Source organism: Patiria miniata, unplaced genomic scaffold (assembly GCF_015706575.1).
Source record: "Patiria miniata isolate m_02_andy unplaced genomic scaffold, ASM1570657v1 HiC_scaffold_10, whole genome shotgun sequence".
In the NCBI taxonomy this organism is placed as follows: domain Eukaryota; kingdom Metazoa; phylum Echinodermata; class Asteroidea; order Valvatida; family Asterinidae; genus Patiria; species Patiria miniata.
Window position 1 is genome coordinate 6,950,320 of NW_024037048.1, and position 72,089 is coordinate 7,022,408.

A 72,089-nucleotide genomic window follows, 5' to 3' on the forward strand; every position below is an offset into this window, starting at 1 on the left:
AAAGCAAGGTATATTTTAGCATAGAAAAATAAGCAAGCTTTCAAAACAGATTGACAATCATCATGCAGTTTCAATATTTAAGGAAAATCAGGCACAATCAACAACTTCCAGGATTCAAGATGACTGAAAAAATAACTGGAAATGTTGAAGATTTCAAGAGGACTGAAGAAGACACTTTATAGACTGGACTATTGAAGATTATTCATTGAGATAGGATGTTAACCAACAATAATTCAAGATTTCAAGATTCAAGATTTCAAGATTTCAAGATTCAAGACAGCTTCTGGAAAACTAATCAAGTTTCAAGATTTCAAGGGGACTCAGGAAAACAGGAATATCCAAGACTTCAAGCCTGCATGCAATAATCAAGACAGCTTCAGAAAAACGCATGGAGTTTCAAGACATCATAAGGACTCGGCAAGACACAGAAAGGCTCAAGATATCTCAGAGGACTGATGAAAACTGCAAAGGACTCCAAAGCAAGGTATATTTTAGCATAGAAAAATAAGCAAGCTTTCAAAACAGATTAACAATCATCAGCAGTTTCAATATTTAAGGAAAATCAGGCACAATCAACAACTTCCAGGATTCAAGATGACTGAAAAAATAACTGGAAATGTTGAAGATTTCAAGAGGACTGAAGAAGACACTTTATAGACTGGACTATTGAAGATTATTCATTGAGATAGGATGTTAACCAACAATAATTCAAGATTTCAAGATATCAAGATTTCAAGATTTCAAGATTCAAGACAGCTTCTGGAAAACTAATCAAGTTTCAAGATTTCAAGGGGACTCAGGAAAACAGGAATTTCCAAGACTTCAAGCCTGCATGCAATAATCAAGACAGCTTCAGAAAAACGCATGGAGTTTCAAGACATCATAAGGACTCGGCAAGACACAGAAAGGCTCAAGATATCAAGAGGACTGATGAAAACTGCAAAGGACTCCAAAGCAAGGTATATTTTAGCATAGAAAAATAAGCAAGCTTTCAAAACAGATTGACAATCATCATGCAGTTTCAATATTTAAGGAAAATCAGGCACAATCAACAACTTCCAGGATTCAAGATGACTGAAAAAATAACTGGAAATGTTGAAGATTTCAAGAGGACTGAAGAAGACACTTTATAGACTGGACTATTGAAGATTATTCATTGAGATAGGATGTTAACCAACAATAATTCAAGATTTCAAGATATCAAGATTTCAAGATTTCAAGATTCAAGACAGCTTCTGGAAAACTAATCAAGTTTCAAGATTTCAAGGGACTCAGGAAAACAGGAATATCCAAGACTTCAAGCCTGCATGCAATAATCAAGACAGCTTCAGAAAACGCATGGAGTTTCAAGACATCATAAGGACTCGGCAAGACACAGAAAGGCTCAAGATCTCAAGAGGACTGATGAAAACTGCAAAGGACTCCAAAGCAAGGTATATTTTAGCATAGAAAAATAAGCAAGCTTTCAAAACAGATTGACAATCATCATGCAGTTTCAATATTTAAGGAAAATCAGGCACAATCAACAACTTCCAGGATTCAAGATGACTGAAAAAATAACTGGAAATGTTGAAGATTTCAAGAGGACTGAAGAAGACACTTATAGACTGGACTATTGAAGATTATTCATTGAGATAGGATGTTAACCAACAATAATTCAAGATTTCAAGATATCAAGATTTCAAGATTTCAAGATTCAAGACAGCTTCTGGAAAACTAATCAAGTTTCAAGATTTCAAGGGGACTCAGGAAAACAGGATATCCAAGACTTCAAGCCTGCATGCAATAATCAAGACAGCTTCAGAAAAACGCATGGAGTTTCAAGACATCATAAGGACTCGGCAAGACACAGAAAGGCTCAAGATATCAAGAGGACTGATGAAAACTGCAAAGGACTCCAAAGCAAGGTATATTTTAGCATAGAAAAATAAGCAAGCTTTCAAAACAGATTGACAATCATCATGCAGTTTCAATATTTAAGGAAAATCAGGCACAATCAACAACTTCCAGGATTCAAGATGACTGAAAAAATAACTGGAAATGTTGAAGATTTCAAGAGGACTGAAGAAGACACTTTATAGACTGGACTATTGAAGATTATTCATTGAGATAGGATGTTAACCAACAATAATTCAAGATTTCAAGTATCAAGATTTCAAGATTTCAAGATTCAAGACAGCTTCTGGAAAACTGATCAAGTTTCAAGATTTCAAGGGGACTCAGGAAAACAGGAATATTCCAAGATTTCAAGCCTGCATGCAATAATCAAGACAGCTTCAGGAAAACGCATGGAGTTTCAAGACATCATAAGGACTCGGCAAGACACAGAAAGGCTCAAGATATCAAGAGGACTGATGAAAACTGCAAAGGACTCCAAAGCAAGGTATATTTTAGCATAGAAAAATAAGCAAGCTTTCAAAAGAATTGAAAATCATCAGCAGTTTCAATATTTAAGGAAATCAGGCACAATCAACAACTTCCAGGATTCAAGATGACTGAAAAAATAACTGGAAATGTTGAAGATTTCAAGAGGACTGAAGAAGACACTTTATAGACTGGACTATTGAAGATTATTCATTGAGATAGGATGTTAACCAACAATAATTCAAGATTTCAAGTATCAAGATTTCAAGATTTCAAGATTCAAGACAGCTTCTGGAAAACTAATCAAGTTTCAAGATTTCAAGGGGACTCAGGAAAACAGGAATATCCAAGACTTCAAGCCTGCATGCAATAATCAAGACAGCTTCAGAAAAACGCATGGAGTTTCAAGACATCATAAGGACTCGGCAAGACACAGAAAGGCTCAAGATCTCAAGAGGACTGATGAAAACTGCAAAGGACTCCAAAGCAAGGTATATTTTAGCATAGAAAATAAGCAAGCTTTCAAAACAGATTGACAATCATCATGCAGTTTCAATATTAAGGAAAATCAGGCACAATCAACAACTTCCAGGATTCAAGATGACTGAAAAAATAACTGGAAATGTTGAAGATTTCAAGAGGACTGAAGAAGACACTTTATAGACTGGACTATTGAAGATTATTCATTGAGATAGGATGTTAACCAACAATAATTCAAGATTTCAAGATATCAAGATTTCAAGATTTCAAGATTCAAGACAGCTTCTGGAAAACTAATCAAGTTTCAAGATTTCAAGGGGACTCAGGAAAACAGGAATATCCAAGATTTCAAGCCTGCATGCAATAATCAAGACAGCTTCAGGAAAACGCATGGAGTTTCAAGACATCATAAGGACTCGGCAAGACACAGAAAGGCTCAAGATATCAAGAGGACTGATGAAAACTGCAAAGGACTCCAAAGCAAGGTATATTTTAGCATAGAAAAATAAGCAAGCTTTCAAAACAGATTGACAATCATCATGCAGTTCAATATTTAAGGAAAATCAGGCACAATCAACAACTTCCAGGATTCAAGATGACTGAAAAAATAACTGGAAATGTTGAAGATTTCAAGAGGACTGAAGAAGAACACTTTATAGACTGGACTATTGAAGATTATTCATTGAGATAGGATGTTAACCAACAATAATTCAAGATTTCAAGTATCAAGATTTCAAGATTTCAAGATTCAAGACAGCTTCTGGAAAACTATCAAGTTTCAAGATTTCAAGGGGACTCAGGAAAACAGGAATATCCAAGATTTCAAGCCTGCATGCAATAATCAAGACAGCTTCAGAAAAACGCATGGAGTTTCAAGACATCATAAGGACTCGGCAAGACACAGAAAGGCTCAAGATATCAAGAGGACTGATGAAAACTGCAAAGGACTCCAAAGCAAGGTATATTTTAGCATAGAAAAATAAGCAAGCTTTCAAAACAGATTGACAATCATCATGCAGTTTCAATATTTAAGGAAAATCAGGCACAATCAACAACTTCCAGGATTCAAGATGACTGAAAAAAAACTGGAAATGTTGAAGATTTCAAGAGGACTGAAGAAGACACTTTATAGACTGGACTATTGAAGATTATTCATTGAGATAGGATGTTAACCAACAATAATTCAAGATTTCAAGTATCAAGATTTCAAGATTTCAAGATTCAAGACAGCTTCTGGAAAACTGATCAAGTTTCAAGATTTCAAGGGGACTCAGGAAAACAGGAATTTCCAAGACTTCAAGCCTGCATGCAATAATCAAGACAGCTTCAGGAAAACGCATGGAGTTTCAAGACATCATAAGGACTCGGCAAGACACAGAAAGGCTCAAGATATCAAGAGGACTGATGAAAACTGCAAAGGACTCCAAAGCAAGGTATATTTTAGCATAGAAAAATAAGCAAGCTTTCAAAACAGATTGACAATCATCATGCAGTTTCAATATTTAAGGAAAATCAGGCACAATCAACAACTTCCAGGATTCAAGATGACTGAAAAAATAACTGGAAATGTTGAAGATTTCAAGAGGACTGAAGAAGACACTTTATAGACTGGACTATTGAAGATTATTCATTGAGATAGGATGTTAACCAACAATAATTCAAGATTTCAAGTATCAAGATTTCAAGATTTCAAGATTCAAGACAGCTTCTGGAAAACTGATCAAGTTTCAAGATTTCAAGGGGACTCAGGAAAACAGGAATATCCAAGACTTCAAGCCTGCATGCAATAATCAAGACAGCTTCAGAAAAACGCATGGAGTTTCAAGACATCATAAGGACTCGGCAAGACACAGAAAGGCTCAAGATCTCAAGAGGACTGATGAAAACTGCAAAGGACTCCAAAGCAAGGTATATTTTAGCATAGAAAAATAAGCAAGCTTTCAAAACAGATTGACAATCATCATGCAGTTTCAATATAAGGAAAATCAGGCACAATCAACAACTTCCAGGATTCAAGATGACTGAAAAAATAACTGGAAATGTTGAAGATTTCAAGAGGACTGAAGAAGACACTTTATAGACTGGACTATTGAAGATTATTCATTGAGATAGGATGTTAACCAACAATAATTCAAGATTTCAAGATATCAAGATTTCAAGATTTCAAGATTCAAGACAGCTTCTGGAAAACTGATCAAGTTTCAAGATTTCAAGGGGACTCAGGAAAACAGGAATATCCAAGACTTCAAGCCTGCATGCAATAATCAAGACAGCTTCAGAAAAACGCATGGAGTTTCAAGACATCATAAGGACTCGGCAAGACATAGAAAGGCTCAAGATCTCAAGAGGACTGATGAAAACTGCAAAGGACTCCAAAGCAAGGTATATTTTAGCATAGAAAAATAAGCAAGCTTTCAAAACAGATTGACAATCATCATGCAGTTTCAAGATTTAAGGAAATCAGGCACACAATCAACTTCCAGGATTCAAGATGACTGAAAAAATAACTGGAAATGTTGAAGATTTCAAGAGGACTGAAGAAGACACTTTATAGACTGGACTATTGAAGATTATTCATTGAGATAGGATGTTAACCAACAATAATTCAAGATTTCAAGATATCAAGATTTCAAGATTTCAAGATTCAAGACAGCTTCTGGAAAACTGATCAAGTTTCAAGATTTCAAGGGGACTCAGGAAAACAGGAATATCCAAGACTTCAAGCCTGCATGCAATAATCAAGACAGCTTCAGAAAAACGCATGGAGTTTCAAGACATCATAAGGACTCGGCAAGACACAGAAAGGCTCAAGATCTCAAGAGGACTGATGAAAACTGCAAAGGACTCCAAAGCAAGGTATATTTTAGCATAGAAAAATAAGCAAGCTTTCAAAACAGATTGACAATCATCATGCAGTTTCAAATTTAAGGAAAATCAGGCACAATCAACAACTTCCAGGATTCAAGATGACTGAAAAAATAACTGGAAATGTTGAAGATTTCAAGAGGACTGAAGAAGAGACACTTTATAGACTGGACTATTGAAGATTATTCATTGAGATAGGATGTTAACCAACAATAATTTCAAGATTTCAAGATCAAGATATCAAGATTTCAAGATTCAAGACAGCTTCTGGAAAACTGATCAAGTTTCAAGATTTCAAGGGGACTCAGGAAAACAGGAATTTCCAAGATTTCAAGCCTGCATGCAATAATCAAGACAGCTTCAGGAAAACGCATGGAGTTTCAAGACATCATAAGGACTCGGCAAGACACAGAAAGGCTCAAGATATCAAGAGGACTGATGAAAACTGCAAAGGACTCCAAAGCAAGGTATATTTTAGCATAGAAAAATAAGCAAGCTTTCAAAACAGATTGACAATCATCATGCAGTTTCAAGATTTAAGGAAAATCAGGCACAATCAACAACTTCCAGGATTCAAGATGACTGAAAAAATAACTGGAAATGTTGAAGATTTCAAGAGGACTGAAGAAGACACTTTATAGACTGGACTATTGAAGATTATTCATTGAGATAGGATGTTAACCAACAATAATTCAAGATTTCAAGATATCAAGATTTCAAGATTTCAAGATTCAAGACAGCTTCTGGAAAACTAATCAAGTTTCAAGATTTCAAGGGGACTCAGGAAAACAGGAATATCCAAGATTTCAAGCCTGCATGCAATAATCAAGACAGCTTCAGGAAAACGCATGGAGTTTCAAGACATCATAAGGACTCGGCAAGACACAGAAAGGCTCAAGATATCAAGAGGACTGATGAAAACTGCAAAGGACTCCAAAGCAAGGTATATTTTAGCATAGAAAAATAAGCAAGCTTTCAAAACAGATTGACAATCATCATGCAGTTTCAATATTTAAGGAAAATCAGGCACAATCAACAACTTCCAGGATTCAAGATGACTGAAAAAATAACTGGAAATGTTGAAGATTTCAAGAGGACTGAAGAAGACACTTTATAGACTGGACTATTGAAGATTATTCATTGAGATAGGATGTTAACCAACAATAATTCAAGATTTCAAGATATCAAGATTTCAAGATTTCAAGATTCAAGACAGCTTCTGGAAAACTAATCAAGTTTCAAGATTTCAAGGGGACTCAGGAAAACAGGAATATCCAAGATTTCAAGCCTGCATGCAATAATCAAGACAGCTTCAGGAAAACGCATGGAGTTTCAAGACATCATAAGGACTCGGCAAGACACAGAAAGGCTCAAGATATCAAGAGGACTGATGAAAACTGCAAAGGACTCCAAAGCAAGGTATATTTTAGCATAGAAAAATAAGCAAGCTTTCAAAACAGATTGACAATCATCATGCAGTTTCAATATTTAAGGAAAATCAGGCACAATCAACAACTTCCAGGATTCAAGATGACTGAAAAAATAACTGGAAATGTTTGAAGATTTCAAGAGGACTGAAGAAGACACTTTATAGACTGGACTATTGAAGATTATTCATTGAGATAGGATGTTAACCAACAATAATTCAAGATTTCAAGATATCAAGATTTCAAGATTTCAAGATTCAAGACAGCTTCTGGAAAACTAATCAAGTTTCAAGATTTCAAGGGGACTCAGGAAAACAGGAATATCCAAGACTTCAAGCCTGCATGCAATAATCAAGACAGCTTCAGGAAAACGCATGGAGTTTCAAGACATCATAAGGACTCGGCAAGACACAGAAAGGCTCAAGATCTCAAGAGGACTGATGAAAACTGCAAAGGACTCCAAAGCAAGGTATATTTTAGCATAGAAAAATAAGCAAGCTTTCAAAACAGATTGACAATCATCATGCAGTTTCAATATTTAAGGAAAATCAGGCACAATCAACAACTTCCAGGATTCAAGATGACTGAAAAAATAACTGGAAATGTTGAAGATTTCAAGAGGACTGAAGAAGACACTTTATAGACTGGACTATTGAAGATTATTCATTGAGATAGGATGTTAACCAACAATAATTCAAGATTTCAAGATATCAAGATTTCAAGATTTCAAGATTCAAGACAGCTTCTGGAAAACTAATCAAGTTTCAAGATTTCAAGGGGACTCAGGAAAACAGGAATATCCAAGACTTCAAGCCTGCATGCAATAATCAAGACAGCTTCAGGAAAACGCATGGAGTTTCAAGACATCATAAGGACTCGGCAAGACACAGAAAGGCTCAAGATATCAAGAGGACTGATGAAAACTGCAAAGGACTCCAAAGCAAGGTATATTTTAGCCTAGAAAAATAAGCAAGCTTTCAAAACAGATTGACAATCATCATGCAGTTTCAATATTTAAGGAAAATCAGGCACAATCAACAACTTCCAGGATTCAAGATGACTGAAAAAATAACTGGAAATGTTGAAGATTTCAAGAGGACTGAAGAAGACACTTTATAGACTGGACTATTGAAGATTATTCATTGAGATAGGATGTTAACCAACAATAATTCAAGATTTCAAGATATCAAGATTTCAAGATTTCAAGATTCAAGACAGCTTCTGGAAAACTAATCAAGTTTCAAGATTTCAAGGGGACTCAGGAAAACAGGAATATCCAAGATTTCAAGCCTGCATGCAATAATCAAGACAGCTTCAGAAAACGCATGGAGTTTCAAGACATCATAAGGACTCGGCAAGACACAGAAAGGCTCAAGATATCAAGAGGACTGATGAAAACTGCAAAGGACTCCAAAGCAAGGTATATTTTAGCATAGAAAAATAAGCAAGCTTTCAAAACAGATTGACAATCATCATGCAGTTTCAATATTTAGGAAAATCAGGCACAATCAACAACTTCCAGGATTCAAGATGACTGAAAAAATAACTGGAAATGTTGAAGATTTCAAGAGGACTGAAGAAGACACTTTTAGACTGGACTATTGAAGATTATTCATTGAGATAGGATGTTAACCAACAATAATTCAAGATTTCAAGATATCAAGATTTCAAGATTTCAAGATTCAAGACAGCTTCTGGAAAACTGATCAAGTTTCAAGATTTCAAGGGGACTCAGGAAAACAGGAATATCCAAGACTTCAAGCCTGCATGCAATAATCAAGACAGCTTCAGGAAAACGCATGGAGTTTCAAGACATCATAAGGACTCGGCAAGACACAGAAAGGCTCAAGATATCAAGAGGACTGATGAAAACTGCAAAGGACTCCAAAGCAAGGTATATTTTAGCATAGAAAAATAAGCAAGCTTTCAAAACAGATTGACAATCATCATGCAGTTTCAATATTTAAGGAAAATCAGGCACAATCAACAACTTCCAGGATTCAAGATGACTGAAAAAATAACTGGAAATGTTGAAGATTTCAAGAGGACTGAAGAAGACACTTTATAGACTGGACTATTGAAGATTATTCATTGAGATAGGATGTTAACCAACAATAATTCAAGATTTCAAGATATCAAGATTTCAAGATTTCAAGATTCAAGACAGCTTCTGGAAAACTGATCAAGTTTCAAGATTTCAAGGGGACTCAGGAAAACAGGAATATCCAAGATTCAAGCCTGCATGCAATAATCAAGACAGCTTCAGGAAAACGCATGGAGTTTCAAGACATCATAAGGACTCGGCAAGACACAGAAAGGCTCAAGATATCAAGAGGACTGATGAAAACTGCAAAGGACTCCAAAGCAAGGTATATTTTAGCATAGAAAAATAAGCAAGCTTTCAAAACAGATTGACAATCATCATGCAGTTTCAATATTTAAGGAAAATCAGGCACAATCAACAACTTCCAGGATTCAAGATGACTGAAAAAATAACTGGAAATTTGAAGATTTCAAGAGGACTGAAGAAGACACTTTATAGACTGGACTATTGAAGATTATTCATTGAGATAGGATGTTAACCAACAATATTCAAGATTTCAAGATATCAAGATTTCAAGATTTCAAGATTCAAGACAGCTTCTGGAAAACTAATCAAGTTTCAAGATTTCAAGGGGACTCAGGAAAACAGGAATTTCCAAGATTTCAAGCCTGCATGCAATAATCAAGACAGCTTCAGGAAAACGCATGGAGTTTCAAGACATCATAAGGACTCGGCAAGACACAGAAAGGCTCAAGATATCAAGAGGACTGATGAAAACTGCAAAGGACTCCAAAGCAAGGTATATTTTAGCATAGAAAAATAAGCAAGCTTTCAAAACAGATTGACAAAATCATGCAGTTTCAAGATTTAAGGAAAATCAGGCACAATCAACAACTTCCAGGATTCAAGATGACTGAAAAATAACTGGAAATGTTTGAAGATTTCAAGAGGACTGAAGAAGACACTTTTAGACTGGACTATTGAAGATTATTCATTGAGATAGGATGTTAACCAACAATAATTCAAGATTTCAAGATATCAAGATTTCAAGATTTCAAGATTCAAGACAGCTTCTGGAAAACTGATCAAGTTTCAAGATTTCAAGGGACTCAGGAAAACAGGAATTTCCAAGATTTCAAGCCTGCATGCAATAATCAAGACAGCTTCAGGAAAACGCATGGAGTTTCAAGACATCATAAGGACTCGGCAAGACACAGAAAGGCTCAAGATATCAAGAGGACTGATGAAAACTGCAAAGGACTCCAAAGCAAGGTATATTTTAGCCTAGAAAAATAAGCAAGCTTTCAAAACAGATTGACAATCATCATGCAGTTTCAATATTTAAGGAAAATCAGGCACAATCAACAACTTCCAGGATTCAAGATGACTGAAAAAATAACTGGAAATGTTGAAGATTTCAAGAGGACTGAAGAAGACACTTTTAGACTGGACTATTGAAGATTATTCATTGAGATAGGATGTTAACCACACAATAATTCAAGATTTCAAGATATCAAGATTTCAAGATTTCAAGATTCAAGACAGCTTCTGGAAAACTATCAAGTTTCAAGATTTCAAGGGGACTCAGGAAAACAGGAATATCCAAGATTTCAAGCCTGCATGCAATAATCAAGACAGCTTCAGGAAAACGCATGGAGTTTCAAGACATCATAAGGACTCGGCAAGACACAGAAAGGCTCAAGATATCAAGAGGACTGATGAAAACTGCAAAGGACTCCAAAGCAAGGTATATTTTAGCATAGAAAAATAAGCAAGCTTTCAAAACAGATTGACAAAAATCATGCAGTTTCAAGATTTAAGGAAAATCAGGCACAATCAACAACTTCCAGGATTCAAGATGACTGAAAAAATAACTGGAAATGTTGAAGATTTCAAGAGGACTGAAGAAGACACTTTATAGACTGGACTATTGAAGATTATTCATTGAGATAGGATGTTAACCAACAATAATTCAAGATTTCAAGATATCAAGATTTCAAGATTTCAAGATTTCAAGATTCAAGACAGCTTCTGGAAAACTAATCAAGTTTCAAGATTTCAAGGGGACTCAGGAAAACAGGAATCCAAGATTTCAAGCCTGCATGCAATAATCAAGACAGCTTCAGGAAAACGCATGGAGTTTCAAGACATCATAAGGACTCGGCAAGACACAGAAAGGCTCAAGATATCAAGAGGACTGATGAAAACTGCAAAGGACTCCAAAGCAAGGTATATTTTAGCATAGAAAAATAAGCAAGCTTTCAAAACAGATTGACAAAATCATGCAGTTTCAAGATTTAAGGAAAATCAGGCACAATCAACAACTTCCAGGATTCAAGATGACTGAAAAAATAACTGGAAATGTTGAAGATTTCAAGAGGACTGAAGAAGACACTTTATAGACTGGACTATTGAAGATTATTCATTGAGATAGGATGTTAACCAACAATAATTCAAGATTTCAAGATATCAAGATTTCAAGATTTCAAGATTTCAAGACAGCTTCTGGAAAACTGATCAAGTTTCAAGATTTCAAGGGGACTCAGGAAAACAGGAATCCAAGATTTCAAGCCTGCATGCAATAATCAAGACAGCTTCAGGAAAACGCATGGAGTTTCAAGACATCATAAGGACTCGGCAAGACACAGAAAGGCTCAAGATATCAAGAGGACTGATGAAAACTGCAAAGGACTCCAAAGCAAGGTATATTTTAGCCTAGAAAAATAAGCAAGCTTTCAAAACAGATTGACAAAAATCATGCAGTTTCAATATTTAAGGAAAATCAGGCACAATCAACAACTTCCAGGATTCAAGATGACTGAAAAAATAACTGGAAAGTTTGAAGATTTCAAGAGGACTGAAGAAGACACTTTATAGACTGGACTATTGAAGATTATTCATTGAGATAGGATGTTAACCAACAATATTCAAGATTCAAGATTTCAAGATATCAAGATTTCAAGATTTCAAGATTTCAAGATTCAAGACAGCTTCTGGAAAAATCATTCAAGATTTCAATTTCAGATTTCAAGATTCGACAGACTTCTGGAAAACTAATGAATTTTCAAGATTTCAAGGGGACTCAGGAAAACAGGAATATCCAAGACTTCAAGCCTGCATGCAATAATCAACTTCAGGAAAACGCATGGAGTTTCAAGACATCATAAGGACTCGGCAAGACACAGAAAGGCTCAAGATATCAAGAGGACTGATGAAAACTGCAAAGGACTCCAAAGCAAGGTATATTTTAGCATAGAAAAATAAGCAAGCTTTCAAAACAGATTGACAATCATCATGCAGTTTCAAGATTTAAGGAAAATCAGGCACAATCAACAACTTCCAGGATTCAAGATGACTGAAAAAATAACTGGAAATGTTGAAGATTTCAAGAGGACTGAAGAAGACACTTTATAGACTGGACTATTGAAGATTATTCATTGAGATAGGATGTTAACCAACAATAATTCAAGATTTCAAGATATCAAGATTTCAGATCAAGATTTCAAGATTTTTCAAGATTCAAGACAGCTTCTGGAAAACTAATCAAGTTTCAAGATTTCAAGGGGACTCAGGAAAACAGGAATATCCAAGACTTCAAGCCTGCATGCAATAATCAAGACAGCTTCAGGAAAACGCATGGAGTTTCAAGACATCATAAGGACTCGGCAAGACACAGAAAGGCTCAAGATATCAAGAGGACTGATGAAAACTGCAAAGGACTCCAAAGCAAGGTATATTTTAGCATAGAAAAATAAGCAAGCTTTCAAAACAGATTGACAATCATCATGCAGTTTCAATATTTAAGGAAAATCAGGCACAATCAACAACTTCCAGGATTCAAGATGACTGAAAAAATAACTGGAAATGTTGAAGATTTCAAGAGGACTGAAAAGACACTTTATAGACTGGACTATTGAAGATTATTCATTGAGATAGGATGTTAACCAACAATAATTCAAGATTTCAAGATATCAAGATTTCAATTTCAAGATTTCAAGATTCAAGACAGCTTCTGGAAAACTAATCAAGTTTCAAGATTTCAAGGGGACTCAGGAAAACAGAATTTCCAAGATTTCAAGCCTGCATGCAATAATCAAGACAGCTTCAGGAAAACGCATGGAGTTTCAAGACATCATAAGGACTCGGCAAGACACAGAAAGGCTCAAGATCTCAAGAGGACTGATGAAAACTGCAAAGGACTCCAAAGCAAGGTATATTTTAGCATAGAAAAATAAGCAAGCTTTCAAAACAGATTGACAAAAATCATGCAGTTTCAAGATTTAAGGAAAATCAGGCACAATCAACAACTTCCAGGATTCAAGATGACTGAAAAAATAACTGGAAATGTTGAAGATTTCAAGAGGACTGAAGAAGACACTTTATAGACTGGACTATTGAAGATTATTCATTGAGATAGGATGTTAACCAACAATAATTCAAGATTTCAAGATTTCAAGATTTCAAGATTTCAAGATTCAAGACAGCTTCTGGAAAACTAATCAAGTTTCAAGATTTCAAGGGGACTCAGGAAAACAGGAATTTCCAAGATTTCAAGCCTGCATGCAATAATCAAGACAGCTTCAGGAAAACGCATGGAGTTTCAAGACATCATAAGGACTCGGCAAGACACAGAAAGGCTCAAGATATCAAGAGGACTGATGAAAACTGCAAAGGACTCCAAAGCAAGGTATATTTTAGCATAGAAAAATAAGCAAGCTTTCAAAACAGATTGACAATCATGCAGTTTCAATATTTAAGGAAAATCAGGCACAATCAACAACTTCCAGGATTCAAGATGACTGAAAAAATAACTGGAAATGTTGAAGATTTCAAGAGGACTGAAGAAGACACTTTATAGACTGGACTATTGAAGATTATTCATTGAGATAGGATGTTAACCAACAAATAATTCAAGATTTCAAGATATCAAGATTTCAAGATTTCAAGATTTCAAGATTCAAGACAGCTTCTGGAAAACTAATCAAGTTTCAAGATTTCAAGGGGACTCAGGAAAACAGGAATATCCAAGACTTCAAGCCTGCATGCAATAATCAAGACAGCTTCAGGAAAACGCATGGAGTTTCAAGACATCATAAGGACTCGGCAAGACACAGAAAGGCTCAAGATATCAAGAGGACTGATGAAAACTGCAAAGGACTCCAAAGCAAGGTATATTTTAGCCTAGAAAAATAAGCAAGCTTTCAAAACAGATTGACAATCATCATGCAGTTTCAATATTTAAGGAAAATCAGGCACAATCAACAACTTCCAGGATTCAAGATGACTGAAAAAATAACTGGAAATGTTGAAGATTTCAAGAGGACTGAAGAAGACACTTGATAGACTGGACTATTGAAGATTATTCATTGAGATAGGATGTTAACCAACAATAATTCAAGATTTCAAGATATCAAGATTTCAATTTTTCAAGATTTCAAGATTCAAGACAGCTTCTGGAAAACTGATCAAGTTTCAAGATTTCAAGGGGACTCAGGAAAACAGGAATTTCCAAGATTTCAAGCCTGCATGCAATAATCAAGACAGCTTCAGGAAAACGCATGGAGTTTCAAGACATCATAAGGACTCGGCAAGACACAGAAAGGCTCAAGATCTCAAGAGGACTGATGAAAACTGCAAAGGACTCCAAAGCAAGGTATATTTTAGCCTAGAAAAATAAGCAAGCTTTCAAAACAGATTGACAAAAATCATGCAGTTTCAAGATTTAAGGAAAATCAGGCACAATCAACAACTTCCAGGATTCAAGATGACTGAAAAAATAACTGGAAATGTTGAAGATTTCAAGAGGACTGAAGAAGACACTTTATAGACTGGACTATTGAAGATTATTCATTGAGATAGGATGTTAACCAACAATAATTCAAGATTTCAAGATTTCAAGATTTCAAGATTCAAGATTCAAGACAGCTTCTGGAAAACTAATCAAGTTTCAAGATTTCAAGGGGACTCAGGAAAACAGGAATATCCAAGACTTCAAGCCTGCATGCAATAATCAAGACAGCTTCAGGAAAACGCATGGAGTTTCAAGACATCATAAGGACTCGGCAAGACACAGAAAGGCTCAAGATATCAAGAGGACTGATGAAAACTGCAAAGGACTCCAAAGCAAGGTATATTTTAGCATAGAAAAATAAGCAAGCTTTCAAAACAGATTGACAATCATCATGCAGTTTCAATATTTAAGGAAAATCAGGCACAATCAACAACTTCCAGGATTCAAGATGACTGAAAAAATAACTGGAAAGTTGAAGATTTCAAGAGGACTGAAGAAGACACTTTATAGACTGGACTATTGAAGATTATTCATTGAGATAGGATGTTAACCAACAATAATTCAAGATTTCAAGATATCAAGATTTCAAGATTTCAAGATTTCAAGATTTCAAGATTTCAAGATTCAAGACAGCTTCTGGAAAACTAATCAAGTTTCAAGATTTCAAGGGGACTCAGGAAAACAGGAATTTCCAAGACTTCAAGCCTGCATGCAATAATCAAGACAGCTTCAGGAAAACGCATGGAGTTTCAAGACATCATAAGGACTCGGCAAGACACAGAAAGGCTCAAGATATCAAGAGGACTGATGAAAACTGCAAAGGACTCCAAAGCAAGGTATATTTTAGCCTAGAAAAATAAGCAAGCTTTCAAAACAGATTGACAAAATCATGCAGTTTCAATATTTAAGGAAAATCAGGCACAATCAACAACTTCCAGGATTCAAGATGACTGAAAAAATAACTGGAAATGTTGAAGATTTCAAGAGGACTGAAGAAGACACTTCATAGACTGGACTATTGAAGATTATTCATTGAGATAGGATGTTAACCAACAATAATTCAAGATTTCAAGATATCAAGATTTCAATTTTCAAGATTTCAAGATTCAAGACAGCTTCTGGAAAACTAATCAAGTTTCAAGATTTCAAGGGGACTCAGGAAAACAGGAATATCCAAGATTTCAAGCCTGCATGCAATAATCAAGACAGCTTCAGGAAAACGCATGGAGTTTCAAGACATCATAAGGACTCGGCAAGACACAGAAAGGCTCAAGATCTCAAGAGGACTGATGAAAACTGCAAAGGACTCCAAAGCAAGGTATATTTTAGCATAGAAAAATAAGCAAGCTTTCAAAACAGATTGACAAAAATCATGCAGTTTCAAGATTTTAGGAAAATCAGGCACAATCAACAACTTCCAGGATTCAAGATGACTGAAAAAATAACTGGAAATGTTGAAGATTTCAAGAGGACTGAAGAAGACACTTTATAGACTGGACTATTGAAGATTATTCATTGAGATAGGATGTTAACCAACAATAATTCAAGATTTCAAGATTTCAAGATTTCAATTTTTCAAGATTCAAGACAGCTTCTGGAAAACTAATCAAGTTTCAAGATTTCAAGGGGACTCAGGAAAACAGGAATATCCAAGACTTCAAGCCTGCATGCAATAATCAAGACAGCTTCAGGAAAACGCATGGAGTTTCAAGACATCATAAGGACTCGGCAAGACACAGAAAGGCTCAAGATATCAAGAGGACTGATGAAAACTGCAAAGGACTCCAAAGCAAGGTATATTTTAGCATAGAAAAATAAGCAAGCTTTCAAAACAGATTGACAATCATCATGCAGTTTCAATATTTAAGGAAAATCAGGCACAATCAACAACTTCCAGGATTCAAGATGACTGAAAAAATAACTGGAAAGTTTGAAGATTTCAAGAGGACTGAAGAAGACACTTTATAGACTGGACTATTGAAGATTATTCATTGAGATAGGATGTTAACCAACAATAATTCAAGATTCAAGATATCAAGATTTCAAGATATCAAGATTTCAAGATTTCAAGATTTCAAGATTCAAGACAGCTTCTGGAAAACTAATCAAGTTTCAAGATTTCAAGGGGACTCAGGAAAACAGGAATATCCAAGACTTCAAGCCTGCATGCAATAATCAAGACAGCTTCAGGAAAACGCATGGAGTTTCAAGACATCATAAGGACTCGGCAAGACACAGAAAGGCTCAAGATATCAAGAGGACTGATGAAAACTGCAAAGGACTCCAAAGCAAGGTATATTTTAGCCTAGAAAAATAAGCAAGCTTTCAAAACAGATTGACAATATCATGCAGTTTCAATATTTAAGGAAAATCAGGCACAATCAACAACTTCCAGGATTCAAGATGACTGAAAAAATATCTGGAAATGTTGAAGATTTCAAGAGGACTGAAGAAGACACTTGATAGACTGGACTATTGAAGATTATTCATTGAGATAGGATGTTAACCAACAATAATTCAAGATTTCAAGATATCAAGATTTCAATTTTTCAAGATTTCAAGATTCAAGACAGCTTCTGGAAAACTAATCAAGTTTCAAGATTTCAAGGGGACTCAGGAAACAAGAATTATCCAAGATTTCAAGCCTGCATGCAATAATCAAGACAGCTTCAGGAAAACGCATGGAGTTTCAAGACATCATAAGGACTCGGCAAGACACAGAAAGGCTCAAGATCTCAGAGAACTGATGAAAACTGCAAAGGACTCCAAAGCAAGGTATATTTTAGCATAGAAAAATAAGCAAGCTTTCAAAACAGATTGACAAAAATCATGCAGTTTCAAGATTTAAGGAAAATCAGGCACAATCAACAACTTCCAGGATTCAAGATGACTGAAAAATAACTGGAAATGTTGAAGATTTCAAGAGGACTGAAGAAGACACTTTATAGACTGGACTATTGAAGATTATTCATTGAGATAGGATGTTAAGCAACAATAATTCAAGATTTCAAGATTTCAAGATTTCAAGATTTCAAGATTCAAGACAGCTTCTGGAAAACTAATCAAGTTTCAAGATTTCAAGGGGACTCAGGAAAACAGGAATATCCAAGACTTCAAGCCTGCATGCAATAATCAAGACAGCTTCAGGAAAACGCATGGAGTTTCAAGACATCATAAGGACTCGGCAAGACACAGAAAGGCTCAAGATATCAAGAGGACTGATGAAAACTGCAAAGGACTCCAAAGCAAGGTATATTTTAGCATAGAAAAATAAGCAAGCTTTCAAAACAGATTGACAATCATCATGCAGTTTCAATATTTAAGGAAAATCAGGCACAATCAACAACTTCCAGGATTCAAGATGACTGAAAAAATAACTGGAAAGTTTGAAGATTTCAAGAGGACTGAAGAAGACACTTTATAGACTGGACTATTGAAGATTATTCATTGAGATAGGATGTTAACCAACAATAATTCAAGATTTCAAGATATCAAGATTTCAAGATTTCAAGATTTCAAGATTTCAAGATTTCAAGATTCAAGACAGCTTCTGGAAAACTAATCAAGTTTCAAGATTTCAAGGGGACTCAGGAAAACAGGAATATCCAAGACTTCAAGCCTGCATGCAATAATCAAGACAGCTTCAGGAAAACGCATGGAGTTTCAAGACATCATAAGGACTCGGCAAGACACAGAAAGGCTCAAGATATCAAGAGGACTGATGAAAACTGCAAAGGACTCCAAAGCAAGGTATATTTTAGCTAGAAAAATAAGCAAGCTTTCAAAACAGATTGACAATCATCATGCAGTTTCAATATTTAAGGAAAATCAGGCACAATCAACAACTTTCAGGTTTCAAGATGACTGAAAAAATAACTGGAAATGTTGAAGATTTCAAGAGGACTGAAGAAGACACTTTATAGACTGGACTATTGAAGATTATTCATTGAGATAGGATGTTAACCAACAATAATTCAAGATTTCAAGATATCAAGATTTCAAGATTTCAAGATTTCAAGATTCAAGACAGCTTCTGGAAAACTAATCAAGTTTCAAGATTTCAAGGGGACTCAGGAAAACAGGAATACAAGATTTCAAGCCTGCATGCAATAATCAAGACAGCTTCAGGAAAACGCATGGAGTTTCAAGACATCATAAGGACTCGGCAAGACACAGAAAGGCTCAAGATATCAAGAGGACTGATGAAAACTGCAAAGGACTCCAAAGCAAGGTATATTTTAGCCTAGAAAAATAAGCAAGCTTTCAAAACAGATTGACAATATCATGCAGTTTCAATATTAAGGAAAATCAGGCACAATCAACAACTTCCAGGATTCTTGATGACTGAAAAAATATCTGGAAATGTTGAAGATTTCAAGAGGACTGAAGAAGACACTTCATAGACTGGACTATTGAAGATTATTTATTGAGATAGGATGTTAACCAACAATTATTCAAGATTTCAAGATATCAAGATTCAAGACAGCTTCTGGAAAACTGATCAAGTTTCAAGATTTCAAGGGGACTCAGGAAAACAGGAATTCCAAAGATTTCAAGCCTGCAATATTCAAGACAGCTTCAAGAAAACGCATGGAGTTTCAAGACACCATAAGGACTCGGCAAGACACAGAAAGGCTCAAGATCTCAAGAGGACTGATGAAAACTGCAAAAGACTTCAAAGCAAGGTAGATTTTAGCATAGAAAAATAAGCAAGCTTTCAAGAGAGATCGAGGAAAAATCAGGACTAGATACATACAATATTTAATGATTTGTAGATTTGAGCAATCTCTTGAAATCTTAGGAAGTTCAACTTTAAATTGGGAAAATCAAGATGATTTAGGATAATAAAATTCACAATAGTTAAATATTTTTTAGGATTGAAAATTTTAAAATATAAAAATTGCTGAAGAATTCAAGACGACTGATAAAAACTCAGAAAGTTGAATATGGTAGAAGTCTCAGGGAGCTCAATACATTGCAACTGTGTGATGTCAACCGAATTCATGATTATTTTATGATGTTTAACAATATTTTAAAATGAAGATTTTCAAGATACATTTAGGAAAACTCATGAAGTCAAGATTTCAAGAGGACTCGGGAACATCCAAGAAGCTTCAAGATTTCAAGAGGCCCGAGGAAGACACTGGAAGTTTGAAGGTGTCTGAGGACTCGGTACGACTCTGTAGTCTCATGAAATTTCAATATGACTCGGGTAAATTTCAGGCTATTAATTAAGAGTTTGAGATTTTTAAAAGGAGAAATGTTAAGTTACAAGATATCAAGAGAACCCAGTAATGTCAACAACTTAAAGATTTTAAAGAAATTCGCAATCTCAGACTCCAATAATCTCGATAGAACTCAAGCTGATTTCCAGATATAACACAATTTCAAGATTTCGAGATTTGCAGATAAGTTTGCATGTATGTCAAAATACGAAAAGAAAGGCGTTGGAGGTTCCAACAATTATTTCAAGAGGTCTTAGGAAAATCTAAGACGTTGAATGTTGCATAAAAATCAGGAAACTTGTACACAGATAATATCAATTGAATTCAGGATGATATCAAACTGTAATACTAACAGTTTTCAAGATTGAAGATTTTCAAGATGTATTCAGAAAAATCGTGGTTTCAAGATTTCAAGGAAGCTCAGGATATAACCAGATTTCAAGAGGACTGGGGAAGACACAGGAAGTGTCCAGATTTCAAGAGGACTCAGGAGGACTGTTGTAGTTCAAGATAACTCAGGTAAATTTCAGCATATAATATTTTACAAGGATTCGAGATTGTCAAATTTGAAATTTTCAACAATTAAGAAGAAGTAGGACCTAATTTTGCAGGAAGTTCCAAGATTTCAACAACCTTTAAGATTGAAGAGGAATCAACAAACTGAGACTCCAATAACTCAACAGAATTCAAGCGGATTTCCAGACAAAACAAATTTCAAGATTGCAGAAGTCAGGATATATTGAGGAGAACTCGTGAAGTATGAAGATTTCAACTTGCACACGGATGTTCTTACGTTCTTTCTGCATCTTTTGGATAAATGCACTTTATAAATGCTTGTTTTATTATGGTTGCTATTCCCTAAATATTTCAAGATTAAAGATTTGAATATAGATGCAGGAAGACTCGTGAGGTTTCAGGATTTCATGGACGACTCGAGAACTTTCAAGAGGACACGGGAAAGACACGAGTAGTTCCAAATTTCAAGAGAATTCAGGAAGACACATAGGAAAACTCAATTGTCTCAGGTAAATTTCAGGATATAAAATTTGCAACATAATTCAAGCTGATTTTAAGATATATTTTACAAACATTTCAAGATTGCAGACTTTAAGATGGATTCAGTAAAACTCCTGAGGTTTCAAGATTTCAATAGGACTCAGGAAGACACATTTTCACAGGAACAGTCAATTGACTCGGGTACATTTCGGGATATAAAATTTAAGATTGGCAGAACTGAAAATTTCAAAATACGAACCGAAACGCTCAGGAAGTTCCAAGATTTCAAGAGGACTTGGAAAAACTCAAGAAGTTCAATACCGCAGAAAAATCAGGAAACTCGTACCCAGATGATCTTAACCAAATTCAGGATTATTTAAAGATGTAATTTTAACAATATTTCTAGATTGGAGATTTTCAATGTTTCCAAGTTTCAAGATTTCAAGCAAACTCGGGAAGACTCATGAAGTTTCCAGATGTCATGAGGCCTCAGGAAGACACATGGAGTTTGAAGATTTCAAGAGGACTCACAAAGACTTTTTTGTAGTTCACGGTGACTCAGGTAAATTTCTGGATATAAACATTTTGAGATTGTAAATTTTTTAAACTGGTACACGGCTCTTTCCTAGCGCTTTCGTTCTTGGAACGCAACCCTTGGATAAATGCGCTTTATAAATGTTTGTATTATTATTATTGCTATTAACTGATTATTTCAAGATTAACAATTTTCAATAAAGATGCAGGAAAACTACTGAGGCTTCAAAATTTCAATGCAAACTCTGGAATACTCAAGAAGTTTCAAGATTTTAAGAGGACTCAGGAAGACACCTGTAGTCACAGGAAACTTCAGTTGACTCAGGTAAATTTTATGAACTGGATATAAAATTTACAACAGAATTCAAGCTGATTTTAAGATGTATATGACGATTATTTCAAGATTGCAGACTTCAAGATGGATTCAGAAAATCTCCTGAGGTTTCAAGATTTCAAGAGGACTCAGAAAGACACCTATGGTCACAGGAAAAGTTAAATTGACTCAGGTAAATCTCCAGATATAAATTTACAAGATTGGCAGATTTGAAAATTTCAAAATATCAGGTGAAATGCTGGGGAAGTTACAAGATTTCAAGAGGACTTGGAAAAACTGAAGAAGTTTAATATTGCAGAAAAATCAAGAAACTCGTGCTCAAAATGATTTGATAATTATTTGAAGATGTGATATTAACAATATTTCAAGATTCGAGATTTTCAATGTAGATGCAGAAAAAACTCATGAAATTTCAAAGTTTCAAGCAAGCTCAGGAAGACACAGGGAGTTTACGACTTCAAGAGGACTTGGAAAGACTTTTGTAGTTCACAGTGACTCGGGTAAATTTCTGGAAATAAAAACTGGTACACGGCTCTTTCGTATAGCGCATTGCAACCTTTGGATTAATGCGCTTGATAAATGCTTGTATCATTATTATTTTGCTTTTAACTGAATTCGGTTAATATGTAATAAATAATAAAAAAAATAACAAGATTTCAAGATTAAAATTTTCAATATAGATGCATGAAAACTCATGAGGTTTCAAGATTTCATGCAGCTCTGGAAGACTCGTGAAGTTTCAAGATTTCAAGAGGACTCAGGAAGACATCTGTAGTCACAGGAAACTTCAGTTGGCTCGGGTAAATTTCAGGATATAAAATTTACAACAGAATACAAACTGATTTAAGGTGTAATATGAAGAAAATTTGAATGAAAAAAAAATGAAGAAAAATATGAAGAGTGCAGATTTCAAGAAAGATTCAGTAAAGCTCATGAGGTTTTTAAGATTTCAAGAGGACTTGGGAAGACTCTTATTGTCTAAGGAAATTCAAGATGAATGAAGCGAAATTCCGGATATACGATTTACAAGATTTCAAGATTTTCAGATTTGAAAATTTCAAAACATAAGAAGAAATGCACATAAATTTCCAAGATTTCAAGAGGACTAGAAAGGGTTCAATATTGCAGAAGAATCAGGAAACTCGTACTCAGCTGATCTCAGCTGAATTGAGGATTATTTGAAGATGTAATATTAACACAAATTCAAGCTTGGAGATTTTCAATGTAGATGCAGGAAAACCCATGAAGTTTCAAGATGTCAAGAGGCCTCAGGAAGACACAGGGAGTTTGAAGATTTCAAGAGGACTTAGAAAGACCTTGGTAGTTCACGTTGACTCGGGTAAATTTCTGGATATAAGATTTACGAGAGCAAATTTGAACATTTCAAGATATAAGAGGAAATGCTCAGAAGGATCCAATATTTTTAGAGGACTTAGGAAATCCCAACAACCATAAAGATTTCGGAGAAATCAGCAAAGTCAGATTCCAATAATCTCAGCAGAAATCATCCTGATTTCCAGATATAATGCAATTTCAAGATTGACGAATTCATGATAGATTCACGAATCTCATGAAGTTTCAAGATTTCAAGCAAACTAGGAAAGACTCAGGAAGTTTCAAGATTTTGAGAGTACTAAAGAAGAAACAGAAAACTTTTGTTATCAATTGATTTGAGGGAATATGTAACATATAATATGTAATATTAACAATATTACAAGATTTCAGATTTTAATAGATGCAGGAAAACTCTGGAAATTTCAAGATTTGAAGCAAACTCAGAAAGACGCAAGAAGTTTCAAGAGCTTCAAGAGGACTCGGGAAGACACAGGAGGATTCCAGATTTGCAAGAGAACTCGGGAAAACACAGGATTATTTAAGATTCCGAGAGAAATGGGGAAGGCCTTATAGACTCAGGATAATGAAAGATGATTTAAGTAGATTTGTATTAAATAATTTTAAAGATTTGAAGACAAGGAAATGTTGGTGTTTTCAAGAGGTCCAAAGATGCTCAAAAGCTTTAGTATTTCAAGATAAATAATGAAAAATCTGTCTCATGAGACATCAACACTTTTCAATATTTTAAAAGGACTCGGGAAAGCTTGTATAAATTGATAGAAAGAGGACATTTTTAGACGTTTCTGAGAGATTTCAGAATATGAAATTTACAGTAAGATTGGCAGTTCTCAATATTTCCAAACCTAAGGAAGTTTGAAGATTTCAAGAGGACTCAAATAGTTTTTGAATCATGTTGTTTACATATTTTGCAATAGAACTATTAAACGTACCATAAAGAAATTGAAAACGACAAACTTGCAATGGCAAGCACTTTTCCCAGAGAATAATATGGGATATGCGTGTATGTTTGCTTTCTGTGCACACCATTTATTATGTCTCTGAGTGATTTTCTTTCTATTAAACGTTCAAAATATGTAAATATTAGCTGATGTAAATGTCTCCCAAATTGCGCATAAAATCTATATATAAATATATAGAAATACACACTTTTAAACCAACCTCGTCCAGCCAGTGCCAAAGACCCAAATCGCAGGAAAAAAACCTTACAAATCCACCGTCCCCGTATTTCAAATTGACAGTGGGAAAACAAATATCTGGACTGAAATTCGGCCAATGGTGCTTGTGCTGTCCCATGCACAAATCGCGGACAAAATCTACAAATCGCGAAAAAGTCTTGAAATCTACGTTCTGTACCTCAAAACTCGATCAACTAGTGCAAACGTCTCCCAAATTGCGGACAATCATAAAAACTCCCGTTAATCAAATCAATACGAAACCAGCTTAGTGCCAATGTCGACGGCAAAATCTCGAAATCCACATACGTGAAATTAAAACTTAGCCAGCTACTAAAAGTTGTGTCCTCCAAATCGATGACAACTTACAAAATTTTGAATTAACGCTCTCAAAAAGTGGGGAAAAATGCGGACAAAGTTATAAATCCACATCCCACAACGACAAAATCGGCCAGCTTGTGCCAATGTTCCCGAACTAACGGGTAAATCTCGAAATCCACGTTCTGAAACCGAACACTGCCCACAAGCGTCAAATTCATCCACCAAATCGCGGGAAAAAATAATTTCAACTAAATTTCGGCCAGCTGGTGCTGGTGTTGTCCCACAAATCGCGGAAATTTCATAAAATATCCACGTTCTTCACCTCAAACTCGGGCAGCTACTACTAATATTGTCCCCGAAATTGCAAAGAAAATTAAATCCACATAAAAAGTTCTTTCACAAATACTCAAAACTCGATCAACTAATATCTTTATTTCTTTATTTCTTTATTTATTTCTCCCAGCCAATAGCAAATAACCGCCAATTACAGGCCGAGTAAAAACATTAAGCAAATATTACAATATAAATATGAAAAAAAAACTACACAAACTAGAAAAATAACACCGGAAAGGAAAAACCTACTCCTAAAAAATACTTTACATGTACAATGTATTATAAAAAAAGAGCATGCCTATGTCCACCAATCGCGGACAACTTCAGAAACTTACTTTCTCCAAATCAAAACGAAGTCTTGTCCACAATCTTAATCTTATTCGGCTATAGTACCAGTTTTATCCCCTAAAGCGCGGACACATCCTTAAATCTACGTTCTTGAAAATGAAATCAGCACTCGGCCATCAAGTAGCAATTCGGTATCGAGAACAACTTACAAAATATAGAAATCCACAACAAAAAACCTCGTCCAGCCAGTGCCAAAAAACCCATATTGCGGGCGAACTTATTAATTCACGTCCCCGAACTACACGATAATTTGCCATCTTGTGCCAGTGTTCTCCAAATCGTGGACAAATCTGAAGCTGAAAATTTGACCAAAAATTAATTTTATCCACCGATTCGCTGGTGCTGTTGTCCAACGAGAATTGCGAAAATTCATGAAATCTACGCTCTTCACCGCAAAACTCGGGCAGCTAGTACCAATTTTGTACCTTAAATCGAAAAGAGAAAATGAAATCCACATAAAAAGTCTTTTCACAAATACTTCTCGAAAGTCGATCAACTACTGCATGCCAATATACCCCAAATCGCGGACGACTTCAAAAATTTACTTTCTTCAAATCAAAACGAATCAAGCTGATGCCAATTTTGTCTCCAAATCGCCAACAAAATCTAGAAATCCACGTAGCCTACTGGAACTGAAATAACTCGGCCAGCTAATGCACCGAATTAATCGCGGACAAAATTGTATCCACAAAATCTCGAAAGAATCTCTAAATCCGCGTTCTTAATCTTGTCCTAAAATTCGGCCAGCTATTGCCGTTGTCCCACATCGCAGAGAAAGTCTAAAAAATGTATTTACTGTAACTCAACTTGGCCAATTTTGCCCTCCAAGGAGGACAACTTACAAAAATTAAATCGACGCACTTCAACAAAAAAAATAAACTTGTCCAGCTTGTGCCAAAAAAATGAAAAAAAACCCGGACCCAGTCACGGACAAGAAATCGGGGAAAAATGAAATCAATACTCGGCCACCTAGTACCAGTTTTGTCCCCCAACTTGCGGAGAAATCTAGAAATCACGTAAATAGTCCTTTTTCCCATGAGCGACCCTGTTTTCATGAGTGCCCCTTTTATACATAGTGCGAACGTCGGAATTAATGGTGCCGATATACAGCGGCATCGTACTACCCAACAGTGTCCGATTTGAAGGGCGCCCCCACATAAAGATGGTGTCCGCCCAGGCCAACCCCCCCCCCCCCCCCAAAAAAAAGCCTCCGTCCCTGTACTACAAAATATCTCGGGAAAATATCTAAACTGAAATTCGACCAGCTGGTTCTGGTGTTATCACACAAATCGCGGACAAAATTTAGAAATTCACGTTCTTTAACTCAAAACTCGGCTACCTTCGTGCATGCCTAAGGTCCCCGAAATTGAACAAAAAGTCTTGAAATATACGTTTTTTACTTCAAAACTCGACAACTTACACAAATTTAAATCAACGCTCTTGAACAAAAAACTTGTCCAGCTGGTGAAAAAAAATAAAATAAAAATGCAGACAAACTTACAAATCCCCGTCCCGGAACAAAATAAAAATGCCATCTTGTGACAATGCTCCCCAAATCGCAGACACATCTTAAAATCCAAGCTCTTAACTGAACAATGGCTCACATTTATCTACCAAATCGCGTCAAAATATAATCTTGAACTAAATTTCGTCCAGCTGGTGCTGGTGTCCAACGAATCGCAAAAATTCATGAAATCAACGTTCTTCACCCCAAATCGCGGACAATTTCAGATATGTACATTCTTCCAATCAAACGAAGCCATTAAATGCCAATTTTTGTAGCCAAATCGCCGACAATATCTAGAAATCCACGTAGCCTACTAGAACTAAAACAAGCACTTTTCCCAGAGAACAATATGGGATATGCTTGTATGTTTGCTTTCTGTGCACACCATTTATTATGTCTCTGAGTGATTTTCTTTCTATTAAACGTTCAAAATATGTAAATATTAGCTGGTGTAAATGTCTCCAAAATTGCGCATAAAATCTATAAACTGATGTACTCTAACTCGACTCGTTCTGATAGGACAAAATGTCCTCAAAATCGCAAACAACTTGCAAATCATAGAAATACACACTTTTAAACCAAACTCGTCCAGCCAGTGCCAAAGACCCAAATCGCAGGAAAAAAAACCTTACAAATCCATCGTCCCCGTATTTCAAATTGACAGTGGGAAAACAAATATCTGGACTGAAATTCGGCCAATGGTGCTTGTGCTGTCCCATGCAAAAATCGCGGACAAAATCTACAAATCGCGAAAAAGTCTTGAAATCTACGTTCTGTACCTCAAAACTCGATCAACTAGTGCAAACGTCTCCCAAATTGCGGACAATCATAAAAACTCACGTTAATCAAATCAATACGAAACCAGCTAGTGCCAATGTCAACGGCAAAATCTCGAAATCCACATACGTGAAATTAAAACTTAGCCAGCTACTAAAAGTTGTGTCCTCCAAATCGAAGACAACTTACAAAATTTTGAATTAACGCTCTCAAACAAAAACTTGTCCAGCTAGTGGGGAAAAATGCGGACAAAGTTATAAATTCACATCCTAGAACGACAAAATCGGCCAGCTTGTGCCAATTTTCCCAAAATCACGGATAAATCTCGAAATCCACGTTCTGAAACCGAACACTGCCCACAAGCGTCAAATTCATCCACCAAATCGCGGGAAAAAATTATTTAAACTAAATTTCGGCCAGCTGGTGCTGGTGTTGTCTCACAAATTGCGGAAAATTCATGAAATATCCACGTTCTTCACCTCAAACTCGGGCAGCTACTACTAATCTTGTCCCCGAAATTGCAAAAAAAATTAAATCCACATAAAAAGTTCTTTCACAAATACTCAAAACTCGATCAACTTATTTATTTATTTGTTTATTTATTTATTTATTTATTTATTTCTCCCAGCCAATAGCAAATAACCGCCAATTACAGGCTGAGTAAAAACATTAAGCAAATATTACAATATAAATATGAAAAAAAAAAATACACAAACTAGAAAAATAACACCGGAAAGGAAAAACCTACTCCTAAAAAATACTCTACATGTGCAATGTATAAAAAAAAACGAAAAAGAGCATGCATGCCTATGACCACCAATCGAGGACAACTTCAGAAAAATACTTTCTCCAAATCAAAACGAAGTCTTGTCCACAATCTTAATCTTATTCGGCTATAGTACCAGTTTTATCCCCTAAAGCGCGGACACATCCTTAAATCTACGTTCTTGAAAATGAAATCAGTACTCGGCCATCAAGTGGCAATTCGGTATCGAGAACAACTTACAAAATATAGAAATCCACAACAAAAACCTCGTCCAGCCAGTGCCAAAAAAAACCATGTCGCGGGCGAACTTATCAATTCACGTCCCCGAACTACACACTAATTTGCCATCTTGTGCCAGTGTTCTCCAAATCGTGGACAAATCTGAAGCTAAAAAACTTGACCAAAAATTAATTGTACCCACCGATTCGTGAGTAAAAAATATAATCTTGAACTCAATTTCGGCCAGCTGGTGCTGTTGTCCAACGAGAATTGCGAAAATTCATGAAATCTACGCTCTTCACCGCAAAACTCGGGCAGCTAGTACCAATTTTGTACCTTAAATCGAAAAGAGAAAATGAAATCCACATAAAAAGTCTTTTCACAAATACTTCTCGAAAGTCGATCAACTACTGCATGCCAATATACCCCAAATCGCGGACGACTTCAGAAATTTACTTTCTTCAAATCAAAACGAAACAAGCTGATGCCAATTTTGTCTCCAAATCGCCGACAAAATCTAGAAATCCACGTAGCCTACTGGAACTGAAATAACTCGGCCAACTAATGCACCGAATTAATCGCGGACAAAATTGTATCCACAAAATCTCGAAAGAATCTCTAAATCCGCGTTCATAATCTTGTCCTAAAATTCGGCCAGCTATTGCCGTTGTCCCACATCGCAGAGAAAGTCTATAAATGTATAAACTGTAACTCAACTTGGCCAATTTTGCCCTCCAAGGAGGACAACTTACAAAATTAAATCGACGATCGATAATTAAAATTAATATCTAAACTGAAATTATTCGGCCAGCTGGTTCTGGTGTTGTCACACAAATCGCGGACAAAATTTAGAAATCACGTTCTTTAACTCAAAACTCGGCTACCTACGTGCATGCCTAATGTCCCCGAAATTGCAAAAAAGGTCTTGAAATCTACGTTTTTTTCTTCAAAACTCGACAACTTACACAAATTTAAATCAACGCTCTTGAACAAAAACCTTGTCGAGCTGGTGAAAAAAAAAAAATGCAGACAAACTTACAAATCCCCATCCCGGACCAAAATAAAAATGCCATCTTGTGACAATGCTCCCCAAATCGCAGACACATCTTAAAATCCAAGCTCTTAACTGGACACTGGCTCACATTTATCTACCAAATCGCGTCAAAATATAATCTTGAACTAAATTTCGTCCAGCTGGTGCATCTACGTTCTTCACCCCAAATCGCGGACAATTTCAGAAATGTACATTCTTCCAATCAAACGAAGCCAGTAAATGCAAATTTTTGTAGCCAAATCGCCGACAATATCTAGAAATCCACGTAGCCCACTAGAACTAAAACAAACTCGGCCAGCTAATGCCCCGAATTAATCTCGGACAGCTTGTACCCACAAAATCTTGGAAAATCTATAAATCCACGTTCTTAATCTTGTCCTAAAAATCAGCCAGCTAGTGCCATTGTCCCACACATTGTGGAGAAAGTCTAGAAATGTACGTATACTGTAACTCATTTCGGCCATCTAGTGCCAATTTTGTCCTCCAAATCGAGGACAACTCACACAAATTAAATCCACGCACTTAAACAAAAAACATGTCCAGCTAGTGCCAAAAGTAAAAAAAAAAAAAAAAAAAAACACAGTCACGGATAAGCTTATGAAATCCACATCCCCGAACAATATATTTGCCATCTTGCAACGTTCACCAAATCGTGGAAAAATTTAGAAATTCACGCCCTGAAAGTGAAACTCTGACCGCTAGCGGCACAGTTATCAACCAAACCAGGGGAAAAAATCTATAAGTCGAAGTCTTTAATTTTGACTAAAAAGTAGGCAAGCTTATTTCCCACAAATCGTTGAAAATGTACACCTTTTTTCGAAATCGGGGTCAAATCAATACTCGGCCACTTAGTACCATTTTGTCCCCTAAATCGCAGAGAAATCTAAACATCCACTTGAATTATCTTCTTTTTCTTTTTTTCATGTGCGACCCTTTTTCAGGAGTGCACCTTTATACATAGCGCGAACGTCGGAATTAATGGACCCGCCATAAAGAGGCATCTACCTGTCCAATAGTGTCCGATTTGAAGGGCGCCCCACGGAAAGATTGCGTCCACCCCCCCCCCCCCCCCGCCCCCCAAAAAAGCGGGGAAAAATATAGTTATTGACGTAGGCCTACTTTAAATCAACTCGCAAATTGTTGAAAACTTGCAAAATAAAGAAATCCACGTTCTTAATAAACTGGTCCAGTCGCACCAGTACCCCCAAAAACCCAAATCGCAGGCAAACTTGTCAATCCACGAACGATCCCCGAACTACAATATCGGTCATCTTGTGCCATTGTACCCGAAATCGCGGACAAAACTAAAAATCCACGCTCTATTTATCAACCAAATCGTGGGAAAAATAATCTTGAATTTAAATTTCGACCAGCTGGTGTTGGTGGTGTTCTACAAATCACGACAAAACTCTAGGAATATACGTTCTTTAATTCAAAACTCAGCTAAGTCATAAGTGGCTATGTCCCAAAAGGGAAAATCTTGAAATCTACTTTCTTCAACTTAAAACACGGCCAGCTAGTACTTTTTGTCCCCCATATTGCAGATATATAAATCAAGGTGAAAAGTCTTTTTTACAGATACTCCTCGAAACTCGATCTGATCAACTAGAGCCAATGTCCCCCAAATCGCGAGAAAACTCCAGAAATTCACGTTATTCAAATCGAAACGAAGCCAGCTAGTGTTAATTGTGTCTCCAAATCGCCGAAAAAAATCTGGAAATCGAGGTAGCTGAGCTCAAAACTTGGCCAGCTGGTGCCAATTATATCCCCCTAAAGGTGTATCTTTGAATCTTCGTTCTTGAAGGGCGCCCCCACAAATACATGATTTTCAAACCCTCCCTCAAAACTCGGCCAGCCAGTGCTGATTTTGACTCTAAATCGCCGCCAAAATCTAAAAATCCATGTTGCCTACTTAAATTGCAAACTCGGCCAGCTAGTGCCCCAAATCGCGGACAAAATAATGATGTCCACAAAATCAAAAATCGAAATGTAAGAAATTGTAGCTCAACTCGGCCAGGTACTGACTCGGCAAGGGCGGATCCGCAATAGCTTTTTTTGGGGGGGAGGGCCTAAAAATGTCCCTAAATGTGCGGAAAACTGTTGAAATCCACGTTCTTACCCCAAAAATCGGGCAGATCGTGACAAGTTTGTCTTCCAAATGTCGGACAAATTATAAAATCCACGCACTTGAACAAAAAACTCGTACAGCCAGTGCCCGCCCCCGCCCAAATAAACCAAATCGCGGACAAACTTATCAATCCACGTCCCCGAGCTACAACATTGGCCATCTTGTGACGATGTTCCCCTAATCGCGAAGAATCAAAAATTCACGTTCTAAATTTGTAAACTGGACCAGCTAGTGCTTATCCACCAAATCGTGAAAAGAAATATATTAATCCACGTTTTTAATCTTAAAACTAAAATCGGCCACAGATAGTGAAAATTGTGTGCTCCAAATGGCGGACAACTTACAAAATATAGAAATCCACGTTTTTGAACAAAAAACTCATCCAGCCAGTGCCCCCCCCCCAAAAAAAATAATAAATAAACTAAATCGCGGACAAACTTTAATCCACGTCCCCGAACTACAAAATTGGCTATTGTGCCAATGTTCCCCAAATCGCGGAAAAATTCGTAAATCCGAGTTCCTGAAACCTGAAAACAGGAGCAGCCAAATATAAAGATAAATCTTTATATCTACGTTCTTGGAGGGTGCCCCCAAAAAACAGGTCCATCCCTGCCTCAAAAACGCTGCCAGCCAGTGCCAATTTTGTCTCCAAAAACGCCTACAAAATCTAGAAATCCACGTAATGTACTTAACTCGAAACTCGGCCAGCTAGTGCCTCGAATTGCGGACAAATTTTATCTAGCAAATCTATAAATTCTCGTTCTTAATCTTGTCCTAAAAATCGGCAAGCTGGTGCTAGTTCTAGAAAATCTAGAAATTAACGCACTGTAACTCAACTCGGCCAGCTATTGCCAATTCACAAAAAAATAAATATATTATAAGCTCTTGAACAAAAAAGAAACCAGAACGCAATCATAATCAACGTCCTCAAACTACCAAATTGGCCATCTTGTACCAATTTTCCCACAAATCGTGCAAAAGATTAGAAACCGACGTTCTTGACCTCAAAACTCTGCTAGCTAGTACTAGTTTTCCCCCAAATCGCAGAAAAAATTTAGAAATCCACGTTTATATTCTGTATTTTTTCCCTCGAGCGACCTTTTTTAAGGAGTGTTTTTTTTTATAATGTACGCGTAGCGCGAACGTCTTATGTGCCGCCGTAAAGCAGTATCTAACTGTCCAATAGTGTTTAATTTGAAGGGCGCCCCCACAGAAAATGGTGTGTTCCCCCCCCCCCAAAAAAAAAAAATTGGGGAAAACATTTTAAAAATTCCATGACAAAATCTAAAACTTTACGTACTTTAACTCAACCCGGCCAGCTGTAGTGCCAATTTGGTCCTCAAAATCTCGGACAACTTAAAAAATGTATTATCCAGTCCCCCGTGACACCCCCCCCCCCAATTTTTTTTTTTATACTGGTATAATGTCCGCCTGTTCAAAATACGGTACATCATTCTGTTTTCTGGTGTCAATAATCGTCACGATTGAACAGCGCCCCCTATTGAAATACGGTAACCCCCCCCCCATCCCGGTAAATTGCAAAATCCACCTTCTTTGACCCCAAAACTCGGCCAGCTAGCACCAATTCGCAAAGAGTAATCCGCATTAATGTTCCTTGTTTTGAGCAAGGCACTTTACCATTATTGCTTCGTCCCTCGGATGGGACGTAAAGCCGTAGGTCCAATGTGTTGTGTATGTAATGCACGTTAAAGAACCCAGTAACACTATTTGCTAAGAGAAGGGGTTTGCCCATGGGCGTCGCGAGGGGGGGGGGGGCACTTGCACAAAATCTCGGGGAAAAAAATTAATCCACGCTCTTAACCTCGTCCTAAACATCGGCCAGCTAAAGCATAAAGTGCAACAAATCGTGGAAAAAGCTAGAAATCGATGCTTGACATCAAAATTCGTCCTTTCACGTTCTTGAAATTTAAAACAGTGTCCGATTTGAAGGGCGCCCCCACAGAAATATGGTGCCCCCCCTAAAAAAAAAAAAAAAAAAAAAACAATCGCCCACATTAATATAGAAATTGACATAAGCCCCTATTTTAACTCAACTAGTACCAATTTCGCTCCTCCATTCAAAATATAGACATCCTTTAACGAAAATCTCTTCCAGTGCCACCAAAAAACAAATCGGAGACAAACTAAATCAAACTCGGCTAGCTAGTGCCCCAAAGCGCGTACACATTTTGACAAAATCTCGGAATAATATGTAAATCCACGTTCCTAATCTCGTCCTAAAAATCGGCAAGCTAGTACGGTCCAACAAATCGTGGGAAAAGATGGAAATAGACTTTTTGACCTGAAAATGAAAACACTATTGGGCCAGCTAATACCAACGAATTTCAAATCGCAGACAAACTTATAAATCCACGTCCCCGAACTACAAAAATAGCCAACTTGTGCCAATGTCAAATCGTGGACAAATCTCGAAATCAACGCTCTGAAACTGAAAACTGGGACCAACAAGTGCTAATTGTATCCACCGAATCTAGAAAAAAATGTGTACGTCCTTAATCTTGTCATAAAAAAATCGGCCAGCTCGGGAAATGTCCCAGAAATCGCGGACAAACTCGAGAAATTCATGCTCTCTAACTCAAAACTCTGCTTGCTATTAGCCTAATGTCCAAATCGTGGAATGTTTTTTTTTGTTTTTAGAAATCTACGTTCTTGACCTCAAACTTCGGCCAGCTAACAATTTTGTCTCCAAATCGAGCAGAAATGATCTTTAAATCGACCGTTCTTGAAATCAATACTAGATTGAAATCAATACTAGGCCAACTAGTTTTATATACCAAAAAGAGTGTCCCCAAATCGCGGAGAAATCTAGAATTCATGTAAAACTTCTTTGAATACGAGCGGTCGTTTTATGAGTGCCCTTTTATAACGTAGTTTTTAATTGGTTGTGCCGCCATAAAGCGCATAGCTGCCAACTGTTACTAATTTTTCGTAATTATTACGAATTGTTTGTTAAATTACGAAAATACGATTTGCCACTAAAACATTACGAATTTCCCATTTTCTACCTAATGAAAAAAAAAAAACTTGTAAAGTATCGTTTTTGACCGAAAACTTCTGGCGAAATGTCGCGATAATGGATGGACTTATGACAAGTCTAATAAGAATGCAGTCAAGCACCTGATAGACATCAATGCAGTGTGCGCAGTGGAGTACTTGAGGACCAGACTAAAACTATTTTTCAATGGTGTGTCATTTGTGTGCATCTCGTGGATGTGTGGTTGTGTGTACTGTATGTGAGTACTTTTCAGTGACGATCGTGAGCACATTTGGTCGCTTTTTGCCGGGTTGAGACCCATCAGTGCGACAATTTAATCATGGAATTTAATAAGAGTATGGTTGGAATAATTGGTATTACAGTTTGAGTTTATCACAACGTCCAGAAAAGATAAATCAGCATGCGTTTGCAAGGTATGTTGGCGGGATATTTCTATTGCATACGGTCATGACGGTGGCCCTAAATCATTGTGTGTAAAAAACATTGATACGAACTCGAAACTCCATATCAATAGCATGCATCTCCAAAAAAATAAAAAATATGTTATTATTTATTTGACTCCAACAAACAAATACAGACATTAAAAAAAATTAATTAAAAAAAAAAAAAAAAAAAAAAAAAAAAATTTTTTTAATTATCTTTTGGCCTACATTACATTATTATTCACAAGAAGAAGGGTATGCACATGTATGTGTACATGTAAACCATGTACCTGTACTCGATGTTGGTAAAGCTTTTGATAAAACGAGCAGTTGAAAATGACCGCGCAGGTTGATTACTAATTGGGATTTTGAAATGTTGGCAGCTATGAAAGCGGCATCTAGCTGTCTGATAACGTCCGATTTGAAGGGCGCCCCCTCAGAAATACTTGGTATACTTACTTGGTATACTTGGTTGATTAGTCCTCTTCGAAAGATAGTGTCCACCCCAAAAATCGCGCTCAAAATAAAGCAACGTCGGCGTTGGCCTTATTTTAACTCAACCCGGCCAGCTAGTGCCAATTTGGTCCTCCAAATCGCGGAAAACCTTTGTTCAAAATATGGAAATCCATGAGTCTTGAACACAAAAATCGTCCAGCCAGTGCCCCCCAAAAAGGAACAAACAAATCGTGGACAAATTCATCGTCCACGTCCCCGAACTACAAAACTGGCCATCTTGTGCCCCCATATCGTGGACAAATGTTGTCGCAAAATACAAGCTCTGAAACTGAAAACTGGGTTAGTTTGCGTCAAATTTATCCACCACATCGCGAGAAAAAAATATAATCTTGAACTAAAATACGGCAAGCTGGATCGCGGAAAAATCGAGGAGAAATCCATAAATCTATGTTCTTGAAAATGACATGATTGCTGGGCCAGCTGGTATCAATATGTCCACCAAATTCGGAGAAATCTAAGAAATCCACGTTCATAGTCCTTTTTCAAGAGCGGCCTTTTTTCACGAGTGCCCCTTCATAACGCAGCGCGAACGTCTTTGATTATTGTGCCGCCATAAAGCGGCATTGGTCTAACAGTGTTCGATTTGAAGGGCACCCCCATAGGGATCCCCCCCCCCCAAAAAAATCGCCAGTATTAGGCTAATTTCGCGCAAATCGCGCACAAAATGTATAGCTTATACTCAACTCGACCAGCTCGTTCATAGTTACCATCCCCCAAAAATGTATTGAATACACGTCCTTTAATCTTGACCTAAAAATCGGCCAGTTAATGGAAATGTCCCAGAAATCCCTGAGAAACTTTAGAAAATGTTCTTATAATCAAAATTTGGCCAGCTAGTACCATTTTTTGTCACCTTACCAAATCGAGCAGAAATCTTTAAATAGACGTTGACTTGAACATGAAAATGATGCAATCGACACTCGGCCTTTTGTACCAATAAATTTGTCCCCCAAATCTCGGAGAAATCTAAAATTCACGTAAAAAATCTTTGTACACGGGTCAGAGCTGTCTCTTTTTTTTATGAGTGCCCCATTACCTAGCGCGAACGTCTTGAATTTGCATGGCCGTCATAAGCGGCATCTAACTGTCTGGTAATGCCGGATTCGAAGGGCGCCCCCACAGAATGTGATGGTGTCCTTGCCGAAAACAAACCACCAGCTGGCGTCAATTTCCTTGAAATCGCGCACAAATTGACGAAGGTCGAAGGCCCTACTTTAACTCAACTCGGCCAGCTCCTGCCAATTCTGTCCTCCAAAGCGCGGACAACTTACAAAATATAGAAATCAACGCTTTTGAACCAAAAAAAACCTCGTCCAGCCAGACCCCCCCCCCATACATAAAAAAATATCATGGACAAACTCATGAATCTACGTCCCCGAGCCAAAAATTGGTATTCTGTGCCAATGTTCCTTAAATTGCGCAGAAATCTGAAATCCACGCCCTGAAACTGAAAACTGGACCAGCTAGTGCAAATCCAATAATTTAAATTCTATAATCCACGTTCGTGACTTTAGGAGTACCCTGATAATTATAAACGTAGTGCGAACGTCTTTAATTAATAAAATTGTGCCACCATAAAGCAGAATCTAACTGTCTGAAAGTGTCCGATTTGAAGCCCCCCCCCCCCCCGATTGGAAAGATGGTGTTTACCCCGTCCCTCAAAATTCAAAAGCGGGTCAGCTACTGCCAGTTTTGTCCCCACATCGCCAAACAAATCTAGAAATCTACGCACTTGAACTCTAAACTAGGCCAGCTAGTGCCAATTTTATCCACCAAATCGTGGACAAATCTTTAACATTTCAATCTACACGTTATTCCCACAAATCGCAAAGAAAGTTATAGAAATCCACGTTAATAGTCCTTTTTCACGAGTGACTTTTTTCACGAATGCCCTTTGTAACGACATTATGTACAAAACTCGGCTAGCTATAGTGCCTAATGTCCAAAATTCACTGACAATTTTAGAAATGTGCTGGCTACTTGAACTCGAAACTGGGCCAGGAAGTGCAACTTTTATCCACCAAATCGCGGACAAATCTTTAATGGTACGTTCTCGAAAATGAAATTAATACTCGGCCAGCTAGCACCACCTCGTCCCCCAATCGCGGATGAATCTAAAAATTCACGTAAACATTATTTGTTGAAGAGCGGCTTTTTTTTTCAATTGCTGACAAAATTAATCTATAAATGTATGGTCTTAAAATGAAATCAGTACTGGGCCAGCTGTTATCAATATTGTGTCCCTCAAAATCGCAGGGAAATCTAGAAATGCATGTTTATAGTCCATGTACACGAGCAGTCATTTTTTCAAGAGTGCCCCTTTATAACGTAGCTCGAACGTCCTTAATAATTGTGCCGCCAGAAAGCGGCATCTAACTGTTGATAGTGTGCGGTTCGGAGGGCGCCCCACAGAGAAATGACGTCCACCCCCCCCCCCCCCAAAATAGAAATTGCCAGCTGTTAATTTCCCTCAAATCGCGCACAAAATCCAGAAACTAAATCGCCTCGCCAGGTTGTTCCCGTTTTTCATAAAAAAAATATAAAAGTCCACCTGACGTAAAAATCGGCAAGCTACTGTAAATGTCCCCCAAATCGCAAGGAAACTCTGGTAAATGTTCATTAGGTGCTACATAATGGGTCTCATATTTCTCATAAACTTTATCTACCTTTCTAAAACTTTATTTGCGTCTTTAATTATTTGTGGCGCCATAAAGCGGCATCGAACTGTCTGATAGTGTCCGGTTCGAAGGACACCCCCACAAAGAAATGGTGGCCACCCCCCCCCCCCATTATATTAAATATAATTTAATTCATGTGTCGCCAAGAAGAGCACATCTAACTGTCCAATAGTGTTCGGTTTGAAGGGCGCCCTTATAGAAAAATGGTTTCCATCCCCCAACCCCCCCCCGAAAAAAAATAACGACGACTAGTGTCATTTCTACGGAAGCCCGTTCGTGCCAGATTTTAAAAGTAAAAGAATATTTTTATTGCGAAATAACGCAATAGTATCGCGAAATAACGCAATAGAATTGCGAAATAACGCAATAGTTTTGCGAAATAACGCAATACTTATTGCGAAATAACGCAATAGTTATTGCGAAATAACGCAATAGTTATTGCGATATAACGCTATACTTATTGCAATACAACGCATTAGTATTGCAAAATAACGCAATATTTTTGCGAAATAACGCAATAGTATTGCGAAATAACGCAATAGAATTGCGAAATAACGCAATAGTTTTGCGAAATAACGCAATATCTCTTGCGAAATAACGCAATATCTCTTGCGAAATAACGCAATAGGTATTGCGAAATAACGCAATAGTTTTGCGAAATAACGCAATAGTATTACGAAATAACGCAATACTTATTGCGAAACAACGCAATACGTATTGCGAAATAACGCAATACTGCTTTTGTACAAACTTCACCCTGGTTGTTCAGTTTGGCCTTTATTTGTCCATTTTGATGAAATGTATTTGAAGTTCCAGTCCGTCATTGCGTTTTTATCCATAATGCTCTTTTCGTGGTACTGTTAGCTTGAAAGAGGCGGGGTGCTGAAAACCAGAAGGCCTATGTTTGATCTTTTTCATAAAACTTTGCCCTAATAGACATTTCTGTGGCATTTTTACCAGGGGGTAGGGAAGGGGCATCACATTTTAAGGGCCTTATTATCTTTTCACACCCCCCCCCCCCGTATTGAATCATGTACGTTCTGATTTGTTTAACACAGCCGACTCAAAATGTCCACTAAGCACGAACGCGTGCTGACAGAGGAGAACTGAATGATTCCCTCGCAACTACAAGTACTTCGTTTTACCCATGCACCTGAACTGAGGAAACAAACTTTAGAATGTTAATAATAACTTGAATTTAATGGTACATCCACAGTGCATTCGTATTGTAACAATGGAGGGAAATTGTACTGATATAATGATGAGGAATGGTTGTTTGGGTTGGGGGATGCATCAATAATACGCCAACATTCCACCACGCTGAAGAAAACTAATGCATTTAAACGAATGATAATTACATAAGAAATGATTTTCCAACTTTAAAATGTTTTCCCCTCAATAACCCCCTCCCAAAATTACATAACTGGTCCATACAATTTTAATTGATAAAAGGATGCCATGAATCAAGAATCACCAAAGCCGTATACTGATATGAATTAGAAAAGAGTTTTTTAAGCTTGTTAAATAACTGAACGAATGTTTAAAAGTTTTTAAAAAAGAACTGTACTTTTCAGTCTCCATTTGTTCTTAAAGCTAAAACGTGTTTTATGGGGTCATTAGGCAGTGGTGGATTATGGGGATGATTGGGATTATTAACCATCATCTTCCGTCTGGAAAAATCCCAACTGGGTAGAAAGTCCCAATGTTCCCTATGATTCGTGAAATAACAATCTCGTTATACAATCTCTAGTCACAGCCTCATGTTTTTGGTCCTATTTATTACTTGTCCTCCGCTAACCCCCTTCACAAATCCAGGATCCGCCATGCAGGGTGGGTTTTATGCACCATACAACTTTATCAGTCAGAAAATTAACTTGAGAATTTGCCTATAAGTAGGCCTAAAGTAGGCCGAAGTAGGCCTATAGGTTCAACCATTCGGACTCGTACATTTGTTCTCATAAAAACATTGGGTTTATTGAACAAAAAACTATTGCGTTATTTCGCAATAAGTATCGCGTTATTTCGCAAAACATTCATTGCGTTATTTCGCAATACATTTTATTACGTTATTTCGCAAAACATTTTTTGCGTTATTACGCAAAACTATTGCGTTATTTCGCAATAGTATTGCGTTATTTCGCAATACATTTATTGCGTTATTTCGCAATAACCATTGCGTTATTTTGCGATAGTATTGCGTTATTTCGCAAAAGTATTGCGTTATTTCGCAAAACTACTGCGTTTTTTCGCAAAACTTTTGCATTATTTCGCAAAACTATTGCGTTATTTCGCAAAAAAAATAATTTTTTTTTAACTTAAAAATCTGGCACGAACGGGCTTCCGTAGCAATGCGGCTAAATGAATTTTTTTTATTATTCAAAAGCGTTGATTTGTATATTTTGTAAGTTGCCTGCGATTTGGAGCACCCTCTTTTGGGGCACCCTCCAAAAACGTAGATTTAAAGATTTTTAAAGACCTTTGTATTTGGCTGGTCCAGTTCTTAGGTTTCAAGAACTCGGATTTATAATTTTTTTCCGCGATTTGGGGAACATTGGCACAAGTTTTTGGAGTTCGGGGACGTGGATTTAAAAAGTTTGTCTGGGATTTGGGGATTTTTTGGCACTGGCTGGACGATCGAGTTTTGAGATGAAGAACTTGATTTTCTAGATTTGTCTGCTATTTCTGGAACATTTTTACTATAGCTGGCCGATTTTTAGTTCAAGATTAAAAACGTGGATTAATATATTTCTTTATTACCCCATGCGACAAGACAGCTGGTAAATAAATCAGGCTTCGACAAGTAACAGAATTTTGTTTACGTTCGGCCAGAGCAGTTTATTGCCAGATCGATTATCAGCAAAAGTTTTCCGGTCGCTGCGATCCGCGAAAACCTGTTCATTTTGTTAAGTAAAACATCAAATTGTCTCCAATCGTTTGCGATCATAAGAATTGATATACATTAACGCAAATATTAACAATGATTTTCCGGTCGTAGCGATCCCCGCAAAAATCTATAGCCCAATGTCATGTTCTCGGTCGTAGCTATCCCCGCGAAACCCAATAACAGAGGTAAACAATAACTGTACAAGTATTATTTCCGGTCGTTGCGATCCCCGCGAAATAATAACGTATATCCAATATTCCAATTTGTTTCCGGTCGTAGCGATCCCCGCGAAACAGAAAACAAAGCAATAATATAACTGTACAAGTATATTTCCGGTCGTTGCGATTCCCGCGAAATAATAACGTATAAACCAATAATCCCATTTGTTTCCGGTCGTAGCGATCCCCGCGAAACACGTTAACGAAACAATCACATTAACTGTACAAGTACAAGTGTATTTCCGGTCGTTGCGATCCCCGCGAAATAACAAAATATATCATCACTATTCCAATTGGTTTCCGGTCGTAGCGATCCCCGCGAAACCCAATAGCCGCCTTACGGTTAATTGCGTGCCAAGCAAAACATTCCATCATAATTCTCCGTCCCCATTAATTTGCCAAACAACTGGCATGTTTCCCGAACGCCACTAATTTACACGGATTTATAATACATGAAAAACAAGGTCTGTTGTACAAAAATGTACAGCGATGTTCAACACGAGCCCGTGATAAATCGGTGTAGTGATTGACATTAAAAATGTTGCCCGACATGACTTTTATCAAATTCAATGATTTCAATGGTGACTACAAAATTCGGGGATGTCAACCTTGAGTAAATTGCTAAGCCTTAGGCCTATGCAGGCGTTCTGAATGAAATTCCGCTCTGGATTTTTTTCTCCATACCGATTATTCGACACTAAAGTTTGACCAAAAATTTCACAGAGTGTATATGAAAATGATGAAGGTATTGCGCTGTATTCTTTATCGACTCTAAATCAAGTGTTCGTGAATGGGTATTTTTTTACTGTCCTATTCCTACTGAGTACTACAAGAACACCAGCGAAATAAATCGCAACCTTCTTTCCATGGGCTTCATGTGCGTTCATCACACGAGGCATTTTCTAACTAACAAGGCACGGAAAGATCGTATCCGTGGGGAAGAGGTTGTGCCATGGGCGTCGCTAGGGGGGCAAGGGGGGCCGCTTGCCCCCCCCCCCCCCGCGAGAAAGCCACAAAAAAAAACCACCAAAAAAAACCAAAATAGGCGCGAAGTCATAGTGGTGTAAATTTAATGAGTTTTGTTTTTGTTGGGGGGCAATAATGTCCCTGCCCCTTCTAAAACTGATAAATTGAGAATTTGTTGAAAAATACAAGAATTTTTTGGGAAAAGCATGTTTTGCCCCCCTCTAGGCCGAAGCTGCAGGGCGGGGGTACGAGCAAAGCGCTATGTACATCAGTATCATGAACAGCGCCCCTAGTGTAATGCGGTGCATGTCCTGGTGTAATGTTGTCTACATTTTAATAGTCGGTTTTTTTTGGAAATTAAGGATGAGAACAGGCTGACGAAGGACTGTTGGGAACAACGAACGGAATATGCATATAGGCCTGATATACAGTGTTAACAAACAAATCCGTAAAAAAAATCGCTTTCTTTTTTAAAGACGTCCGTACAATATTAAAATGGTAGTAGGGGAGTTGAGAATCTGTGTCTGTCCAAGTACAAAGAGTAGGAGGCAGACCCCCATCCACGTTCTGACAAACTCAAAAAATGTACATCAATTATAATACTGATAAGGTCCGCCTGTCGGCAACAATCGGATATAAACATCTCTAACGGGCCTGACCCCTCCCCCGCCAAAATTCCAGGATCCGCCCCTGCACGCCTGATGTCTTTTTCAAAAAGCCTGCATAATAATAGTTTCCATTGTTGCGTAACGAGAAGCGCGTTTTAGCACACGTAGGCCTAGACTAACGAGGCTGCCGTATACAATTTTTCAAAGAAATGAAAACAGTGGGCTCATTATTGCCCGAAATGTCCATTTCTTTTCGTCCATGGAGCCAAACAGATGGACCCTACAATGTGCCACGTTTCTCCGCCTATTATTATGAGGAGAACTCTAAGAAAGCCGAATGGCCCAGTGGTTAGATTCGTCGTCCACGCATCGCGCGGGGCACGGGTTCGAATCCCGTCGGTGTCTTTTTGGTTTTAATCGCACTCGTTCAGTCATTGTATAAGATGTTTAATTTCCCGTCTTAAAACACCAACAGTACCTTAGCTTAACCGGTAAGCACTGCTGCTGGTACTGTCCGCGAGTTCCAGGTTGGCGCCTTCGTACAGGTTCAGGGCATTTAGTCCACTCGGAGGATCAGGGTTTAGGGGCCGCCCTGTTCCTCCCTTAGCTCTTGGCTTTTACATGGTGCCTGGCCCTCCGGGGTTACATGGATGGACAGGGAAGGAAGTGTGTATTGGTCGGGGACGCCGAGACCCCGGAAGAGAACTAAGGGATCGGCTGGGGCATTGTTATGGCTCAGACCGATCCCTGAAAGCTTGGCCAGCACATAACTTTTTGATTTTTTTATCCTCTATCTTTTATACTTTGGTTTAGTTTGATATTTACATCTGCTCGGCAGATGTACGGTAGTTTTGAATACGAAGCAGAGGTCTATTATGAATCAATGAAAGACTCCTAAGGGACCCTGGAACGAATTCCCACTTGATTTAGGGACAGATATATCATTAAAAAGAAATTCATATTTTAGTCAAATTTTATGAAAAATATAAGGCTAACCCCTTGCAATGTTTGTCAATTTCGGTCAAAAAATGAAAATGTTTCAAACTTTCTGGAAGGACTCCTCAGGGACCCTGGAACGCTTTCCCACTCGATTTAGGGACAGATATATCATTAAAAAGAAATTCATATTTCAGCCTAATTTTATGAAAAATGTAAGGCTAACCTCTTACAATTTTGGTCAATTTTGGTCAAAAAATGAAAATGCTCCAAACTTTCTGGAAGGACTCCTAAGGGACCCTGGAACGGTTTCCAACTTGATTTAGGGACAGATATATCATTCAAAACAAATTCATATTTTAGCCAAATTTTATGAAAAATTATAAGGCTAACCCCTTGCAATGTTTGTCAATTTTGGTCAAAAAATGAAAATGCTCCAAACTTTCTGCAAGGACTCCTATGGGACCCTGGAACGCATTCCCACTCGATTTAGGGACAGATATATCATTAAAAAGAAATTCATATTTTAGCCAAATTTTATGAAAAATATAAGGCTAACCCCTTGCAATGTTTGTCAATTTTGGTCAAAAAATGAAAATGCTCCAAACTTTCTGGAAGGACTCCTAAGGGACCCTGGAACGCTTTCCAACTTGATTTAGGGACAGATATATCATTAAAAAGAAATTCATATTTTAGCCAAATTTTATGAAAAATTATAAGGCTAACCCCTTGCAATGTTTGTCAATTTTGGTCAAAAAATGAAAATGCTCCAAACTTTCTGGAAGGACTCCTATGGGACCCTGGAACGCATTCCCACTCGATTTAGGGACAGATATACCATTAAAATGAAATTCATATTTTAGTCAAATTTTATGAAAAATATAAGGCTAACCCCTTGCAATGTTCGTCAATTTTGGTCAAAAAATGAAAATGTTTCAAACTTTCTGGAAGGACTCCTCATGGACCCCGGAACGCTTTCCCACTCGATTTAGGGACAGATATATCATTAAAAAGAAATTCATATTTTAGCCTAATTTTATGAAAAATATAAGGCTAACCCCTTGCAATTTTTGTCCGTTTTAGTCAAAAAATGAAAACGCTCCAAACTTCCTGGAAGGACTCCTAAGGGACCCTGGAACGCATTCCGACTCCATCTAGGGACAGATATATCTTGAAAAAGAAATTCATATTTTAGCCAGATTTTATGAAAAATGTAAGGCTAACCTCTTACAATTTTGGTCAAAAAATTAAATGCTCCAAACTTCCTGGAAAGACTCTTAAGGAACCCTGGAACACATTCCCACTTGATTTAGGGACAGATATATCATTAAAAAGAAATTCATATTTTAGCCAAATTTTATGAAAAATATAAGGCTAACCCCTTGCAATGTTTGTCCATTTTGGTCAAAAAATGAAAATGCTCCAAACTTTCTGGAAGGACTCCTAAGGGACACTGGAACGCATTTCCATTCGATTTAGGGACAGAATATTTTTAAAAAGAAATTCATATTTTAGCCAAATTTTATTAAAAATTATAAGGCTAACCCCTTGCAATGTTTGTCAATTTTGGTCAAAAAATGAAAATGCTCCAAACTTTCTAGAAGGACTCCTAAGGGACCCTGGAACGCATTCCCACTCGATTTAGGGACAGATATATCTCGAAAAAGAAATTCATATTTTAGCCAAATTTTATGAAAAATGTAAGGCTAACCCCTTACAATTTTTGTCAATTTTGGTCAAAAAGTAAAATGCTCCAAACTTCCTGGAACGACTCCTAAGGGACCCTGGAAAACATTCACACTTGATTTAGGGACAGATATATCATTAAAAAGAAATTCATATTTTAGCCAACTTTTATGAAAAATATAAGGCTAACCCCTTGCAATGTTTGTCAATTTTGGTCAAAAAATGAAAATGTTTCAAACTTTCTGGAAGGACACCTTAGGGACCCTCGAACGCTTTCCCACTCGATTTAGGGACAGATATATCATTAAAAAGAAATTCATATTTTAGCCTAATTTTATGAAAAATGTAAGGCTAACCCCTCGCAATGTTTGTCAATTTTGGTCAAAAAATGAAAATGCTCCAAATTCCTTGAAGGACTCCTAAGAATACCTGGAACGCATTCCCACTCGATCTAGGGACAGATATATCTCGAAAAAGAAATTAATATTTTACCCTAATTTTATGAAAAATGTAAGGCTAACCCCTTACAATTTTTTGTCAATTTTGGTCAAAAAGTAAAATGCTCCAAACTTCCTGGAACGACTCCTAAGGGACACTGGAAAACATTCACACTTGATTTAGGGACAGATATATCATTAAAAAGAAATTCATATTTTAGCCAAATCTTATGAAAAATATAAGGCTAACCCCTTGCAATGTTTGTCAATTTTGGTCAAAAAATGAAAATGTTTCAAACTTTCTGGAAGGACACCTTAGGGACCCTCGAACGCTTTCCCACTCGATTTAGGGACAGATATATCATTAAAAAGAAATTCATATTTTAGCCAAATTTTATGAAAAATATAAGGCTAACCCCTTGCAATGTTTGTCAATTTTGGTCAAAAAATGAAAATGCTCCAAACTTTCTGGAAGGACTCCTAAGGGACCCTGGAACGCATTCCCACTCGATTTAGGGACAGATATATCATTAAAAAGGAATTCATATTTGAGCCAAATTTTATGAAAAATGTAAGGCTAACCCCTTGCAATGTTTGTCAATTTTGGTCAAAAAATGAAAATGCTCCAAACTTCATAGAAAGACTCCTAAAGGACACCGGAACACATTCCCACTCGATTTAGGGACAGATATATCATTAAAAAGAAATTCATATTTTAGCCTAATTTTATGAAAAATGTAAGGCTAACCCCTTACAATTTTTGTCAATTTTGGTCAAAAAATAAAATGCTCCAAACTTCCTGGAAAGACTCCTAAGGGACCCTGGTACACATTCCCACTTGATTTAGGGACAGATATATCTTTAAAAAGAAATTCATATTTTAGCCAAATTTTATAAAAAATATAAGGCTAACCCCTTACAATTTTTGTCCGTTTTAGTCAAAAAATGAAAATGTTTCCAACTCTCTGGAAGGACTCCTCAGGGACCCTGGAACGCTTTCCCACTCGATTTAGGGACAGATATATCATTAATAAGAAATTCATATTTTAGCCTAATTTTATGAAAAATGTAAGGCTAACCCCTTACAATTTTTGTCCGTTTTAGTCAAAAATTGAAAATGCTCCAAACTTCCTGGAAGGACTCATAAGGGACCCTGGAACGTATTCCGACTCGATCTAGGGACAGATATATCTTCAAAAAAAAATTCATATTTTAGCCAAATTTTATGAAAAATGTAAGGCTAACCCCTTACAATTTTTGTCAATTTTGGTCAAAAAGTAAAATGCTCCAAACTTCCTGGAAAGACTCCTAAGGAACCCGGGAACGCTTTCCCACTCGATTTAGGGACAGATATATCATTAAAAAGAAATTCATATTTTAGCCTAATTTTATGAAAAATGTAAGGCTAACCCCTTGCAATGTTTGTCAATTTTGGTCAAAAAATGAAAATGTTTCAAACTTTCTGGAAGGACACCTTAGGGACCCTCGAACGCTTTACCACTCGATTTATGGACAGATATATCATTAAAAAGAAATTCATATTTTAGCCTAATTTTATGAAAAATGTAAGGCTAACCCCTTACAATTTTTGTCAATTTTGGTCAAAAAATGAAAATGCTCCAAACTTTCTGGAAGGACTCCTATGGGACCCTGGAACGCATTCCCACTCGATTTAGGGACAGATATACCATTAAAAAGAAATTCATATTTTAGTCAAATTTTATGAAAAATATAAGGCTAACCCCTTGCAATGTTTGTCAATTTTGGTCAAAAAATGAAAATGTTTCAAACTTTCTGGAAGGACACCTTAGGGACCCTCGAACGCTTTCCCACTCGATTTAGGGACAGATATATCATTAAAAAGAAATTCATATTTTAGCCTAATTTTATGAAAAATGTAAGGCTAACCCCTCGCAATGTTTGTCAATTTTGGTCAAAAAATGAAAATGCTCCAAATTCCTTGAAGGACTCCTAAGAATACCTGGAACGCATTCCCACTCGATCTAGGGACAGATATATCTCGAAAAAGAAATTCATATTTTACCCTAATTTTATGAAAAATGTAAGGCTAACCCCTTACAATTTTTGTCAATTTTGGTCAAAAAGTAAAATGCTCCAAACTTCCTGGAACGACTCCTAAGGGACACTGGAAAACATTCACACTTGATTTAGGGACAGATATATCATTAAAAAGAAATTCATATTTTAGCCAAATCTTATGAAAAATATAAGGCTAACCCCTTGCAATGTTTGTCAATTTTGGTCAAAAAATGAAAATGTTTCAAACTTTCTGGAAGGACACCTTAGGGACCCTCGAACGCTTTCCCACTCGATTTAGGGACAGATATATCATTAAAAAGAAATTCATATTTTAGCCAAATTTTAAGAAAAATGTAAGGCTAACCCCTTACAATTTTTGTCAATTTTGGCCAAAAAATGAAAATGTTTCAAACTTTCTGGAAGGACTCCTCAGGGACACTGGAACGCTTTCCCACTCGATTTAGGGACAGATATATCATTAAAAAGAAATTCATATTTTAGCCAAATTTTATACGAAATGTAAGGCTAACCCCTTGTCATTTTTGTTAATTTTGGTAAAAAAATGAAAATGCTCCAAACTTCCTGGAAGGACTCCTAAGGGACCCTGGAACGCTTTCCCACTCGATCTAGGGACAGATATATCTTGAAAAAGAAATTCATTTTTTAGCCTAATTTTATGAAAAATATAAGGCTAACCCCTTGCAATGTTTGTCAATTTTGGTCAAAAAATGAAAATGCTCCAAACTTCACGGAAAGACTCCTAGAATACATTCCCAGTCGATTTAGGGACAGATATATCATTAAAAAGAAATTCATATTTTAGCAAAATTTTATGAAAACTCCCGGCCCCCCTCCCCTCTTTAACTGATAAATCTAGAATTTGTTGAGAAATACAAGATTTTGGAGGGATTTTTTTATCCTCCCTCTAGAAAAGGTCCTGGCGACGCCCATGGGTAGTGCACATCACTCTTTGTTGGAAACGCGTCACATTCTCTGGCGCATGGCGGCGAGTTCGATCCAGACGTAGACATGTCTTCTTCGTCATAAATTATACCTTGGGGGTTCAGAGATCACAAGGAATATTTCGCTAACGGACAGAAGCAGCACAACGCAGTATGCAATCCATGTGGGCTGCGGATTTCGGAGAAGTCTGAAACAACTTTATCAAGCAAAACAACACTTTTTGATATGTGTACGTGTTAAATTTCTTGGAATACTGGGTAATTACTTTACATATCAATTGTAAATAACGGTGCTATTTTCCATAATGCTTTAGATTAAAAATGTACTCGGGATGTACTTGATATCTTTGAACTCGTACTCGGATTTTTGGCCGAAACTCGACTAAAGAGTACTCGGACTCGGCCCGTACTCGGCACTGTGTGTACTCGGAAAACTTTGTACTCGAGTTTTGGTACTCGACTACAACACTGCACTAGCTGGTGCAATTTTCAGCTTCAGGGCATGGATTTCTAGATGCTCCGCAATTTGGGGAACAGTGGCACAAGCTGGCCAATGTTGTAGTTCGGGGACGTGGATTGAAGTTTGTCCGCGATTTGGGGTTTTTTTTTGGGGGGGGGGGAGGCACTGGCTGGACGATTTTTTGTTCAAGGACGTGGATTTCTATATTTTGTAAGTTGTCCGCCATTCGGAGGACAAAATTGTCACTGTCTGGCCGATTTTGGGGTAAGAACGTGGATTTCTACAATTTCCGCACATTTTGGGACACAAGGCACTAATTAGCCGAGTTTTGTATTAAAGAACGTACATTTCTAGTTTTGTCCGCATTTTCTAGTTTTGTCTGGACATTTCCACTAGGTGGCCGATTTTTATGTCAATATTAAGACGTGGTTTTTTTTATTTTGAGCTGGTCGGCCAAGTTCTGAGGGAGTGGTTGGACAATCTATCTGCGAGGGCGCCCTTCAAGAACGTAGATTTAGATGTGTCTGCACTGTGGGGGATAAAATCGTAGCACTAGCTGGCCGAGTTTTGAGTTCAGGTACGTGGATATCTAGATTTTGTCAGCGTTTTGGTTTTGGGGACAAAATTGGCACTAGCTGGCTTATTTGATTTGAAGGACGTGAATTTTCTTGGGCTGTCCGCGATTTTCGGGACATTGGCACTTTTTGGTTGAGTTTTGAGGGTTTTGTGAAAGGACTTTTCATGTGGATTTATAGATTTCTGTGCCATTTGGGACACAGTACCAGCTGGCCGGAAAAAAGATTTCAATTTTTTTTGGGGGACCTCATTTTTCTGTGGGGGCGCCCTTCAAATCGGCCACTATTGGTCAGTTAAAAGTTCGCGCTACGTTATAGACCTTTCTGTGCTTTTCTCATGAATTTGGGGGGGGGGCAAATTGGTTCTGGCTGGCCAAGTTTTGAGCTAGAGAACGTCAATTTCTTGGGTTTTCCACGATTTGTGGGACATTAGGCACTAGCTGGTCGATTTTTAAGACAAGATTATAAATCTTGGATTGGTCGATTTCCCCGCGATTTTGTGGATAAATTTGGCGCTGGCGGGACCAGTTTTCAGCTTTAGAGCGTGGATTTCGAGATTTGTCGATTTGGGGAACATTAATTGGCAAAAGACAAAATTGGTACTAGCTCTAGATGGACGAGTTTTGAGGTAAAAAACGTCGATTTCTAGGTTTTTTTTCACGATTTGTGGGACTAGCACTAGAACTGCACTAGCCGGCCGATTTTTAGAATAAGGTTAAGAATGTGGATTTCCAAGATTTTGTCAATTTTTTTACACGATTCGGGGCACTATAGCTGGCCAAGTCATGAGTTCAAGTATAGGCTACCGTAACGTGTATTTCTAGATTTTGCCGGCGATTTCAATTTTCGAAACAAAATTAGCACTAGCTGGCCGAGTTCCAGCACGTGGATTTCTATATTTCTCCAGGAATTGGGGGACACATTTGTATAGGTGCTTGATGGCCGTGTATTGTTTTTTATTATTCAAGAACTTAAATTTATGGTTGATTAGCAATGATTTTTCGATTTGTTCGCGATTTGGGAGACATTAACACAGGATGGCCAGATTTGTAGCTCGGGACGTGGATTTAGTTTGTCTGCGATTTGTTTTTTGGGCGGCATTGGAAGAGATTTGAATAAATGAATGTCTATATTTTGAATGTTGTCCGCGATTTGGAGGAGCGAAATTGGTACTAGCTGGCCAAGTTGAGTTAAAGTAGGGCCTACGTCAATTTCTATATTATGTGTGCGATTTTGTTTTAGAGGGCACCATATTTCTGTGGGGGCGCCCTTCAAATCGGACACTTTTAATTTTTGAGAACGTGAATATGGACGAGTTTTGAGGTCAAGCGTCGATTTCTAGCTTTCTTCACGATTTGTTGTACATTATGCTTTAGCTGGCCGATGTTTAGGACGAGGTTAAGAACGCAGATAAATATATTTTTTTCTCAGATTTTGTGAATAAAATTTGTCCGCGATTCCGGGCACTAGTTAGCCGCGTTTTGAGTTCAAGCACGTGGATTTCCATATTTCTCCGGGAATTGGGGAACACAATTTGTATAGGGGTTAGTTGGCCGTGTACTGTTTTCATTTTCAAGAACTTAGATTAAAATGTTGTCCAAGTTTCGGGGAATAACATTTGCACCAGCTGGCCGAATTTTACGTCAAGATTGGGAACGCGGATTGATAGATTTTTCTGCGACTTTTGGTGAACAAAATCGGCACTAGCTTGGCCAGTTTTCAGTTTCTGAGAGACGTTTTTTTCGTTTTGTTTGTGATTTGGGAGGCATTTTAACACATGATGGCCAATTTTGTAGTTCGGGAGTTTGTCTGCGATTTAGTTTTTTGGGGGCACTGGAAGAGGTTTTTGTTAGATAGCCATGAATGTCTATATTTTTAATGTTGTCCGCTATTTGGGGGCGCCCTTCAAATAGAACACTAATGGACACAATTAAGACGTTCGCAGTGCGTTTTAAGGGGCATTCCTGTGAGAAAAAGTTGGGACAATGCATTGGTGCATGCTATAGCTGACCGAGTATAGATTTCATATTTAAGCGTGTAGATTTTAAGTCCGCGACTGATTTGGTGGATAAAAGTTGCACTAGCTGGCCCAGTTTTGAGTTCCAGTAGGCCTATCCGTATAAATTTAGTGGATTTTACCAGCGATTTGGGGACATTTTCAGTTGCTGGCCGAGTTTTGAGGGAGGCGGTGGACACCATATTTCTGTGGGAGCGCCCTTCCAACAGGACACGATTGGAGTAGATATTTTTTAGATGATGGTTTCTGCATCTGGCGGCACAATTTATTTAAGACGTTCGCGCTACGTTATAAGCTTACGGGGCACTCGTTAAAATTAACAAGTCGATCGTGGGAAAAAAATATTAAGAATATTAAGGTGGATTATTCTTTGCGAACTAGCTGGCCGAGTTTTGGGGTAAAAGAAGGTGGATTTTTGCAATTTACCTGAATTTCTGGGACATTAGGCACAAAATAGCCGGTTTTTAAAGAACTCGAATTTCTAGATTTTTTGGCGATTTCAGGGGCATTTCCACTCACTCACGATTTTAAAGTAAAGAGAAAAAAACGTGGATTTCACTTTTCAGTTTCAGAGCCTGGATTTCTAGATTTCTCCGCGATTTGGGAACATTGGCACAAAATGGCCAATTTTGTGGTACTTGGACGTGGATCGACAAGTTTGTCCGCGATTTGGGATTTTTTGGCAATGCGGCTGGACGATTTTTTTTTATTATTCAAGAGCGCCGATTCGTAAATTTTGTAAGTTGCCTGCGATTTGGACCAAATAGGCACTAGTTGGCCGAGTATTGATTTCAGTTTCAAGAACGTAGATAGATTCAGTTGATAGAGTTGTCCGCGATTTTTTTTTTTTTGGGGGGGGGGGGGGGAATGGAACAAACTTATGGCCGATATTTAGGTCAAGAAGAACGTTGATGTATATTTTTTCGATTTGGTATATTAGCACTAGCTAGTCCAGTTTTCAGTCTCAGAGCGTGGATTTTTCCTTTTTTCCGCGATTTTGTGAACATTGGCACAAGATGGGTTTTTAGCACTTAGTAGCTGAACAAGTTTTTTGTTAAAGAGCGTGAATGATACATTTTGTAAGTTGTCAGATTAAAAAAGGACCAAATTGGCACTAGCTGCCCGAGTTCAGTTAAAGTACGTCAAGCTCTAGATTCTGTCCGGGAATTTTGTTTTTTGATTTTTTTTTGGGGGGGGGGGGAACACTATCTTTCTGTGGGGTGCCCTTCAAATTGGACATGCTGCTTTATGGCGGTACATAAGACGTTCGCGCTACGCGTACATTATAAACAGCACTCCTTAAAAAAAGGTCGCGCGTGCCTGTGGGGAAAAATTATTAACGTGGATTAATAGATTTCTTTGCGATTTAGGGAACAAATGTACTTCTTATTTTTCTATTTTTTGCACGATTTGTGAGAACATTGGCACAAGATGCTGTTATCTTTTAATGCTCTTTATTGCCTTTTCTACTTGCTTAAACAGTGAACATTAATTTATATCCATATTTCAATAACTATATTTGTTTTAAATATTACTTTCATTAATTGTTTTATCGGATTTTTGTTTTGTTTAAATACAGGGCCTTCAAGGAAAGCAGTTTTTAAACTGAGGAAGCCATCCTGTTTAAATAAGACTGTAAACAAACAAATAAATAAATAGGTGGCCGATTTGGTAGTTTGGAGACCTTGGGGTTTTTTTTGGGGGGGGGGGTTGGAAAGGACTGGATAAGGTTTTTATTGAAGAGCGTATATGTATTCATTTTGCGTATTAATTGGCACTATAGCTGGTCGATTTTGTCGGCGTTTTAGAGACAACATTGACACAAGCACCCTCCCAGAACGTAGATTTAAAGATTTATCTTTAAGTTTAGCTGGTCAAGTTTCCAGTTTTCAGGAACGTGGATTGATAGATTTGTCCGCGATTCGGGGAGCATTGGCACAAGATGATTTCGGGTTTTTATGGCACTGGCTGGACGAGTTTTGAGGAGTTAAAGAACAAGAATTTCTCGATTTGTCTGCTGTTTCTGGGAAAGTTCCACAGGCTGGCCGATTTTTTAGGTCAATATTAAAAACGTGGATTTATATTATTTTTTTCACGATTTGGAGGACTAGCACTAGCTGGTCCAGTTTTCAGTTTCACAGCGTGTTATTCTAAATTCTCCGCGATTTGGGGAACATTGGCACAAAATTGCAAATGTTGTAGTTCGGAGCCGTGGATTGATAAGTTTGTCAGCGATTTGGGTTTTTCTTGGGGGGGGGGGGGCATTGGCTGGACGAGTTTTGTTTTTGTTCAAGAACGTTGATTTTTATATGCTATATGTTGTCCGCCATTTGGAGGACAAATTTATCACTAACTGGCCGAGTTTGGGGGCAAGAACGTGGATTTTTACAATTTTTCCACACACTTTGGGACATAAGGCACTAGCTAGCCGAGTTTTGTGTTAAATAACGTAAATTTCTAGTTTTGTCTTCATTTCTTGGACATTTCCACTAGCTGGCCGATTTCCACTAGTTGGCCGCAAAATTGGCGGTACCTGGCCGAGTCCAGCTACAATTTTTACATTTCGTGCGTGATTTGGCGGATAGCATTTGTACGAGATGCGGGACACTAGCTGGCCGAGTTTTAATCTTAAGTTGGCTACGTAAATTTTTAGTTTTTAGCGGCGATTTAGAGTCAAAATCGGCGCTCACTGGCCGAGTTTTGAGGGAGGGTTTTGAAATCATCATTTGTGGGGGCGCCCTACAAGAACAAAGATTCACGTGCTTCAGGGGGGGGGGTGTAAACTTGGCCGTGTTTGAGTTCAGCTACCTGGATTTCTAGATTTTGTCAGCGATTTGGAGGCAAAGGTGGCCTCGTATTGATTTCATTTTGTTCTCCATTTCGGGAAAAAAAATGTGTACTTTTTCCACAAGTTGTGAAAAATAAGCTGGCCTATTTTTTTGGTCAGAATTAAAAAAATTCGATATAGATTTTTTTTCCCCCGCGATTTCGTTGATAACTGTGGCGCTAGCGGGCAAAGTTTCAGTTTCAGAGCGTGGATTTCTAGTTTTTCTTTCCGCGATTCGGTAAACATTGGCACGTGGATTTCATAAGCTTGTCCGTGACTGGGTCCTTTCTTTTTTTTTGGCACTGGCTGGACGAGGTTTTTGTTGTTCAAGTGCGTGGATTTCTATATTTTGTAAGCTATTCTCGATACCGAATTGGCATTAGCTGGCCGAGTATTGATTTCATTTTCATAGATTTCATTTTCATTTTCGTAGATTTAAGGATGTGTCCGCGTTTTGGGGTATAAAACTGGTACTCTCTGGACAAGATTAAGGACGTGGACAAGATTGCGAACTTCGTTTTGATTTGGAGAAAGTAAATTTCTGAAGTTGTCCGCGATGTGGTGGACATTAGCATGCATGTTTTTTTTTCCGGTTTTTTATACATTGTTCATGAAAAGTATTTTTTAGATGTATGTTTTTTTTCCGGTGTTATTTTTGTATTCTTTATATTCTTTTTTTAATAAATTTATATTGTAATATTTGTTTTATGTTTTGACTCGGCCTGTAATTGGCGGTTATTCGCTATTGGCTAGAAGAAAAAAATTAATAGATCAGTAGTAGCTGCCCGAGTTTTGAGGTGAAGAACGTTAGATTTCATGAATTTTCAGCGATTTGTGGGACACCACCAGCACCAGCTGGCCGAAATTTAATTTAGCTTATTTATTCCCGCGATTTGGTGGACACATTTGAAGCTTGTGGGCAGTGTTCAGTTTCAGAACGTGGATTTCGAGATTTATCCGCCATTTCGAGAACATTGGAACAAGATGACCGATTTTGTTGTTTTGAGACGTGGATTTATAACTTTGTCAGCATTTGTTTTACTAGTTGGACAAGTTTTTTGTTTGAGATCGTTAGTTTCAACTTTTGTAAGTTGTCCTCGATTTGGAGGACATATTTTTTAGAAGTAGCAGGCCAAGTTTTAATTTCATGTATGTGGATTTCGAGATTTTGCCGTCGAAATTGGCACTAGTTGGTTTCCTTTTGATTTGATTAACGCGAGTTTTTATGATTGTCCGCGATTTGGAAGACTTTTTCGCGATTTGGGGTACATTACGCACGAAAGTAGCCGAGTTTCGAGTTTGATTTTGTAGATTTTGTCCGCGATTTGTGCATGGGACAACACCAGCACCAGTTGGCCGAATATCAGTCCAGATTTTTGTTTTCTCGCGGTCAATTTTGTAATACGGGGACGGTGGATTTATAAGTTTTTCCCCTGCGATTTGGGTCTTTGGCACTGGCTGGACGAGTTTGTTGGTTGTCCGCGATTTTGAGGATATTTTGTCCTAGCAGGACGAGTCGACTGCGAGTACAATTTATAGATTTTATGCGCAATTTGGGGGACATTAACACTAGCTAATGTTTACATATTTTGGAACATTTAATAGAGTTTTTAGTGTTTTTTAATAACTGAACATTTGTTTTCAGATATTTTATGGGAGATTCATCTTAGTCATTGGTATTTGGGTCGTCTCTATCATGTTTATGTTGAATGTTACGCTTGTTTTAATTTGCTTTACATTTTAAGTTTTAAAGGGTCTGATTCCGTTTTAAGAAACCATTGTCTCATCAATTTCCTGCTCTGTGTGAAAAGTGGAAAAGGGTGTTCTTAGCCCGATATCAAACCAGGCATTTCATTTAAATAAAAATTTTCTAACGAAAATCACTCAGAGTCAATAAATGGTGTGCACAGAAAGCAAACATACACGCATATCCCATATTATTCTCTGGGAAATGTGCTTGCCATTGCAAGTTTGTCGTTTTCAATTTCTTTGTGGTAATATGTTTAATACACTTCTTTTGCAAAATATGAGAACAACTGATTCAAATATTTAATTACTTGAGTTTTCCCAAGTCCTCTTGAAATCTTCAAACTTCCTTAGGTTTTGAAATCTTAAGAACTGCTAATCTTATACTGTAAATTTCATATCCTGAAATTTATCTGAGCCATCTTAAATTGTCCTCAATCTATATGCGTCTTCCCTGAGAACGTTTCAAATCTTGAAAATTCTGATATTTCATGAGATCAAGACAGCTTGCATTATTCATTTTGAAATACTAAAGCTTCTGAGCTTCTTCGGACCTCTTAAAAACTTTCAACTTTCTCAGTATTTCTTACTTTGAAATCTTCAAATCTTAAAAAATTAGATAATTAAATCTACATAAATCACCTTGCATTTTCCTGAGTCTATAAAGCTTTCCCATCCCTTTCAAAATCTTGAATAATCCAGTGTTTTCCCGAGTTCTCTTGAAAATCTGGAATCTTCCTGTGTCTTCCCCGAGTCCTCTTGAAGATCTTGAAACTTCTTGTGTCTTCCTAAGTTTGCTTCAAATCTTGAAACTTCCGGAGTTTTCCTGCATCTACACTGAAAATCTGAAATCTTGTAACATTGTTAATATTACATATAAAGTATTACACGACTTAATTCAGCTAAGAACAAAAGTTTTCTGTGTCTTCCTTAGTACTCTCAAAATCTTGAAACTTACCGAGTCCTCCCGACTTTGCTTGAAATTTGAAACTTCATGAGTTTCCTGAATCTATATTGAATTCGTCAATCTTGAAATTGTGTTATATCATGAAATCAGCCTGCTTTCTGCTGAGATTATTGGAATCTGACTTTGCTGATTTCTCTGAAATCTGTAGGTTGTTGGGGTTTCCTGAGTCCTCTAAAAATATTGGAACCTCCTGAGCATTTCTTCTTATATCTTGAAATGTTTAAATTTGCTCTCGTAAATCTTATATCCCGAAATTTACCCGAGTCAACGTGAACTACCAAGGTCTTTCTGAGTCCTCTTGAAATCGTCAAACTCCCTGTGTCCTCCTGAGGCCTCTTGACCTCTTGACACTTTATGCGTCTTCCCGAGTCCTCTTGAAACTTCATGAGTGTGCCTGCATCTACATTGAAATCTCTAATCTTGAAATATTGTTAATATTTCATCTTCAAATAATCCTGAATTTGGTTGAGATCATCTGGGTACGAGTTTCCTGATTTTTCTGCAATATTGAACTATTTGAGTTTCCCAAGTCCTATTTCAATCTTGGAACTTCTTGAGCATTTCTGCTCATATTTTGAAATGTTCAAGTCTGCCAATCTTAAAGCGTTGTAAATGTTACATCCAGAAATTTACCTGACTCAACGGACTGTTCCTGTGACTACAAAATCTTGAAACCTCAGGAGTTTGCTGAATTCATCTAAAATCTTGAGTCTTCCTGACGTTGCTTGAAATATTCAAACTTCCATGAGTGTCCTGAATTTATTTTGAACTACTCTGGAAGGATGTTGAGTTTTTCCTGAGCACTTTCTTCTTATTAGAGCATTTCTTCTTACATCTTGAAATGTTCGAATTTGCCAGTCTCGTAAATTGTATATCCTAAAACTTACCTGAGTCACAGTGAAATCTTGAAACTTTAAAACTTCATGGGCCTCTTGAAATCGTGAAACTTCTTGGGCGTTCCTGGGTCCTCTTGAAATCTTGAAAACTTCATGAGTTTTCCTAAATGCATCTTGAAAATCTTCAATTTAAAATATTGCTACACATCATAAAATAATCATGAATTCGGTAAAGATCATACAGTTGCAATGTGTTGACCTCGCAGAGACTTCTGCCACAATGACATTAAAATTCCTGAGTTTTCATCGGTCGTCTTGAATTTTTGGGCCTTTCTTTTTATATTCTAAAATTCTCAATTCTGAAAAATATCAAAACATTGTGTATTTCATATTCTAATTCATCTTGATTTTCCCAATTAATCTTGAACTTCCTCAGATTTGTAGAGTTTGCTGAGGTCAACACATTTTTTTTAATAATGTTGGTATCTAGTCCTCTTAAATTCTTCAAATTTTCAGTTTCTTTTTCAGTCATCTTAAATCTGATTTTCCTTAAATATTGAAACTTCATGATTTTTCCTCAATCTCTCTTTAAAGCTTGCTTATTTTTCTATGCTAAAATATACCTGATTTTTTGGAGTCTATTGAAGTTTTCATCAGTCCTCTTGAATTCTTGAACATTCATGTGTCTTGCAGAGTCTATTGATGCCTTGAAACTTCATGAGTTTTCCCGAAGTCTTGAATAGTGTAATCTTGAAACCTTGATATTTTGAAATCTAGAAATCTTGAATTTTTGTTGGTGAACATCCTATCTGATTGAATAATCTTCAATAGTCCAGTCTAAAAAGTGTCTTCTTCAGTACTCTTGAAATCTTCAAATTTCCAATTATTTTTTCAGTCATCTTGAATCTTGGAAGTAGTTGATTGTGCCTGATTTTTCCTAAATCTTGAAACTGCATGATTTTTCTCAATCTGTTTTTAAAGCTTGCTTTTTTTCCTTTGCTAAAATATACCTTGCTTTGGAGCCTTTTGCAGTTTTCATCAGTCCTCTTGAAATCTTGAGCCTTCCTGTGTCTTCCCGAGTCCTTATGATGTCTTGAAACTCGATAAGTTTTCCTGAAGCTGTCTTCAATATACCTTGAAATCTTGATAATTGTCTTCCTGAGTCCCTTTGAAATCTTGAAACTTGATCAGTTTTCCAGAAGCTGTCTTGAATCTTGTAATCTTGAAATCTTGATATCTTGAAATCTTGAATTATTGTTGGTTAACATCCTATCTCAACGAATAATCTTCAATAGTCCAGTCTATAAACAGTCTTCTTCAGTCCTCTTGAAATCTTCAAATTTAAAATTATTTTTTCAGTCATCTTGAATCTTGGAAGTAGTTGATTGTGCCTGATTTTCCTTCAATATTAAAACTTCATGATTGTTGTCAATCTGTTGTGAAAGCTTGCTTACTTTTCTATGCTAAAGTCTACCTTGGTTAGGAGTCTTTTGCAGTTTTCATCAGTCGTCTTGAAATCTTGAACATTCCTGTGTCTTGTAGGTTCCTTATGATGTCTTGAAACTCCATGAATTTTCCTGAAGCTGTCTTGAATATTGCAAGCTTGAAATCTTGGTAATTCCTGTCTTCCCGAGTCCTCTTGAAATCTTGACACTTGATCAGTTTTCCAGAAGCTGTCTTGAATCTTGTCATATTGAAATCTTGAAATCTTGTCATCTTGAATTATTCTTGGTTAACATCCTATCTCAATGGTAATGTTCAATAGTCCGGTCTATGAAGTGTCTTCTTCAGTCCTCTTGAAATCTTCAAATTTACAGTTATTTTTTTTAGTCATCTTGAATCCTGGAAGTTGTTGATTGTGCCTGATTTTCCTTAAATCTTGAAACTGCATGATTTTTCTCAATCTGTTTTGAAATGTTGCTGATTTTTCTATGGTAAAATCTACCTTGTTTTGGAGTCTTTTGCAGTTTGCATCAGTCCTCTTGAAATCTTAAAAATTGCTGTGTCTTGCAGGGTCCTTATGATGTCTTGAAACTCCATGAGTTTTCCTGAAGCTGTCTTGAATTTGCAGGCTTGAAATCTTGGAAATTCCTGTCTTCCTGAGTCCTCTTGAAATCTTGAATAATGATCCGTTTTCCAGGAGCTGTCTTGAATCTTGTCATCTTGAAATCTTGATATCTTGAAATCTTGAAATCTTGAAATCTTGAAATCTTGAAATCTTGAAATCTTGAAATCTTGAAATCTTTAATTATAGTTGGTAAACATCCTATCTGATTGAATAATCTTCAAAAGTCCAGTCTATAAAGTGTTTTCTTTAGACTTCTTGAAATCTTCAAATTTCCAGTTATTTTCTCAGTTATCTTGAATCCTGGAAGATGTTGATTATGCCTGATTTTCCTTAAATATTGAAACTGCATGATTGTTGTCAATCTGCTTTGAAAGCTTGGTTATTTTTCTATGATAAAATCTACCAGTCTATAAAGCGTCTTCTTCGGTCATCTTGAAATTTTCAAATGTCCAGTTTTTTTTTTTCAGTCATCTTAAATCATGGAAGTTGTTGATTGTGCCTGATTTTCCTTAAATATTGAAACTGCATGATTGTTCTTAATCTGTTGTGACAGCTTGCTTATTTTTCTATGCTAAAATCTACCTTGCTTTGGAGTTTTTTGCAGTTTTCATCGGTCCTCTTGAAATCTTGAACATTCCTGTGTCTTACAGGGTCCTTATGATGTCTTGAAACTCCATGAGTTTTCCTGAAGCTGTTTCGAATATTGCAGGTTTGAAATCTTGGAAATTCCTGTTTTCCTGAGTCCCCTCAAAATCTTGAAACTTGATCAGTTTTCCAGAAGCTGTCTTGAATCTTGTCATCTTGAAATCTTGATATCTTGAAATCTTGAAATCTTTAAAATTTGAAATCTTGAAATCTTTAAATTTTGAAATCGTGAATTATTGTTGGTTAACATCCTATCTGATTGAATAATCTTCAATAGTCCAGTCTATAAAGTGTCTTCTTCAGTCCTCTTGAAATCTTCAAATTTTCAGTTATTTTTTCAGTCATCTTAAATCCTGGAAGTTGTTGATTGTGCCTAATTTTCCATAAATCTTGAAACTGCATGAGTTTTTCTGAAGCTGTCTTGAATATTGCAAGCTAGACATTTTGATATCAAGAAATCTTGAAATCTTGAATTATTGTTGTTAACATCCTATCTGATTGAATAATCTTTAAAATTCCAGTCTATCAAGTGTCTTCTTCAGTCCTCTTGAAATCTTCAAATTTCCAGTTATTTTTTCAGTCATCTTGTATCTTGGAAGTTGTTGATTGTGCCTGATTTTCCTTAAATCTTGAAACTTCTTGATTTTTCTCAATCTGTTTTGAATGCTTGCTTATTTTTCTATGCTAAAATCTACCTTGCTTTGGAGTCTTTTGCAGTTTTCATCAGTCCTCTTGAAATCTCGAGCCTTCCTGTGTCTTGCAGGGTCCTTTTGATGTCTTGAAACTCCATGAGCTTTCCTGAAGCTGTCTTGAATATTGGAAGCTTGAAATCTTGGGAATTCCTGTCTTCCCGAGTTCCCTTGAAATCTTGAAACTTGATCAGTTGTCCAGAAACTGTCTTGAATCTTGTCATCTTGAAATCTTGATATCTTGAAATCTTGAATTATTGTTGGTTAACGTCCTATTTGATTAAATATTCTTTAAAAGTCCAGTCTATAAAGTGTCTTCTTCAGTCCTCTTGAAATCTTTAAATTTCCAGTTATTTTTTCAGTCATCTTGAATCTTGGAAGTTGTTGATTGTGCCTGATTTTCTTTAAATGTTGAAACTTCTTGATTTTTCTCAATCTGTTTTGAAAGCTTGCTTATTTTTCTATGCTAAAATCTACCTTGCTTTGGAGTCTTTTGCAGTTTTCATCAGTCCTCTTGAACTCTTGAGCCTTCTTGTGTCTTGCAGGGTCCTATTGATGTATTGAAACTCAATGTGTTTTCCTGTAGGTGTCTTGAATATTGCAAGCTTGAAATCTTGGTCATTCCTGTCTTCCCGAGTCCCTTCGAAATCTTGAAACTTGATCAGTTTTCCAGAAGCTGTCTTGAATCTTTTCATCTTGATATCTTGAATTCTTGGTATCTTGATATCTTGAAATCTTGAAATATTGTTGGTTAACATCCCATCTTAATGAATAATCTTCAATAGTCCAGTCTAAAAAGTGTCTTCTTCAGTCCTCTTGAAATCTTCAAATTTTCAGTTATTTTTTCAGTCATCTTAAATCCTGGAAGTTGTTGATTGTGCCTAATTTTCCATAAATCTTGAAACTGCATGAGTTTTTCTGAAGCTGTCTTGAATATTGCAAGCTAGACATTTTGATATCAAGAAATCTTGAAATCTTGAATTATTGTTGTTAACATCCTATCTGATTGAATAATCTTTAAAATTCCAGTCTATCAAGTGTCTTCTTCAGTCCTCTTGAAATCTTCAAATTTCCAGTTATTTTTTCAGTCATCTTGTATCTTGGAAGTTGTTGATTGTGCCTGATTTTCCTTAAATCTTGAAACTTCTTGATTTTTCTCAATCTGTTTTGAATGCTTGCTTATTTTTCTATGCTAAAATCTACCTTGCTTTGGAGTCTTTTGCAGTTTTCATCAGTCCTCTTGAAATCTCGAGCCTTCCTGTGTCTTGCAGGGTCCTTTTGATGTCTTGAAACTCCATGAGCTTTCCTGAAGCTGTCTTGAATATTGGAAGCTTGAAATCTTGGGAATTCCTGTCTTCCCGAGTTCCCTTGAAATCTTGAAACTTGATCAGTTGTCCAGAAACTGTCTTGAATCTTGTCATCTTGAAATCTTGATATCTTGAAATCTTGAATTATTGTTGGTTAACGTCCTATTTGATTAAATATTCTTTAAAAGTCCAGTCTATAAAGTGTCTTCTTCAGTCCTCTTGAAATCTTTAAATTTCCAGTTATTTTTTCAGTCATCTTGAATCTTGGAAGTTGTTGATTGTGCCTGATTTTCTTTAAATGTTGAAACTTCTTGATTTTTCTCAATCTGTTTTGAAAGCTTGCTTATTTTTCTATGCTAAAATCTACCTTGCTTTGGAGTCTTTTGCAGTTTTCATCAGTCCTCTTGAACTCTTGAGCCTTCTTGTGTCTTGCAGGGTCCTATTGATGTATTGAAACTCAATGTGTTTTCCTGTAGGTGTCTTGAATATTGCAAGCTTGAAATCTTGGTCATTCCTGTCTTCCCGAGTCCCTTCGAAATCTTGAAACTTGATCAGTTTTCCAGAAGCTGTCTTGAATCTTTTCATCTTGATATCTTGAATTCTTGGTATCTTGATATCTTGAAATCTTGAAATATTGTTGGTTAACATCCCATCTTAATGAATAATCTTCAATAGTCCAGTCTAAAAAGTGTCTTCTTCAGTCCTCTTGAAATCTTCAAATTTCCAGTTACTTTTTCAGTCTTCTTGAATCTTGGAAGTTGTTGATTGTGCCTGATTTTCCTTAAATCTTGAAACTTCTTGATTTTTCTCAATCTGTTTTGAAAGCTTGGTTATTTTTCTATGCTAAAATCTACCTTGCTTTCGAGTCTTTTGCAGTTTTCATCAGTCCTCTTAAACTCTTGAGCCTTCCTGTGTCTTGCAGGGTCCTTTTGATGTCTTGAAACTCCATGTGTTTTACTGAAGCTGTCTTGAATATTGCAAGCTTAAAATCTTGGTAATTCCTGTCTTCCCGAGTCCTCTTGAAATCTTGAAACTTGATCAGTTTTCCAGAAGCTGTCTTGAATCTTGTCATCTTGAAATCGTGATATCTTGAAATTTTGAATTGTTGTTGGTTAACATCCTATCTCAATGAATAATCTTCAATAGTCCAGTCTAAAAAGTGCCTTCTTCGGTTCTCTTGAAACCTTCAAATATCCAATTATTTTTTCAGTTATCTTGAATCCTGGAAGTGGTTGATTGTGCCTGATTTTCCTTAAATCTTGAAACTTCTTGATATTTCTCAATCTTCTTTTGAAAGCTTGTTATTTTTTTATGCTAAAATTTACCTTGCTTTGCAGTCTTTTGCAGTTTTCATCAGTCCTCTTGAAATCTTGAGCCTTCCTGTGTCTTGCAGAGTCCTTTTGATGTCTTGAAACTCCGTGAGTTTTCTTGAAGGTGTCTTGAATATTGCAGGCTTGTAATCTTGGGAATTCCTGTCTTCCCGAGTTCCCTCGAAATCTTGAAACTTGATCAGTTTTCCAGAAGCTGTCTTGAATCTTGTCATCTTGAAATCTTGAATTCTTGGTATCTTGAAATCTTGAAATCTTGAAATATTGTTGGTTAACATCCTATCTTAATGAATAATCTTCAATAGTCCAGGAATTTTTTCAGTCATCTTGAATCTTGGAAGTTGTTGATTGTACCTGACTTTCCTTAAATCTTGAAACTGCTTGATTTTTTTTCAATCTGTTTTCAAAGCTTGCTTATTTTTCTATGCTAAAATCTACCTTGCTTTGGAGTCTTTTGCAGTTTTCATCAGTCCTCTTGAAATCTTGAGCCTTCCTGTGTCTTGCAGGGTCTTTTATGTCTTAAAACTCCATTTGTTTTCCTGAAGCTGTCTTAAATATTGCAAGCTTGAAATCTTGGTAATTCATGTGTTCCCGATTCACCTCGAAATCTTGAAACTTGGACAGTTTTCCAGAAGCTGTCTTGAATCTTGTCATCTTGAAATCTTGATATCTTGAAATCTTGAATTATTGTTGGTTAACATCCTATCTGATTGAATAATCTTCAATAGTCCAGTCTAAAAAGTGTCTTCTTCGGTCCTCTTGAAACTTTTAAATTTCTAGTTATTTTTTTTCAGTCATTATGAATCCTGGAAGCAGTTGATTGTGCCTGATTTTCCTTAAATCTTGAAACTTTTTGATTTTTCTCAATCTTTTTTTGAATGCTTGCTTATTTTTCTATGCTAAAATATACCATGCTTTGGAGTCTTTTGCAGTTTTCATCAGTCCTTTTGAAATCTTGAGCCTTGCTGTGTCTTGCAGGGTCCTTTTGATGTCTTGAAACTCCATGAGCTTTCCTGAAGCTGTCTTGAATATTGCAAGCTTGAAATCTTGGGAATTCCTGTCTTCCCGAGTTCCCTTGAAATCTTGAAACTTGATCAGTTGTCCAGAAACTGTCTTGAATCTTGTCATCTTGAAATCTTGATATCTTGAAATCTTGAATTATTGTTGGTTAACGTCCTATTTGATTAAATATTCTTTAAAAGTCCAGTCTATAAAGTGTCTTCTTCAGTCCTCTTGAAATCTTTAAATTTCCAGTTATTTTTTCAGTCATCTTGAATCTTGGAAGTTGTTGATTGTGCCTGATTTTCTTTAAATGTTGAAACTTCTTGATTTTTCTCAATCTGTTTTGAAAGCTTGCTTATTTTTCTATGCTAAAATCTACCTTGCTTTGGAGTCTTTTGCAGTTTTCATCAGTCCTCTTGAACTCCTGAGCCTTCTTGTGTCTTGCAGGGTCCTATTGATGTATTGAAACTCAATGTGTTTTCCTGTAGGTGTCTTGAATATTGCAAGCTTGAAATCTTGGTCATTCCTGTCTTCCCGAGTCCCTTCGAAATCTTGAAACTTGATCAGTTTTCCAGAAGCTGTCTTGAATCTTTTCATCTTGATATCTTGAATTCTTGGTATCTTGATATCTTGAAATCTTGAAATATTGTTGGTTAACATCCCATCTTAATGAATAATCTTCAATAGTCCAGTCTAAAAAGTGTCTTCTTCAGTCCTCTTGAAATCTTCAAATTTCCAGTTACTTTTTCAGTCTTCTTGAATCTTGGAAGTTGTTGATTGTGCCTGATTTTCCTTAAATCTTGAAACTTCTTGATTTTTCTCAATCTGTTTTGAAAGCTTGGTTATTTTTCTATGCTAAAATCTACCTTGCTTTGGAGTCTTTTGCAGTTTTCATCAGTCCTCTTAAACTCTTGAGCCTTCCTGTGTCTTGCAGGGTCCTTTTGATGTCTTGAAACTCCATGTGTTTTACTGAAGCTGTCTTGAATATTGCAAGCTTAAAATCTTGGTAATTCCTGTCTTCCCGAGTCCTCTTGAAATCTTGAAACTTGATCAGTTTTCCAGAAGCTGTCTTGAATCTTGTCATCTTGAAATCGTGATATCTTGAAATTTTGAATTGTTGTTGGTTAACATCCTATCTCAATGAATAATCTTCAATAGTCCAGTCTAAAAAGTGCCTTCTTCGGTTCTCTTGAAACCTTCAAATATCCAATTATTTTTTCAGTTATCTTGAATCCTGGAAGTGGTTGATTGTGCCTGATTTTCCTTAAATCTTGAAACTTCTTGATATTTCTCAATCTTCTTTTGAAAGCTTGTTATTTTTTTATGCTAAAATTTACCTTGCTTTGCAGTCTTTTGCAGTTTTCATCAGTCCTCTTGAAATCTTGAGCCTTCCTGTGTCTTGCAGAGTCCTTTTGATGTCTTGAAACTCCGTGAGTTTTCTTGAAGGTGTCTTGAATATTGCAGGCTTGTAATCTTGGGAATTCCTGTCTTCCCGAGTTCCCTCGAAATCTTGAAACTTGATCAGTTTTCCAGAAGCTGTCTTGAATCTTGTCATCTTGAAATCTTGAATTCTTGGTATCTTGAAATCTTGAAATCTTGAAATATTGTTGGTTAACATCCTATCTTAATGAATAATCTTCAATAGTCCAGGAATTTTTTCAGTCATCTTGAATCTTGGAAGTTGTTGATTGTACCTGACTTTCCTTAAATCTTGAAACTGCTTGATTTTTTTTCAATCTGTTTTCAAAGCTTGCTTATTTTTCTATGCTAAAATCTACCTTGCTTTGGAGTCTTTTGCAGTTTTCATCAGTCCTCTTGAAATCTTGAGCCTTCCTGTGTCTTGCAGGGTCTTTTATGTCTTAAAACTCCATGAGTTTTCCTGAAGCTGTCTTGAATATTGCAAGCTTGAAATCTTGGGAATTCCTGTCTTCCTGAGTCCTTTTGAAATCTTGAAACTTGATCAGCTTTCCAGCAGCCGTCTTGAATCTTGTCGTCTTGAAATCTTGACATCTTAAAATCTTGAAATCTTGAATTATTGTTGGTTAACATCCTATCTGATTGAATAATCTGTAAAATTCCATTCTATGAAGTGTCTTCGTCAGTCCACTTGAAATCTTCAAATTTCCAGTTACTTTTTCAGTCATCTCGAAGCTTGGAAGTTGTTTATTGTGCCTGATTTTCCTTAAATCTTGAAACTTCTTGATTTTTCTCAATCTGTTTTGAAAGCTTGTTATTTTTCTATGCTAAAATCTACCTTGCTTTGGTGTCTTTCGCAGTTTTCATCAGTCCTCTTGAAATCTTGAGCCTTTCTGTGTCTTGAAGGGTCCAATTGGTGTCTTGAAACTCCATGAGTTTTCCTGAAGCAGTCTTGAATATTGCAAGCTTGAAATCTTGGTAATTCCTGTGTTCCCGAGACCCCTCGAAATCTTGAAACTTGATCAGTTTTCCAGAAGCTGTCTTGAATCTTGTCATCTTGAAATCTTGTCATCTTGAAATCTTGAATTATTGTTGGTTAACATCCTATCTCAATGAATAATCTTCAATAGTCCAGTCTAAAAAGTGTCTTCTTCGGTTCTCTTGAAACTTTTAAATTTCCAGTTATTTTTTTCAGTCATTTTGAATCCTGGAAGAAGTTGATTGTGCCTGATTTTCCTTAAATCTTGAAACTTCTTGATTTTTCTCAATCTTTTTTTGAAAGTTTGCTTATTTTTCTATGCTAAAATATACCTTGCTTTGGAGTCTTTTGCAGTTTTCATCAGTCCTCTTGAAATCTTGAGCCTTCCTGTGTCTTGCAGAGTCCTTATGAAGTCTTAAAACTCAATGAGTTTTGCTGAAGCTGTCTTGAATATTGCAGGCTTGAAATCTTGGGAATTCCTGTTTTCCTGAGTCCCCTTGAAATCTTGAAACTTGATCAGTTTTCCAGAAGCTGTCTTGAATCTTGAAATCTTGAAATCTTGAAATCTTGATATCTTGAATTATTGTTGGTTAACATCCTATCTCGATGAATAATCTTCAATAGTCTGGTCTATAAAGTGTTTTCTTCAGTCCTCTTGTAATCTTCAAATTTCCAGTCATTTTTTTAGTCATCTTGAATCCCGGAAAATGTTGATTGTGCCTGATTTTCCTTAAATCTTGAAACTGCATGATTTTTCTCAATCTGTTTTGAAAGCTTGCTTATTTTTCTATGTTGAAATATACCTTGCTTTGGAGTCCTTTGCAGTTTTCCTCAGTCTTCTTAAAATCTTGATCCTTCCTGTGTCTTGCAGAGTCCTTATGAAGTCTTGAAACTCCATGAGTTTTGCTGAAGCTGTCTTGAATATTGCAGGCTTGAAATCTTGGGAATTCCTGTTTTCCTGAGTCCCCTTGAAATCTTGAAACTTGATCAGTTTTCCAGAAGCTGTCTTGAATCTTGAAATCTTGAAATCTTGAAATCTTGAATTATTGTTGGTTAACATCCTATCTCAATGAATAATCTTCAATAGTCCGGTCTATAAAGTGTTTTCTTCAGTCCTCTTGAAATCTTCAAATTTCCAATTATTTTTTTAGTCATCTTGAATCCAGGAAGTTGTTGATTGTACCTGATTTGCCTTAACTCTTGAAACTGCATGATTTTTCTCAATCTGTTTTGAAAGCTTGCTTATTTTTATATAGGCTAAAATATACCTTCCTTTGGAGTCCTTTGCAGTTTTCAACAGTCCTCTTGAAATCTTGAGCCTTCCTGTGTCTTGCCGAGTCCTTATGATGTCTGGAAACTCCATTTGTTTTCCTGAAGCTGTCTTGAATATTGCATGCAGGCTTGACATCTTCGAAATTCCTGTTTAACTGAGTCCCCTTGAAATCTTGAAACTTGATCAGTATTTCAGAAGCCGTCTTGAATCTTGAAATCTTGAAATCTTGATATCTTGAAATCTTGAATTATTGCTGGTTAACATCCTATCTCAATGAATAATCTTCAATAGTCCGGTCTATAAAGTGTCTTCTTCAGTCCTCTTGAAATCTTCAAATTTCCAGTTATTTTTTTAGTCATCTTGAATCCTGGAAGTTGTTGATTGTACCTGATTTTCCTTAAATCTTGAAACTGCATGATTTTTCTCAATCTGTTTTGAAAGCTTGCTTATTTTCCTATGCCTAAATATACCTTGCTTTGGAGTCCTTTGCAGTTTTCATCAGTCCTCTTGAAATCTTGAGCCTTCCTGTGGCTTGCCGAGTCCTTATGATGTCTGGAAACTCCATGCGTTTTCCTGAAGCTGTCTTGAATATTGCATGCAGGCTTGACATCTTCGAAATTCCTGTTTTCCTGAGTCCCCTTGAAATCTTGAAACTTGATCAGTTTTCCAGAAGCTGTCTTGAATCTTGAAATCTTGAAATCTTGAAATCTTGATATCTTGAATTATTGTTGGTTAACATCTTATCTCAATGAATAATCTTCAAAAGTCCGGTCTATGAAGTGTTTTCTTCAGTCCTCTGGAAATCTTCAAATTTCCAGTCATTTTTTTAGTCATCTTGAATCCTGGAAGTTGTTGATTGTACCTGATTTTCCTTAAATCTTGAAACTGCATGATTTTTCTCAATCTGTTTTGAAAGCTTGCTTATTTTTCTATGCTGAAATATACCTTGCTTTGGAGTCCTTTGCAGTTTTCATCAGCCCTCTTGAAATCTTGAGCCTTCGTGTGTCTTGCAGAGTCCTTATGAAGTCTTGAAACTCCATGAGTTTTGCTAAAGCTATCTTGAATATTGCAAGTTTGAAATCTTGGGAATTCCTGTTTTCCTGAGTCCCCTTGAAATCTTGAAACTTGATCAGTTTTCCAGAAGCTGTCTTGAATCTTGAAATCTTGAAATCTTGATATCTTGAATTATTGTTGGTTAACATCCTATCTCAATGAATAATCTTCAATAGTCCGGTCTATAAAGTGTTTTCTTCAGTCCTCTTGAAATCCTCGAATTTCCAGTTATTTTTTTAGTCATCTTGAATCCAGGAAGTTGTTGATTGTACCTGATTTGCCTTAACTCTTGAAACTGCATGATTTTTCTCAATCTGTTTTGAAAGCTTGCTTATTTTTCTATGCTGAAATATACCTTGCTTTGGAGTCCTTTGCAATTTTCCTCAGTCCTCTTGAAATCTCGATTCTTCCTGTGTCTTGCAGAGTCCTTATGAAGTCTTGAAACTCCATGAGTTTTGCTGAAGCTGTCTTGAATATTGCAGGCTTAAAATCTTGGGAATTCCTGTTTTCCTGAGTCCCCTTGAAATCTTGAAACTTGATCAGTTTTCCAGAAGCTGTCTTGAATCTTGAAATCTTGAAATCTTGAAATCTTGAATTATTGTTGGTTAACATCCTATCTCAATGAATAATCTTCAATAGTCCGGTCTATTAAGTGTTTTCTTCAGTCCTCTTGAAATCTTCAAATTTCCAGTTATTTTTTTAGTCATCTTGAATCCTGGAAGTTGTTGATTGTGCCTGATTTTCCTTAAATCTTGAAACAGCATGATTTTTCTCAATCTGTTTTGAAAGCTTGCTTATTTTTCTATGCCTAAATATACCTTGTTTTGGAGTCCTTTGCAGTTTTCATCAGTCCTCTTGAAATCTTGATCCTTCCTGTGTCTTGCAGAGTCCTTATGAAGTCTTGAAACTCCATGAGTTTTGCTGAAGCTGTCTTGAATATTGCAGGCTTGAAATCTTGGGAATTCCTGTTTTCCTGAGTCCCCTTGAAATCTTGAAACTTGATCAGTTTTCCAGAAGCTGTCTTGAATCTTGAATCTTGAAATCTTGATACTTGAAATCTTGAATTATTGTTGGTTTACATCCTATCTCAATGAATAATCTTCAATAGTCCAGTCTATAAAGTGTCTTCTTCAGTCCTCTTGAAATCTTCAAATTTCCAGTGATTTTTTTAGTCATCTTGAATCCTGGAAGTTGTTGATTGTACCTGATTTTCCTTAAATCTTGAAACATGCATGATTTTTATCAATCTGTTTAGAAAGCTTGCTTATTTTTCTAGGCTAAAATATACCTTGCATGCTTTGGAGTCCTTTGCAGTTTTCAACAGTCCTCTTGAAATCTTGAGCCATCCTGTGTCTTGCCGAGTCCTTATGATGTCTGGAAACTCCATTTGTTTTCCTGAAGTTGTCTTGAATATTGCATGCAGGCTTGACATCTTCGAAATTCCTGTTTTCCTGAGTCCCCTTGCAATCTTGAAACTTGAACAGTATTTCA